Source organism: Natrix helvetica (assembly GCF_964273705.1).
Source record: "Natrix helvetica genome assembly, chromosome: 1".
Taxonomy (NCBI): domain Eukaryota; kingdom Metazoa; phylum Chordata; class Lepidosauria; order Squamata; family Natricidae; genus Natrix; species Natrix helvetica.
Genome location: NC_138548.1, coordinates 4,561,807 through 4,631,881, shown reverse-complemented (window position 1 = coordinate 4,631,881; position 70,075 = coordinate 4,561,807). Strand labels below are relative to the sequence as shown.

The 70,075-nt window shown below is 42.4% G+C and overlaps 2 protein-coding genes across 2 annotated transcripts; both read left to right on the top strand.

Moving 5' to 3' along the window:
* Nucleotides 1–12,078: 12,078 nt before the first annotated feature.
* LOC309383684 (vomeronasal type-2 receptor 116-like) lies at nucleotides 12,079–18,763 on the top strand (the record flags this gene model as incomplete). Its single annotated transcript, XM_081936484.1, has 6 exons — nucleotides 12,079–12,195; nucleotides 13,178–13,468; nucleotides 15,133–15,351; nucleotides 15,879–16,008; nucleotides 17,475–18,097; nucleotides 18,746–18,763. The coding sequence occupies 6 exons, from the start codon at nucleotides 12,079–12,081 to the stop codon at nucleotides 18,761–18,763; spliced, it is 1,398 nt and encodes a 465-aa protein (XP_081792610.1).
* Nucleotides 18,764–20,423: 1,660 nt separating this feature from the next.
* LOC309383607 (uncharacterized protein) lies at nucleotides 20,424–32,777 on the top strand (the record flags this gene model as incomplete). Its single annotated transcript, XM_081936368.1, has 4 exons — nucleotides 20,424–20,484; nucleotides 21,204–22,213; nucleotides 25,684–25,798; nucleotides 32,754–32,777. The coding sequence occupies exons 2-4, from the start codon at nucleotides 21,276–21,278 to the stop codon at nucleotides 32,775–32,777; spliced, it is 1,077 nt and encodes a 358-aa protein (XP_081792494.1). The 5' UTR covers nucleotides 20,424–20,484; nucleotides 21,204–21,275.
* Nucleotides 32,778–70,075: the final 37,298 nt, after the last annotated feature.

Genomic DNA, 70,075 nt, shown 5'->3' with positions numbered 1-70,075 from the left:
TTTCCCAAGTGGTTCTACCCTTTTCTTCCCCCCCAATTTGATCTTCTTATCCCGCCTTCAGTCTTTCATTCTTCCACTTCAGCTTCTGTGACATCTGCAATTCTTTTTTCCTCCTGGAACAGCTTTATATGAATATATTAAGATGGATGTTTGTGAAGGTTTAATTCCCTTTTAGAAGGAATTTCTGTCCAGCACTGTTGTAAAGTTGGGGGTGACTGTGCTGCAGGATTGTTTTTGCCTTTCTCACATCAAGCCTGGTACCTGAAATCCTTTAAAACTCATCACCAACTCCCCCCCCCCCCCTTTGCATCTGACCCACCTACAGCCAACAACCAGAATTAGAAACTCTGGGAAAAAATCATTTGGCTACAAAAATTGATGACATGAGATCATGTCACTTTCCCAACTTTCAACGAGATTTTCAGAACAGAGAAATGTGCTTTGTTCTAGGGCTCAAAAAAGGCCAATCATTCTTCCTTATTAATGACCTCAGGATAGGTTTCCAAGAGACATGGATCTATTCCTCTCCAGTTGGCCTGGTCAGTTTGCTGTGGAAAAAAGGCCCTGTTTATTCACTAGACACTTTCATGATTACTGTGACTTTCAATGTCAGAGTGACGGTTTTCCGCCACTTTATACTGGAACTATAGAAGGACTGAAACATCTATCAGCCAGAAATCTTGCTCTTTTGTACGTGTACATTATATTTTCATGTGTGCTGAGAATGTCAACAATGTAGCAGAGGAAGGAAAAAAAACATGCACTGAACATCATGAGAGAAAATGGTCACCTTTCCTGATGCAAATTAATTTACAAAGAAATCGGTTACAAAGAGAAGGACGTAGAATCATGCACCAAGTGTTGTGAATGGGAAAAGTTTCGTGATTTACAGGGGGAAAGGAAAGAAAGAACCAAAGGCACAATGGCACTGAGAGCTTTTTGATGAGATACCCAAATTTGGTTACATTTTCATCAACAGAGAAACCCCTGAGCCAAAATCAGCATCTTCAGGAAGCTGAGCACTGGGGAAAAACTGCACTTCAAATTTATGTCTTAGTTTGTATCCTGCCTTTATTATTTTGATAAAGATATCCTGATGTATCAGATGAGCTGATAACCTCATAGGAGGTAGCTTTGATAATAGTCCTGGGATACCACATAAAACTCTGAGACTGACATTTTTGGCATGTGGAGAAGCTGCAGATGAGTTTTACAACATTATCAGGAAAATAAAGTCTCATAGAAAGGGAAATGTAGCAAGAGAATAGAAACATGGAATGCTATACATACTCTGTGTGTGTGTGTTTGTGTGTTTGTATGTAACACAAAAGTCAGTCACCATAGGTAATTTATGATATAAACTCCATGACATAATTTATCAGGGGAGGGGCTTTTGATATATGTCAGGGAATTGCACAGCCAGTGTCCCAATGGAGTCAGAAATGCTGACACAAACTTTTAGCTTTATAGAGATGAATATATTTTAGGTAAAAGTTCCCTTCACACATATGTGCTAGTCGTTCCTGACTCTAGGGGGCGGTGTTGGAGGAAAGAAACAAGGGTCAATGAAAGAAGCCAATAAAGCCCAAAAGTAGAAGTTAAGGAGGATTGCCATGTATATATACACTCAAGAGAGTTTAAACTGATTAGAGGTAATCACCCAATATATCAGATAGAAGAGTAAAATAAGAGAGTTAAAAATGGTGAAACTCAAATGAAATATATTAAAAGGGGAATTAACAGAAGGAGAATTGTACTGATTTGAAACTGCTATAAGAAGGAACATGAAGTTCCAATGTATTGTATAAATGTAGTTTATGTCTACATTTTGTTTTTGTGTATTTTGTATGTTTGAAAATTATAAATATGTGTGTCTGTGTGTGTGTGTGTGTGTATGTATGTATGTATATGTATGTATGTATGTATGTATGTATGTATACATACATACACACACAAACATACACACATTTATATTTTAAAAAATGAATATATTTTACAACTATATGTACAGAAAATTAGATATTTAGGCAAACGGGAGCAACTGAGGTAAATCAGGGCCCACAGAAGAAAAAGGCGGGGGAAAAGGGAAACTCCCCCTCCATACCCAGAGCAACCAATCACAGTGCAGATTGCCTCATGCAGGAACCAGCCCTCTGGTGCCAATCAACCATCAGTGTTCAACCATTGCTCCAGCTACTACATTTAACAGATTAACTGACTTGGAAGGGACCTTGTAGGTCATCCAGTCCAACCCCCTGCCCAAGCAGGAGACCCTACACCATTTCTGACGAATCATGTGACTGAGGGGCAGTGGCCACGCCCACTCAATCATAGGATCCCCCCCAAACCACACCCACAGAACTGTTAGGGAAAATATTTGAATGTCACCTCTGGTTCTATTCTTTTCCTCAAATCCAACTTTCCTGCCTAAATTAAATATTTTCTTACATTGTAGGTATGTGAGTTTGTGAGAAACACATTCTTCTTATTCCAATTCTCCTTTTCACTTGAGTTTAGGTTAAGTTTGGCTTAAATATATTGTCTGACTGTAGGTCCATTAGTTTGGTCTCACCATTATTTCTTTTCTAAAGGAGGTTTCCTGAGCTGATATCTTATTTTAAAGGGCCACCAGGTCTTTCACCAAGATCAAACAACAAGGATCAAAGTATGGTTTTAAACCTGGCTACACAAACTTTCCTCTTTCTTTAGCATCTTGCAACTATTCATATTCCATATTTTTTTGGCCTTTGCCATGTAAACTTAGAAATAGCCTTTTGCCATTGTTTCAATGAAATATCGGTCACCAGTATTGGTAGTTTCTGGAATAAAAACAACATCTTTGGTAAAACCTTCATTGTAATTACAGAAATTCTACTCAAAAATGATAATCACAATTTATTTCCCCTTAGTAAGTCTTTTTGCATTTCATTCCAAATAGACACAAAGTCATTTTGGAACAGGTTAGAGTTTGTATTTGCAAATGTCACCTCAAGGTATTTGACCTTTTATTTCACCTTAAAATGTGATGTCTTCATCAAAATTTGAAGAGCAACAAATATGATGAGGGGACCGGAGGCTAAAACATATAAATAAGGTTTGCAGAAACTGGGTATGTCTAGTTTCATGAAAAGAAGGACTAGGGGAGACATGATAGCAGCCTTCCAATATCTCAGGGGCTGCAACAAAGAAGAGGGAGTCAAGCTATTCTCCAAGGCACCTGAGGGCAGGACAAGAAGCAATGGATGGAAACTAATCAAGGAAAGAAGCAACTTAGAACTGAGGAGAAATGTCCTGACAGTTAGAACAATTAATCTGTGGAACAACTTGCCTCCAGAAGTTTAAAATGCTCCAACACTGGAAGTTTTTAAGAAGATGCTGGATAACCATTTGTCTGAAGTGGTGTAGGGTTTCCTGCCTAGGCAGGGGGTTGGACTAGAAGACCTCCAAGGCCCCTTCCAACTCTGGTATTCAATTCTATTCTATCTTATCCTATTCTTATTCTATTCTATTTTTATTCTAATTCTATGCTATGCTATCCTATCCTATTCTAAAATTTCATAATCTTTAGTCCTGTTTTAAACTAGCATTTTTCCCTGTGATTATTTTAAAACTGGATATGTCTCAATATTGGAAGGACCACGCTTCCAGAGACCCCTTGTTTGGGTTTTTGCTAGGATTAAATATGAGAGTTTCTTCATATCCAACAACCTAGGACAAAACTTTCACAACATTGCTTGGACTTCAAAACATAGCAGAACACTTTTTCTAACTCCAATTTTAAATTAGTCCAACTAGTTTCAACTCTTTCCAAAGTCTCAATATCTTTTTTGGGTCACTCCATTTCTGAAAATGTTCAGAAAAGAGCAACAAAGAGGGTCAGGGGAGTGGAGTTATACCTGGTCTTCTGAGAGGAAGAATGCCATCATAGGAGGCCTCCAATACTTGCAAGGCTGTGACAAGGAAGAGGGGGACAAATTATTTACCAAAGTAGCAAAAGTCAGGACCAGAAACAATGGATGGAAACTAACCAAGGAGAGAAGCAAGGTAGAACTAAGGACAAATCACTTAACCAGTGGAACAAATTGCTAAAAGCTTTTAAGAACAGCAATCAACAATCAGCCAAAGGAAGAGAAGTTGCTTTCAGAGGTTGTGGGAGCTTCATCACTGGAGGCTTTCAAGAAGAGACTGGACTTCTCTCTTTCAGAAATGGTGTAAGATCTCCTGCTTGGGCAGAGGATTGGAGTCAATGACCTACAAGGTCACTTCCAGCTCTTAATATGCTAAGAGTCTGGAGTGCCATCCATCAGAAATACTTACTTTACTTTACTTTACTTTATTCATATTTATAGACCGCCCCCTCTCCCAAAAGGGACTGGGGCGGTGTACAGTCAATACATAAAAGATACATAGATAAATCAATACTTAGATATTTAAATACATATATAGTTAGATACTTAGATGGAGGAGGTTAAAAGAACTGTACATTAAAGTAAAGTATTTAAAATACAATCTTTAAAAGACCCCTAAAACATACCCCAAAGAGTTAAATTTAAAATAGTATAGGTCTCCTAAAAGAATAAGGGGTTGGACTAGATGACCTCCAAGGTTCCTTCTTTTCTATTACTCTTACTGTGTTAAATTAGCATAACATCTTGAGAGATCTTCCAATCTACTACTTCTATGGGAGAAATTAATTTCTAATTTTACCTGATAACAAGTATAAGTAAACCAGTTATTTGGAATAAACTTTGGAATGATTATTCAAATTTACTGGAATACCACTGATTGTCCTGTGCCACTATGGCCCTTTAGCACTCAATGCTATCCAAACAAACTATGGCTCGGACCAAACTCCGTCTTGTTTCCAGGGGTTCCGTTTCATGTAGATCAAATACTCAGCTTCACCTTGACTCTCAAATCCATCTGCATTAGGGATCAACAACAAAAGACACTGTGCTGCCCCAGCAGTTTATAGCTAGTGTAGGAATTAAGAACTGTCTCCTTTAAGAAACTACCTCATGGGAAATGTAGGCAGAGACTCCCTTATGGGAAATGTAGTTCCATGACATGTGATCACATCTCCGTTTATGATTGGCTACTGGAGCATCTTGCCCACATGCAAAGTTTATAGCCGGGCAGTTTAAATGCTTTTGTGAACTGGAATAATAGCTTTCTACATCTCCGCTCAGCATGGGGATAAAATCATCCTCTTGTTACACTACGTGATGGGACAGAGCATGGAAAGTCAGAAGTATCTGAACACTGTGTTAGATCTGGGCAACGAGAGAACAGACTGCGGACAACAAAGTGACTTAACAGCTCTTTATTAGTAGAAGTAGTGATCCAGCTTGCTCTGTGGTCAGAGGGTTCCCCTTTTATAGGGATCGGGTACGCCTCTCGACCAATCAGAGTGATACCTGTTTCCCGCTGTAGCAGCGGACCAGAGAGGAGACTTACTACGATATATGTTAATATCTAACACCCCTCCCCTCTTAGACGGAACATTGTGGTTAGTTATGTAGTCCTTAAGGTACGTTGGCGTTTGTCTTACTCGGGAGGAGCGTCGCAGTTCGGGTTGGTCAGAAGTAGTTGCAGGATCAGTTGCTTTCTTTTCTTCGAGTCCTGGGGTTTGCAGGCTTTCGTTGCTTGGGCGTTCGGGGGTCTGCTCGCTTACGTTGCTTGGGGGTTGTTCCGTTTCGCGCTCGACCTCTTGTTCTGTCCTGGGCTCGCAGGTGTCGTAGTTTTCCGTGTTGGGGCTCTCGAGTGGCTGACTTTGCATTGGTAGGTAGCTCTCGTTCTCGGCTCGTAGGTCTGAGTGCGCCAATCGACCCCGAAGTTGATCGATGTGCCTTTTCCAGTTTCGCCCATCTTCCAGTTCTAACAGATACGACCGTGGACCCGTGATGCCAATGACCTTTGCCGGCATCCACAATGTTCCCCCTGCATAGTTGTGGGCGTATACCGAATCCCCTATGCTAAAACTCCGAATTTTGCTTGTGGAGTCTGGGGGTGCTGTGGCAGAGTAGTTGGGGTGAAGACGGTCCAGGTGAGACTGTAGACGGTGGCCCATGAGCATTTCAGCGGGGCTCCTACCCGTTGTTGCGCTGGGGGTAATGTGTTGAATGAGGAGGTAATGGTCAATGCGTGTTTGCCAATCACCTGGACCCATCCTAGCGAGGGCCTCTTTTGCGGATCGCACCATTATCTCCGCCTGTCCATTTGATGCCGGATGGAATGGCGCGACGAGGGCATGCCGAATTCCCTGACCTGCTAAGTACGTTTCGAATTGCATGGCCGTGAATTGGGGCCCGTTATCGGATACCAGGAGGTCGGGCAGGCCATGAGTGGCGAAAAGTCGCCTTAGAACCTTAATGACTGCCTCTGCCGTGGTCGAAGTCATTAGGACTACTTCTAGCCATTTGGAGTATGCATCCACAACTATAAGGAAAGTCTGACTTTGAACTGGCCCTGCGAAGTCGATGTGTATTCTCGACCAGGGTGCTTTCGGCTTTTCCCATTCTGTGGCGGGCGCTTCCGGGGGTGCTGATCTCGATTCTTGGCATGGATCGCAAGTGGCCACGCACTCCTCTATCTCTTTGTCCATGTTTGGCCACCAAACGTAACTTCTCGCTAAAGCCTTCATTCTAACGATCCCCGGATGCCCAACATGTAACGCATCTAACACATTTCTACGTAAAGCATAAGGAATAACAACTCGATCCCCCCACAATAAACAACCTTGTAACACTGAGAGCTCGTCCCGTTTTGACCAAAACACTTTGAATTCTGGGCCCACGTTTCCCTTCGGCCACCCCCTCCAAACCCAAGTTTGAACTTGTTTTATTATATTGTCTTTGGAGGAGAACCTTGCAACGTCGCAGGAAGAAACCGGTCCTGAGTCCAAACAGTCAATGAGTAACACCGGTATTTCGGGAGTGGGGTCTGGCAAAAGGTCCGGTAGTGGGCAACGGCTGAGTGCGTCTGCGTGTCCTAGAGTGGAGCCCGGTCGATGGATTAACTTGTATGAGTACGCAGCCAGGAAAACAGTCCACCTGGTCATGCGTGGAGAAAGGGAGACTGGAGTGGGGCGGTTTCCCGCCAAAAGTCCCAACAGCGGTTTGTGATCCGTAATCAGTTCAAAATCGCGGCCGTAGAGGTATTCATGAAAACGTTTTACTCCAGCTACAGCAGCTAACGCTTCCCTGTCCATCTGGCTGTAATTCCTCTCGGCTGATGAAAGAGTCCTGGAGTAGAAGGCGATGGGTGCTTCGTTTCCGTTTGGCATCCTGTGGCTGAGGACTGCGCCAACTCCAAATGGTGATGCGTCGCAGGTCAATACCAGCGGGAGCGTCTGGCTGTACTGGACTAGCAGCGAATCAGTGGTGAGCAGGCGCTTTACTGCGGCAAAAGCTGCTGCTTCGGATCGTCCCCATCTCCATGTTGTGTTCCTCTGGAGTAGTCGATGTAACGGCTCAGCAACGGTCGCCTTCTGTCTCAGAAAAACGCTGTAGAAGTTAAGTAGTCCGAGGAACGCCTGCAGCTCGGTCTGATTACGTGGTGTGGGGGCGTCCTGGATCGCCTTAATTTTCTTTGAAGTGGGGTGTATTCCCTGACCATCGATTCTATATCCCAGGAATTCTACGCTAGGCACGTTAATTTGGCATTTTTCCTTTTTGAGGCGGAGACCCTTCTCTCTGATTCTGGCCAAAACAGTTCTGACTCTTTTATTTAATTGCTCCTCGTTTGCAGCGGACACCAAGATGTCGTCGAAATAGGGGACGACTCCCGGTATCCCTTGCAAAAGCCATTCCATGACGCTCTGGAACAACCCTGGAGCAATGCTCACACCGAATTGTAGCCGGTTGCATTTGAATGCTCCTCTATGCGTCACTATAGTTTGGGCCTCCGCTGTGATGCTATCCACGGGCAACTGCTGGTAAGCTTGTGCCATGTCTAATTTAGCAAATATCTTTCCTGGCCCCAACGAGTGCAATAAGTGCTGTACTACTGGGACAGGATATGCGCTTTGTTGCAGCGCGACATTAATTGTGCATTTATAGTCCGTGCAGATGCGGACTGACCCGTCTGGCTTGACTGGGGTCACGATGGGAGTTTCCCAGCGCGCGTGATCCACCGGCTCAAGGATTCCTTGCTCCACTAACTTATCTATCTCCTTATCTATTTTTGGGCGGAGTGCAAAAGGCACTCGTCTCGGTTTAAGTCGGATTGGCGCCACCTTGGGGTCTAAGTTGAATGAGATTGGTTTACCCACATATTTACCAAGACCGGGGCTGAACACATCCTCGAACTCCTTAAAGATCTGCTCAGCGCTGCTCTTCTCCACGGTGTTGATTCCGGTGACTTCTAGCCCCAAGGCTTCAAACCAATCTAGCCCTAGAAGGTTCTGTAACGGTGCGCTGGCGATGGTCACAGGCAGCTGGGCTACGAAGTCCTTGAAACGGATCTTGAATGTGCCTTGGCCCACGATGGGGACTCGGTTCCCCTGGTAGTCTCGAAGCAGGATGTCTGGAACGCGTAGTTGGCTCTTTTTGAGGCTAGGGATAGCCTGTTTCATGGATGCCCATGAAATGATCGTCAGGGACGATCCTGTGTCAACTTCCAGCTCACAAGGTGAGCCCTCCAAGAGGACTGTGACTTTCAGCTTTTTAGGCCGCTTGGTGCGGACCAGACTTATTGTGGTGAGATACGTTCGCAATTCCTCTCTCTGGGTCAACTGTATCTCAGCATCTGTATCCTGAAAATACTCTCGTTGAGCGTCTTGATAGAACGCTCTCTCAGCTCTTTGTGTGTAATCTCTCTGGGAATACGTTCTCTCAGCTCTTTGGGGATTTTCTCTCTGGGTAAACACTTGTGGATTTCTCTCTGGGCGCCCTTTTTGACTTCGCCAAGCCTCTGGGTTGGGCTTCTGTTGGCGGTACATAGGTGGCTGCCGTGAGGCAGGGACTTTACTCCGGCACACTCGTGCGATGTGCCCAAGTTTGTTGCAGTGCGAACAAACAACGTTCCTGAACCTACAGGTAGACCGGGGGTGATTCCCTCCGCAGCTTGTGCAGGGTGGCAAACGGAGTCCGGGTCTCCCCCCAGGCCTCATGTGACTGCTCCGCATCAGGTGACTGTCCTCGAACTCGGGATCCTCGTAGTCGGGGTTGGTGTCCTCGTAGTGAACTCTGGTGTGCCTGGGTGCTGGCTGGCTTGCGCTGAACCTGCGTTGTATGGTCACCGATGATTTCTCCGCTGACTCTGATGCCCTTGCTTCGTTGAGTGCTATCTGTAGGGTTAAATTGGGGTTTGCCAACAGCTTCTTTTGTAGCGAAATGTCTCTCAACCCACAGACAAATTGTGCCAGAATATGCTCGTCCAGATCCCTGAATTCGCAGTGAGTTGCTGCTTTACGCAGGGCTGCAACATATTGGTTGATTGATTCTCCCGCCTTCTGGTTCCGCGTGTTGAATTCCTGGCGGCAAACGTGGCGGGAAGGTTTTGGCGCGTAATGAGTCTGTAGAGCCTGTTGCAACGCCGTCCATGATACCGCTTGCATCGGAGTAGGCGCGGTTAGGTCTCTGGCCGTGTTGAAAACCTCTTTTCCACAGTAGCCGAGGAAGATGTTTTTCTTTCGGGCGTCGGTTATCCCCGTGTATTCGTTCGCTTCGAGAAAGCAATCGAAACGAATCATGAATGCCTCCCATTCGTCGTTTGCTGGGTCGAATGGAGCGGGGGGAGTGTGCATCGCCATCTTCTTTGTTTGAATTTGCTGCGCTGCGGTGTCCCGAGATGGCTGCCGGAATTTCTGCCGAATTCCTAGGCTGAAATCAAATCCGGAGATTCTGAAGTAGCGTTCTTCGTCCTATCTGTCTCTCAATCCCACCTTCGTCGCCAATGTTAGATCTGGGCAACGAGAGAACAGACTGCGGACAACGAAGTGACTTAACAGCTCTTTATTAGTAGAAGTAGTGATCCAGCTTGCTCTGTGGTCGGAGGGTTCCCCTTTTATACGGATCGGGTACGCCTCTCGACCAATCAGAGCGATACCTGTTTCCCGCTGTAGCAGCGGACCAGAGAGGAGACTTACTACGATATATGTTAATATCTAACACACTGAACTGTAAGTTTTGCTCTTAAGAATGCCTGATAATAAACTTGATCTGAAAGAGATTCCTAAGCGTGGAGTTAACTGCATGCCCCGAGCAAGCCTAAAACTCTTGAGGCAGAACAGACACAAACATGTTTTTTCCATTCTGGTGTGTAAATAAAATCTATTGCTATGTGGATAGGAGAAGTCTTTCCCTTTGCAATTATCATAAGAGTAATTCTTAATGTATCCCTCTGGATTTCCATCCTCAAATTATTCCAGGATAAAACCTACTTTGAAAACATGTTCCAAAATCTTCCACTAGGGGCAGGATCTGTCAAATTGCCTTGCCTTGTCTTGAAAAGAATCATTCTTGGGTTTGTTGAGACTCAGCTGTCCTCACTTTTCTCTTTGCTCATCCCTGCAATTCTGGTTCTGCACGAATCTTGGTTTCTGATTTAGGAGGCACAAGAATGACTGGGCTGCCTCTCCTGCTGTTGCTCTTCTGCCTCTTGCCTCCAACTACTGCTAAGAGGAGGCAATGTGTGTTGAGGAATTTGTTGAAGCCTCAAGGAACAGACCACTATTACAGGCCTGGTGATCTCATTATTGGTGGGAATTTACCTTTGGGAACTCTTATGTCTTCCAGTGTCCCAAATTTTCAGAAGAAACCTTTCGGGCTTGGTTTTTATACTTTGTAAGTTTCACCTGGCAGGGAAAGATGCATGAATTATTTGTTGTGTTCTGGATTCAGGGCCTCCATTCAGAAATCCTTGTTCTACTGTTCTAATGTCCTAATGTAGTTCTTGTCTTTGATTATAACACAAGATGAATTCTCAATTATTTTAAAATTCTATATCAGGAAGATGATAGACCATATAAAAAGTGAGGAAGGGACAACAAACTTGAAATTGTGCTGGCCTAACTGGTACTGTAATAATACCAGTTTTGTATTGTGGTGACCAGATCTGGTCATCACCTTACAAAAAAGATTTTGAGACTCTGGAAAGCATGCAGAGAAGAGCCACAAAGATGATTAGGGGACTGGAAGCTAAAACCTACAAAGAACAATTACAGGAACTGGATATGTCTAGTTTAATGAAAAGGACTAGAGGAGACATGATAGCAGTCTTCCAGTATCTCAGAGGCTGCTACAAGGAAGATGGAGTCAAGCTGTTCTCCAAAGCTCCTGAGGGCAGGAGAAGCAGCAATGGGTGGAAACTAATCAAGGAGAGAAGCAACCTAGAACTGAGGAGAAATTCCCTGACAGTTAGAACATTTAATCAGTGGAACAACTTGCCTCCAGAAGTTTAAAATGCTCCAACACTAGACCTTTTAAAGAAGGAATTAGAAAACCATTTCTCTGAAGTGGTCTAGGGTATCCTGCCTAAGCAGGGGGTTGGATTAGAAGACCTCCTAGATCCCTTCCAACTCTGTTATTCTAATCTAATGAAAAGTAGGGGGGCATGATAGTGCTGTTCCAATATTTGAAGGGTTTCTACAAAGACTAGGTGGGCAAACTATTTTCCAAAGCATCAAGCTAAGAAACAATGTTGGAAACTAAGAAGGAGAGAAGCAACTTAAAACTAAGGAGAAATTACCTAATGGTGAGAGCAATTAACCAATGGATCAGCTTGCCTTTCTCCATTGTCACTAAGCCATGCAATTTTAATCAAAGAGTATATTTTAAAAAATCTCAATGAAATCTGAGATTTGCTATTCCAAACAACATCAAAAATATGGCTAGGCAAATTTAAACCACATAGATATAAACATTTTCCCTGTAATGTCCCCAATGTTTTCTTTCCTATAGACCCATACTCACGAAGTACCAGCAGTTCCTGGCCTTAGTTTTTGCAGTCACACAGATCAACAAAGATTTGGTTCTCCTCCCCAACATCACACTTGGCTTCCACATTTGTAACAATGATCAGTTTGAGAGGAGGATTTCTTTAATCAGCCTCTCCTTTCTCTCCACATGGGGCCAAATGGTTCCAGGTTATAAATGTGACAGGCAGGACCCTCTGCTCTCTGTCATTGGAGGTGACAACTCCAAATCCTCAAGGCAGATGGCTCCCATCTTCAGCATCTACAAGATCCCACAGGTAAGGGGGATCCACTGGATACAATATGGAGTAGACAAAGAACAGACGCACACAGAAAAATCAAGGATGAAAACAATGTTGTTAAAGGGGATATCCTACAGTTGAATTCATTTTTATATTTCAGGATATATAACCCCAACAGACAGATAATGAAATAATTCTGAAATGCTGTAGTTGCCGAGAATAATTAATTTCTAATTTTCATAAAAGTTCAGCCACCATTTCACTGCAATTTATTACCTGTATCAGGTTGATAATTTCTTGGCTTCTGACATGTCACAACCAGACAAAATATATAATTATCAGTTCTTTTAGGAAGAAAGAAGCTTCTTACTTTAATCAAAGTAAGTGTGCCTTACTGGTAGGTTAAAAAAAGCATGTGACGTTATCTCCTAAAGTCATCACACACTTTACTTTGTCTTTGAAAGAGAAATCTCTCTTTCTCCAGCTCGGTGTTGGCTTTGAGCTTCCTCGGGAATACAGACCAGTTTATCCTTCCTTCTTCCGGATTAATCCCAGTGACTTTCCAGAGTGTGTGGGTTTAGTCCAGCTGCTCCTGCATTTCCAGTGGAACTGGGTTGGGCTTGTGACCTCTGAAGATGACACTGGAGGACAGTTCATCTCGACTCTGATGCCAATGCTGAAGGAGAAGGAGATCTGCCTGGCCTTCACTGAAACCCTGAAATCTGATCGATTTACTGTTTTAATGAACAAATTAATTTACAAAATTTTGTTTAAAGCTGAAGTAATTATTCTATTTGGAGACTCCACTGCCATTGCAAATTTTTTATCAGTTTTGAATTTTTCTGTAAAATATGGGAAGATACCACTTCAAATTATTTGGATCCTAACTTCTCACTGGAAATTTACTCTGGTTGGGGATCCTTCTCAAGGTTTAAAGAATTTGCATGGAGCTTTGCAGCTTAAGGACCAGACTGGTGATGTCTCAGAATTCAGCCACTTCCTCCTGTCTTTATACCAGTTGATCAAAGAAGGGGCCAGCTTTCTCCTGGATTGGTGGGAAACACTCTTTGGCTGCAGTATCCCCAAACCAGGCAAGGTCCCTCCAAAAGGGGAACAACAATGTACAGGAAAGGAGAATTTAAAGGATCTTCCAGATTTTGTTTTTGAAATGAGCATGACAGGTGAAAGTTACAACATCTACAATGCCATTTATGCTGTGGCACATTCATTACATGCAATTTATGGATCAGGAGGACGACCAGCCATGCTGAAGCTTGGAAAGAGGATCTCAAATGTCCAGCCATGTCAGGTAATCTCTGCGATATTTTATCCAGTTCACAGATCAAAAGAGTGGAAGCTGCTTCTCATGTAAATTTCTTGAATTACTGATCAACTATCTCTATACTGTCTCTATATCATTGCATCGCAGAACAAATTTAAACAGCATTTTTTTAAAAAAACATATGAATTAATTATAATGTTTTGTTGAAAGAGGGAGCAAAATAGAAGTAACCTAAACCAATTATAGATATCAACAGTATTGGAAATATCTTCAAATATGTTTCTGAAAGTTCCCTGAGATTCATGGGTGACCAGGGAGGAAATGTCAACCTGGAACAAGAGGATAATCTGGGTGCATTTGTGTCAGATGCTTCCAGGACAGTTGAGGTCTTAATGGGCGTATTTGCAGAACCTCCTTATTTTCCCTCAGCATTTAATCTGAATCCAACCTGCAAAAAGATACTCAGCTCAGTTAATTTTCACCTTCTTTTATGTTTCTCTGAGTTAGGATCCTATATGACCTCACAAGATTGGTCTTCTAGTCCAATCCCCTGCTCAAGCAGAAGACCCCATTCCATTTCAGACAAATGGCTGCCCAACCTTTTCTTTAAAACCTTCAGTGTCGGAGAAACTTGCAACTCCTGGAAGCAAGTCATTCCAGTAATTAATTCTTCTCACTCTCAGGAAATTTCTCCACAAAGAGGAGGGGGTCAATTTATTTTCCAAAGCACCAGAGGGCAGGATAAGAAACAATGGATGGAAACTAATCAAGGAGAGAAGCAAGCTGGAATTAAGGAGAAGCTTCCTAACAGTAAGGAAAATTAACCTGTGGAACAGATGGTCTCCAGAGGTTGTGGGTGCTTCATCATTGGATGTTTAGAAGAAGAGACTGGACAGCCACTTGTCTGAAATGGTATAGGAGATCCTGCTTCAGCAGGGGCTGGACTAGCAGACCTCCAAGGTTCTTTCCAGCTCTATTCTGATTCTAACCCTTGTTCTATATTGTTCTCTCCTTGGTTAGTTTCCATCCATTGCTTCTTGTCCTGTGTTCTTGGTGACATCAGCCTTCATCAACTTTAATCGACAGAACAGTCTCAAATCTAATAGGTTCCTGGTTTGAAATTCCTCAAAATGTCCTGCATTGTTCTGGCTAAACACTGGACCTCTCTAAGCAATGAAGAGAGAATTCAGGCCTGGCAGTTCCTTGCAGGTGTCCTCACTTGGTCACACCTGGTTTCTGCATTATTTTCTCTTGGATACCAGAGAAAGTCAGCAGAATTATGCACTCTTCTGATATAAATTATTTAACCATTCAACAAAATGCAAAGTGGCTTATGCAGAAGCCACTACATGTACATTTAAAAATATGCTGTACAGCCAAATATCACATGAGGAAAACCACACACACAAAAAATGGAATGCGGGCTTAACTAATTCTAACTTTGGTTAAAACTTGTGAAAGCCAAAATATAAATGCCCAATTATAGAGAGAATCTTGTATTGTTATATCAAAGGAGCCAAATATTGGTGTTACTCTTCATTGCTCATATCTCAACCAAGACCCAACTCTAATTTTTCAGATTTATACCTGTTTCCTATGATGATGGCCACCACAAAATGATAGATGCCATGATGTCTCATTTCTGCCTTTCAGCTAATTGCTCCAATTTCCGAAGATCTCTTTTCTTTCAGATACTTGACAATTTGAAGAATGTCCACTTCAACAACAGTGCTGGAGACGAAGTCTCCTTCTCACAAAATAGACTGAGAACTGCTCGTTATGATATCGTCAACTGGGTTGTCCATCCCAATAAAATTTTAGTACCTGTGAAAGTTGGGCACAAGGATCCCAGGGCTGCCCCAGGCCAGGATTTCACCATTAACTCTGATGCGATCATCTGGGCCTCAAAGGTGAGCAGGAAGGAAATGTTGTAAATTCAGGAAAAGAATCACTCTCTCCTGGGGATGCTGAACATCCTTCTCAGATGAAAAGAGGTCTAAAGATGCAGAAGAGCACTTTGGTATTTGGTGAATTATTTGCATTTGAGGTTAACAAATTTGAAGTCTAATTTGTGAAAGGTCCAACAATGGGTGGGAGTAGGAAGAACTTCTGTTTAAAACCAGGATGCTATTAGATCAGGCTGTGATTTCCATGGACTGTTCCTCTTCAGTTGGATTGTCATCATTCTTTCTTTTAGAAAAACCATAGTTCAATGTAGCAACTTTGAAGTTCAAGACCCAAACTTTAGCATCCCTTGGTGTATTACTAGTGCCACTGATTCCCCCAGGAGTGTTTCCTTTTCCTTCTTTTTCTATTAGAACTTGGTGAACACATTTTTATGCAGACATTCTCAACAGGAAAATGGGAAAGTGGAAATGAATAAACGAATTGTGTTCATTGCACAAGACACTTCAAATATTTCTGTTTTCTCTTCCAGAAGGTGCCCTTTGCCAGGTGTGGCAAGAAGAGATGCCAGGCAGGAGAGAGGAGAAGAGTTCCAGAGGGCGAGCCAGTTTGCTGCTACCAATGTCACCCTTGCCCAGAAGGAACCATCTCAAATCAGACAGGTAGAGCACTTTTCAAATGCAGATCTTCCAGGATAAAGGAAGCTATTCAATAAAAAAGGTGTTAATTTTTTCACTTTTGTTAGGATTGACCTACTTCAGAGATTTCATACATACCTACATGCCTACATGCATACATGCATACATGCATACATGCATGCCTACACACACACACACACAGTCTTGAAGTTACAACAACAATTCCCAAGATTTCTTTTGTTAAATGAGGCATTTGTGACCTTTCTTGTCTCAGTTGTTAAATGAATCCCTGCAGTTGTTAAGTTAGTAATCTGGTTGTTAATTGAATCTGGCTTCCCCATTGATTTTGCATATCAGAAAGCCATAAAAGGGGACCGTATCACCCTGGGACGCAGCAATGATCCTAAGTATGATCCCATTGCCAAGCATCTGTATTTTGATCACATGACTATGGGGATTCTGCAAAGGTTGTAACTGTGCAAAAAACGGTCATAAGTCACTTTTTTCAGTGCAATTGTAACTTTGAATGGTCACTAAATGAACTGTTGTAAATCGAGGACTACCTTTACTTTTCAGCAGGAAGTTTATGGACCTTGAGCTGTTCTGCCCCGTCAGGCCATTTTTCTGCTCCTCAATAATTTGATGCAGGAAAGGTTTAGGGTAGAGTGTATGGGTCCCCTACCAGCCTTACCTGTTGTCACATCCCATCAGGAAAACCTTCTGCCCGTTCTCTGAAAGAGTGGCTTATGAGAGCCAAGGTTTAGCACACATTCTTTAGGGGTCCTTCTTCTGTCAGCATTTTCTGTCTCCCTAACCCTAACCCTGTCAAGCATGAGGAAATCAGGAAATTCAGGAAGTCCAAATAAATATAAAGGATTATTTTAATCTTAAATTCCATCCAAGAATCTGAACTACTAATGGTGAAAGTAAATAGGCGGTGGATAAGAGTCCATAGAATTCAAAGTATGCTGGACTTGGATCTCTTGTGGGTATGAAGGGACTCAAGACTAATCATGCATTTCATCCCTACCTCAGCCTAACCCTCTCGTCAGAGCCAGAGGAAAGCCAATAAACAATGTGCACACATAAAATACAGCATTCCTGGCTGATAGATCCATTCATCTTCTTGGGGTTCCAATTTAAAGTAGAAAAGAAAAGTTTGCAAAGTCTCTCACACTGAAAGCCACAGCAGTCGTAAGTTAGAAGTGACTGGAGATGACCTTTCCTTTGTCACAAAAACTGACCAGGCCAGTTAGAACTGAACAGATTCTATTCTTTGGTTTACCTTGCCCTAGAATCATCCTGAATGAAGGATGGTTTCTTTTTTTTTCTTTTTTTTTTTTGATGCACCATCAATTGCACTGTATCACTACCAATATCATTAGTGGGTTGGCCAGAGCAAAAAGGAGACAGTTATGTCAATCCTTGCAGAGGCATAATGATCATGGCAGATGATGCTAAAATCCTTACACAAAAATTCTTATTTTCAGATGCAGCCCACTGTGACCCCTGCCCAGAAGACCAATATCCCAATAAGGAGAAGGACCAATGCATTGCAAAGAAGATCCACTTCCTCAGCTATCAAGAGACCCTGGGATACACTTTGACTTCTCTAGCTCTTTTCCTTTCTCTGATTACATCTGCAGTACTGGTGATTTTCCGTAAACATCATGACACACCGATAGTCAAGGCCAACAACCGAAATCTCACCTACATCCTCCTGGTCTCCCTCCTGCTCTGCTTTCACTGCTCCTTCCTATTCATTGGTCAAGCTGGGAACCTCACCTGTCTCTTCCGACAAATTACCTTTGCCATTCTCTTTTCCCTTGCAGTTTCCTCTGTGTTGGCAAAGACTGTCATGGTGGTTCTGGCCTTCATGGCCACCAAGCCAGGGAACAGGACAAGGAAACTCTTGGGAAAACCACTAACCAATTCCATTGTCATAAACTGTCCCCTAATCCAAGCAATTATTTGTGCCATCTGGCTGCTCACCTCTCCCCCATTTCCTAACTTTGACTTCCACTCCTTGGTAGGAGAGGGCATCTTGGAATGCAAGGAAGGCTCAGATTTGATGTTTTACACTGTCCTTGCCTATCTGGGATTTTTGGCCCTTGTCAGTTTCACAGTGGCCTTTCTGGCCAGGAAATTGCCTGACAGCTTTAATGAAGCCAAGTTCATTACTTTTAGCATGCTGGTCTTTTGTAGTGTTTGGATCTCCTTCCTCCCCACCTACCTGAGCACCAAAGGGAAGTCCATGGTGGCTGTGGAGATCTTCTCCATCTTGGCCTCTGGGGCTGGTCTCTTGGCTTGCATCTTTTTCCCCAAATGCTACATTATCCTACTGAGGCCCCATCTGAATTGCCGAGAGAATATAATGAGACACAAGAAACTCTGATTTATATCTCTGATTTGTGTGGGGACAGAGAACTTTATTTTGACTTTGGAATATTGTTATATTTGATGTTATTTCTGATAACAATGTACCTGTTAATCAAAAACGATCACCCACCTTTTCATTTTTCTTAAGTACCAATTGTCACCAGAGAGGTCCAGTGATCAGCTTAGGAAAAAAATATATTAAAGAAGTGGATATTAGTTTCCAGCATGACTGTTTCTCACTTTATTTATTTGAGCCAAAAGAGTTATTCAAAATTTGTCAGTTTGGCTTCATTGTCAATGTTTTTAAACATGATTGTTTGCATAGATCCCTCAGGCTTTGCTGAGTTCCCTACTAACTTTTTCATTTAATTGTGTATTACAGTATTCTAAGTTTAAATGAGCCACATTGTTTTATTCTCTATTAACAAACTACAGAAACATAATTTATTAATAAATAAGATCACGTGAAATATATGTCAATGGATATTTTCTTATCGTTGGTATTGTTAATATTTTTATCCATTTCAAATATTATGAAGAAGGAATAATGGACAGAGGGATCAATAGAAGCAAGTGAGCAAGAATGGATAAGAATAAATGGAATAAATCATGATTTGTTCATTAGTAAAAAGGGAGGAAGACACAATTATAGGTTATTGTCTTGTTTAAGAACTTACAGATAAAATTACAGAAAATGCTTAGACATTTGTTATTTGGGAAGGCAAATGTCTCTGTACTTCTATAGAAAGATGCTGGTATGTTATCTAAGGACTCAAATAATTCCCACCAATATTCCGTATATTTGATACATACAGACTTTTTTTAATGCATTTGCATATCAAATGACAAGATAATTGTCAAGCCTGAATCTCACCTGGCTGTGGCCGGTTCCATTTTGGTGGGGATTTTGTTTCTGTGGTGGGTTATTCTCACATGGATTCAGGTTGACACACTTTGGAGCTGAAGGCAGAGAGAAGAGGTGGATGGAGTCTTCAGCCTAAACAACATAGCTATCTGATGAGTCAGATACATTCCAATGGTTGACTAGCCAGAGGAGGAGGAGGAGAGAATTCACCAAGCAGTCAGTTATCCCCATTGGACAATGTTTTGGGGAAATGAGAATTTTTTTTACTTTGTGAGGTGGAAAGCACAGGGACCTTTAGTACTGGCTTTTCACCAATTCGTGCCAAGGTGATGTATCAAAGTAAGCCTGTTCTTTGAGGAAACAGACTGCCCAGAGTTCTGTTTGCAATGGGTACATTAATTGGAACCTGACACTAATGATGATTGGCAGAGAAATGGAATGCCCAATAGAGGAGAATATTTGTAACTGAAGGGTTGAACTGAAGGGTCCTTGGTGCTCACTGAGCTTGGTTGATTTCAGGCAGTCAATTTGTTATCCGAAATTGGTCTCCTCGTTAGTGGCACCATTGATAAGCAAACACTTGACGATGTTGCCCAGTCTAGGTAATGAAATGTCTGCAAGAAAACAACCAAGCCCAGAGAGCCACAATGACCCCTCAAGTGGAAGGACCAATTTAGAAGATGTCTTTGTCCGAGAGCTGCACAACAGCTATTCCCAGAGTCTGCCTAGAAAAATTCAGTCCAAGAGTAGGTGGATGACTCTGTGTATCATGACAGAGGCATAAAGATTGAAACATAGCTGGAAGAATTATGAGATGTGAAAACGTATGTAGGAAGTTGATGATTTTTCCTCAAAGAACCTGAATGAAGGAAAGAAAATTATTAGAGGTGTATGGATTTCTTGGAAGCAACTCTGCTCTAATGGAAGGAAGGGCAGGGAGAGTGAAACTGAATGGGGCTGTGGAAACTAGTTCTTTTCCTGTGCACCGCTTGGAGAGTCCAAGCAATGGGTTAATTCACTCTGGTTGCCCTGGATACTGAGGAACTTTTTTTCTCCCTTTAACCACACCTCCTCGTGTGATCACAGCCAGAATAATTTTCCTCATGCCCAGATCGGATGTATTTTTGAGTTCAGGCTATTAATCCTTGGCTTGGACTCTCCTAAAAATTTGGAAAACCTTTTCCTCTTTCAAAACCAACTTTTCTCCCTGTCTTTTATTCTTCTTCAATCAACACAGCTATCTAGGAGGCCAGGAGGTAAGCGTGTGTGGGGGAGGTTTTTTCTCCACAGCCTCGCACTTTTGCAGGCTTGGAAACTTGCCGCTTGCTCCCAGAGCGCGGCAACAGCGGCGAGGGGGTTTTTTCTCTTTGTTTTTTGGTCGGTTCCCTCCCCGGTTGTTATTTTCCGGCCTAGTTTTTTCGTTTTTTTGACTCCCCTGCGTTTTTTCCACCCCTCAGCCACCGCGGAGCTACGAGCGGCCCGGATTGATCCTGGCTGCCGCTCTCCTCTCCGCCCAGCTCCTCGCTGTTGCGGCGGCCATTTTTAGGCGCGAAAAGTTCGCGCCTTTAATTTTAGGCCTCTGCCGCTCAGCCACGCTCCTGCAGGAGGCCGCTTGGTGGCTACAGGGCCTCGCCGGGCCCGCCCAACGGACCCTCGGCCACCACTCACTGGACATCAGCGGCGCTGGTAATTTGGCCACCACGTGTCCTTTGCACCGGCACAGGGAAGTTTTTCTTTACCCTTAAGGTCTGGCCAGGCCTTCGCCTTTTTTAAAGCTCTAGTCTCCTGGCCTACTGACTTCCCTGCCTCTCCTGCAAGGGTTACTGCAGCTTGAGCTGCAGGCCCACCTCATAGCTCAGCCTCCTGGGTGTCCTCCTCCCATTAGGCTACTGGTGTTAGGCTGAAATGGATTTATTTAATTTTTTCTATACCTGTATTATTAATCATAATTGTCTTTTTTCTTTATGCCTTTCAGTGTAGCCAGTCGAATTCCGCTGCAGCCCACCCGTTTGCCTGTGTTCTGCATCATCCTTGTGCGGTCATTGGCATGGAGCTCCCTCCATCAGGTTCCGTTGAGGCTAGATCCGGCCCCTCTCAGGCCCCTAGCAAGGATTCCCCTTCCAGTAGAGGTGGGAATGTGGGCAAGGGTACCTTAGGGGACACCCATAGGCACCCTGTCAAAGCCCCGACTGCAGCCGAAACCAAGGACGCTGAGAGACGCCAGCGGGCCCTTGATAAACAATTTGAGAAGGCCCGGCGCCAGGCTGAGACAGGGTCCCCCCCAGAAGTGGCCCCCGTTCCCCCATCCAGAAGTGATATCTTGGCATTGCTGAATGAGGAGGTAGAGTCTCAGGATCTGTCCCCGGACAGATCACTGGCGGAACCAACTTCTCCTGCCCCGTCCTGGTCATATGAGCAGGACCCAGTTCCAGAGGGTCACACCAGGGCTCCCCCGGCTGGGGGTTCTCACTACCATCCCCAAGACCCCAGGGACCCGGGATCAGATTCTGATCAGGAGCCCGAGCTGTCACCGCGCGTGCAGGCTTTGGTCGATCGTGCTATCGCCAGAGGCATTGCTGAGGGCCTCCAAAAGCGCCCCCCTCCCCCTTCGGGGCCAGGGACCTCTTCCCGGGGCCCGGCGGCCCCTCCTCCAGCCAAGCGTGCCCGCCATCCGTCTCTTGAGTCATCCGTGGTCAGCGAAACCTCCGTCATCGAGGACGCTGACCAGGACGGCCTGGAGCTATCTGAAGACGAGGGCCTCCCCCCGGAAGCCCCTGCCTTTTCCGGACTTTTCAAACCCACTCTTTTCAAGTCCATTCTCCGTAAGGCCAAACTAGCTACCAGGGTAGGGATTAAACCTAAGCCGGCCCAACCTTCGGCCGATGCTGTTCCCGAAAATCCCAATGCGGCCATGTTCGACGTCCCGGCCCCCCAACAGGAACTGGTCCCGGTTCCGGGCTTGTTCCTGGACGTGATCCAACGCCAGTGGGCCCAACCAGCCACCTTGTCTTCCCCCAGCGGGGCAGACAAGAAACTTTACTCTATGGACCCCACCTTGGAAGACCTTTTGGTTCTCCCAGCCGTGGAACCACCTATCACTGCCCTAACCTCCAACTCTTCCCTCCCAGCAGAACTGCTGGATGGACTCAAGGCGGAGGATAAGAAGGCGGAGAGGGTGTGCCATAAGGCCCACCTGGCGGCTGCCTGGGCCATCAAAGCCTCCTCTTCCGCCTCCTTTTTTAACAGGGCCTCCGTTATATGGCTAAGGGAACTGTTGACCAAAATCCCGGCAGGAGACTTGCGCCTCCGCCAGGATATTTCAAAAATTATTGCGGCCTCCCAATATGCGGCGGACGCATCCCTTAACGCCTCTAAATTTGCTTCTAGAGCCTTGGCGGCCAACGTCACCTCACGCCGCCTGATCTGGCTCCGCCACTGGCAGGCGGACCAGAAGCACAAGTGGAAGCTGGCCTCAGCCCCCTTTAAGGGCGCCAAATTATTTGGGGAGGCGCTTGAGCCTCTCCTCATTGAATCCAAAGATAAAAGGAAGATTTTGCCTTCCACCACAAAAAAGCAGGACCGCAAGTCCGCTCCATACCCCAGGAGGCAGCCTTTTCGTGCCCCTGAACCCTCTACCTCTACTTCCTTCTCCCCGCCCTACCGACCGGCCGGTCAGTCAGGGGACAGGTTCCAGGACAGGTCCTCCTTTAAGGACAGAGGTAGACAACAATTCGGTTTCCGTAAATCCAACCGCGGAGGTGCCTCTAACAGGCCCTTCCGCAAATCTAAGTGACTGCCCGGGCCCGTCACCCATAGGGGGGCGCCTCCAGCTATTCGCCCACCATTGGGTCCAGACCACGGAGGACGCCTGGGTCCTCCAGATCGTGAGGGAGGGCCTATCCCTAGAATTCCTCCCCCCCCTGCCCGGAACTTCATCCGGTGTCCCACTCCTTCCTGCCCTCTGAAGAGGGAGCTTATGAACCAGGAGATTCGCCATCTCCTGGAGATAGATGCGATAGAGCAGGTCCCCCCCGACCAGGAAAGGAGGGGGTTCTACTCCATCCTCTTCCTGGTACCAAAGAACTCGGGGGGCTGGAGGGCCATCTTGGACCTAAAGAACCTCAACAGGCACATTGCCTACCGGAGGTTCAAGATGCAGTCCCTCCAGTCCATCCTGTCGGGGATCCGTCAGGGAGACCTCCTTACCTCTATCGACCTCAAGGAGGCTTACCTACACATCCCCATCCATCCCCAGCACAGGAGGTTCCTGCGCTTTTTTTATGCCGGCAGGCATTTTCAATACCGGGCCCTTCCCTTCGGCCTGTCGTCGGCCCCCAGGACCTTCACCAAGGTCCTGGCAGTTGTAGCAGCCCAACTGAGGCACAGACCCATAAGACTCCAGTGCTACCTGGACGACATCCTGATCCAGTCGTCGTCCAGGCAGCAGGCCTTGCGGGACCTCCGCATCACAATGAGAACCCTGAGGAGCCACGGTTTTTCCCTAAATCTGAAGAAAAGCCATCTGGTTCCCACCACCAGACTTATCCACCTGGGGGCGGTCATAGACACTTCCCTATGCAGGGTCTTCCTATCCCAGGACAGGCTAGACAGCTTAGTGGCCATGACCCGCAAGGTGATGCTCGCGAGACAGGTACCGATCGTCCTCCTGTCACAGCTGTTGGGAAAAATGATCTCTGCCATCTCGATCGTCCCATGGGCTCGCCTTCACTCCAGAGCTCTCCAATGGCTCCTCCTTCCTCACCAGAGGGCCTCAAGGAGCAACTCGAATCGACTGGTGAGCGTTCCCCCAGCAGTGAAGAGATCGCTCCGGTGGTGGTCGTCCCCTGCACTCCTCAAGGGCCACCTGTTCAAGGAGCCCAACCGGTTAGTGGTCACCACAGACGCAAGCCTCGCCGGCTGGGGGGCACACATGGGTCATCTAGTGGTGCAAGGCAAATGGTCACCCGCAGAGAGCTCCTGCAGCATCAATCTTCTGGAGCTGCGTGCGGCCCGCCTGGCACTCCGGCATTTTCGCCAAGACATTCTCCATCAACATGTCCTATTGATGACGGACAATGTGGCCACCAAGGCCCACATAAACCGCCAGGGGGGCACCAGATCCAAGACGTTGATGAAGGAAGCGGAATCCCTGGGGCGCTGGGCGGAGAGGCATTTGGCATCTCTTCGCTCCGACCACATTTCGGGAGTCGACAACACCCAGGCGGACTGGCTGAGCAGGACCACCATAGACCCGGCAGAGTGGAAACTGGATCCGGCTCTGTTTCACCAGCTGTCCCGCAGGTTCGGCACTCCCGTGGTCGACCTATTCGCATCGAGAAAAAATGCTCAACTTCGCCGCTATTTCTCCCGCTTCCAGTCCCCGGGGGCGGAAGGGACGGATGCCCTTCGCTCTCCTTGGCCCCGGGGCCTACTTTATGCCTTTCCTCCGCTGCCCCTGATTCCACAAGTCATCCACAGGATCATCGCGGAGGAGGCGGAGGTACTCCTCGTGGCCCCGCACTGGCCCCGTCGTTCGTGGTTCGCCGACCTGGTCAGCCTCTCCCTGTCACCTCCGTGGAAGATCCCTCCAGACCAAGTCTCCCTCAGCCAGGGGGCCGTAACTCATCCAGAGCCCCAATGGCTACAATTGGCCGTCTGGCACTTGAGGGGGACCAGCTGAGGCGCGAGGGCTTCTCAGGGGAGGTAATACACACCATTCAGGCAGCTAGGCGACCATCGACCACTCGAATCTACGATGCCTCGTGGGTCTCCTTCGCCAAATGGTGCGACGCCTTACCTTTGGACCCGGTGACGGCTCCGGTCTCCCGCGTCCTGGACTTCCTACAAGAGGGCCTTGCCAAGGGCCTCGCTCCAAATACCCTTCGACGACAGGTGGCGGCCCTCTCCACCGTTTGGTCCGGTGACCCGGTCTTGCCCCTTAGCAAGGTGCCCAGGGTCCGTTCATTCCTCAAGGGAGCTTGTAACTTACGACCTCCCACGGTCCACCGCTACCCCACCTGGCAGCTGTCCGTGGTTCTGCAGGCGCTCACCGCTCCACCCTTCGAGCCTCTCAGCACTACGTCGCTGCGTCTTCTTACACTAAAAACGGCATTCCTCATCGCCGTGACGTCAGCTCGTCGTATTTCAGAACTGGCAGCCCTGTCAGTTCGCCAGGACCTATGTACCGTCCACCCAGATAGGGTGGTGTTGAGACTGGACCCTACCTTTATTCCAAAGGTTAATACTTGGTTTCATAGAACGCAAGAAATTGTGATTCCTGATTTCTGTCCGAGACCGTCACATCCCAGGGAACGACAGTGGCACATGTTGGACGTGAGAAGGGCGCTGAAAACATACATCGCCCGCACCTCCGAATTCCGGAAGTCGGAGTCCTTATTCGTGTCATTTCATCCAGGTTCCCTGGGCAAGAAAGTCTCCTCTTCTACTGTTGGCAGGTGGCTGCGCGCCTGCATCGCCCTGGCCTACGAAAGTCAGTCCAGATCGGTGCCCCGAGGCATCACTGCGCATTCCACTTGCAGCGCGGCTACCACGGCGGCCTGGGCCACCCAGGCATCGATACTAGACATTTGTAAGGCGGCTACGTGGTCCTCCCCGTCGCCCTTCATCCGTCATTACAAACTGGACGTTTACGCCTCGGCTGAGGCGTCCTTTGGCAGGAGGGTACTTCAAGGGGTCGTGTCTTCAACCGAATCCCGGGACTCTGACTCTGCCCTCCCAATCGGACAATAACTTGGGTATGTCCCATTGCTTGGACTCTCCAAGCGGTGCACAGGAAAATGACCATTGGCTTACCTGAAGGGTCCTTTTCTGTGCACCGCGGGAGAGTCCAACCCACCCTGGTCTTCGGCCCGGGGATTCTTTCCTCTTTTTTCAACTGGAAACTCCTTGGACGCCTTCGCTCCATCCTCTCGACAGATTGACTTTTCGGAAATTATTCTGGCTGTGATCACACGAGGAGGTGTGGTTAAAGGGAGAAAAAAAGTTCCTCAGTATCCAGGGCAACCAGAGTGAATTAACCCATTGCTTGGACTCTCCCGCGGTGCACAGAAAAGGACCCTTCAGGTAAGCCAATGGTCATTATCTAGGCTTCCTTTGTTCATTCTTAATTCCTTCCTCCCTCTCCTTTTTCCCTCCCTCCCTCTTTTTCCTTCCTTCCTTCCTTCCTTCCTTCCTTCCTTCCTTCCTTCCTTCCTTCCTTCCTTCCTTCTATTTATTTATTTCTCCCTTCCCTCCCTTTTTTCTCTCATACCCCTTCCTTCCTTCCTTCCTTCCTTCTTTCCTTCCTTCCTTCCTTCCTTCCTTCTTCCTTTCTTTCTCTTTCTTTCTTTCTTTCTTTCTTTCTTTCTTTCTTTCTCTCTTTTCTTAATTCCTTCCTTCCTTCCTTCCTTCCTTCCTTCCTTCCTTCCTTCCTTCCTTCCTTCCTTCCTTCCTTCCTTCCTCCTTTCTCCCTTCCTTCCCTTTTTTTCTAATGAAGGAATATATGAATCCATATGAATCAATATTGGCTGTTTGCTTTTATTATGAATTGCTTATGTTACTATATAATTATTACTGATTAAACCAATATTTGCTGTGTGCTTCTAATAGGATATACTGCTAAAAATCACTTATTAAGAATTAAGCTTTTTTATTGGCTTCTGCTTATATTATAGTATACTGTCAAAAATGAGTTGTTTTCTAGCCTAGCAAACTGTAACCTTAATACTGGATGGCATTACTGCAAATGTTTTCTCACTGCTGCCTCTTACTTGTATTCTTGGCTCTAAAGCTAGGCACGTTCTTGAAAACATAGAAGAAATTGTTACACAGGAATATCAGGCCCCATAGATAAAGGAACTAAACTAGGGAGTTTTCCTGGCTCATAAATCCTTAAAGCATTCTGCCAAAAAAACAACTTGGCAAAGGGAGGCTGCCACCCCCTACACAAGGCTATAGGAATCCTCCATAGATAAGGGAGACAGAGACAGGAGCTGGAACAAAAGATCACTTTGGTAACGAATCTTTGTCTCTGATTGGATAAACTTTGCTTCCCTCTGCCTAAAATGTGTATAATACTCTGAGCCCCTCTTGCAGGGGGTGGCTGTTCCTTCCATGCATTTGTTTGTATGTTTTGCATATAGTTTGGTCATCCAGCTTTTGCTATGGCCATCAATAAAAGCTGATATTTTTTTAAGCCTCGTCTTTGGCATTTTAGTGGCTTGGGGAAACTGCTGAAACCTTATACTCCCATACCTCTTTCTTTCTTTCTTTCTTTCTTTCTTTCTTTCTTTCTTTCTTTCTTTCTTTCTTTCTTTCTTTCTTTTTTTCTTTCTTTCTTTCCTTCCTTCCTTCTCCCTTCCCTCCCCTTTTTTCTCCCATACCTCTTTCTTTCTTTCTCTCTTTTTTTCTTTTTCTTTCTTTCTCCCTTTCCTCCATTTTTTCTCCCATACCTCTTTCTTTCTTTCTTTCTTTCTTTCTTTCTTTCTTTCTTTCTTTCTTTCTTTCTTTCTTTCTTTCTTTCTTTCTTTCTTTCTCTCTCTCTCTCTCTCTCTCTCTCTCTCTCTCTCTCTCTCTCTCTCTCTCCCTCCCTCCCTCTCTCTCTCTCTCTCTATCTTTCTTTCTTTTGCAGCAACCCCTCCCCCCTTGATTTTTGGCCTAGCAGGCCTCAGGGAAGCCCTCTTTCTAGTTGTGACTCGGTGGCCATTTGCATAACTTCTTATAGATTGCCAGTTGGAGGTTTTCCTGAATCAGGAGTCCCAGCACTCAGTCACTCTTGCCCTGGTCCTCTTGCCTTTGAATCCATGCAATGTGCTCTCCATAGGGCTCCCTTTGAAGAGCATTTGGAAGCTGCAGCTGGTGCTGAATGAAGCAGGGTGGACAATGTCATCTTCCCCAAGTATGGCCCATGTAGTAGCCCTGTTCTACAAGCTGCCTTGGTTTCTGCTTTGCATCCGTCTCCAACTGAAGGTCTGGGTGATCGCATGGAAAGTCCTCCATGGCCTTGGACCAGGAGAGCTGTTACCAGGTTGTGTTCAGCTCTTGCGAATGGTGTTCATCCCTGCTTCTTGGCCAAGGGAACCAGTGTTGCCTGAAAACAATTTCCATGGTGATGTGGCCATTATGCCTAGACCCCAAAGGTGCATAGATTTTAGTCCTCCAATATTGGAGGGATTGTCACAGAGAAGAAGGGATCAGCCTATTCTCCACAGCGCTTGAAGGAATGACAAGAAGTAATGGCTGGAAACATATCAAAGAGAGACCCAACCTAGAATGGGGGATTAATTTGCTGAGAGAGAGAATAATTACTAATTTGAAATAGCATATTTTCTCCTTTTAATGGAAGATAATAAAAGAAATAAAAATAAATAGAATAGAATAACAGAGTTGGGAGGGACCTTGGAGGTCTTCTAGTCCAACTCCCTGCTTAGACAGAAAAACCTACACCACTTCAGACAAATGGTTATCCAATCTCTTCTTAAAAACTTCCAGTGTTGGGGCATTCACAACTTCTGGAGGCAACTTCTGTTCCAACAATTAATTGTTCTCTCTGTCAGGAAGTTTCTCCTCAGTTCCAAGTTTCTTGATTAGTTTCTCTCCTTGATTAGTTTCCCTCCATTGCTTCTTGTCCTGCCTTCAGGTGCTTTGGAGAATAGCTTGACTCCCTCTTCTTTGGGGCAGCCCCTCAAATATTGGAAGACTGCTGTCATGTCATCCCTGGTCCTCCTTTTCATCAAACTAGACATATCCAGTTCCTACAACCGTTCTTCATACGTTTTAGCCTCCGGTCCCCTAATCATCTTTGTTAAATGAAATCACTGTTGTTGACTCCCACCTGAAACTTCATCTTCGCTGGAGCTCCAGAGTTTTCTGCAATGCTGAACAAAGAGCAAGAGGGAAGCAGAACGAATGGCTTTCTCATGGTGCAATTACAGAAGCGGCCACCATTTTCCATGTGGCAACAGCTGAATGAGGCCATTTGTCAAGCCCGAATTTGACATACGTGTAGCCATTTTATTTAGCTCTCTATTATACTCATTTATTCCTTTGATTTCTCTTTACTATGTGAGGGGGGGTTTCAGGCTCACCACATTCTTAAGGTGGGGGGGGAGGAGCAAATAAATAGTGAGGATTGTTTTGTCTAAATGACCTTCCTTCTTGTGGGAACAGAGGATGCTCCTGGTGAGAACGGAAGGTGGAGTTTGAAGACACCGGTCAATGAGGATGGAGCGTTTATTGGAGAGAGTGACTTTTGAGGGATGTTTCTAACTTTCAAGATTATGTGGTGTCTCAGTTTGTCTCAGATCCGGAATTATAACAAACTTTGCCCATTTGATGTCTACCTAAGTAAAAGAAATTTGTTTTCAAAGATGGACTTTGCACATTTTTTCTTTGAATGAGTTTCATCACTTGGAAACCTGACACGATTGGTGGCTGCCACCAAAATCATGCTGGAAGTGCTTACTAAGCGAATCTTTCCCAACACTTATGGAACAACATCAGTTTTTTATGCTTTATAGACCTGAGAACATTGTCAATGTGTAGTCTAGGACCCTTGGCTGCAGCCACTTCATCCCAGCCCCCTCACCCCAGCTGACCCATGGCATTCACCCCTCCCTAGCTGCTAGGGTTCACACACCCCTCTTTGCAAAATGGACACCCCAGGCCATGGCAGGAGTGGCCGTGCTTGCCTTTTGACTCCCTGTGAGCTGCCCCACTTTGACTGAAGTGCATAGGGGGAGCATGTAGGTCTGAAGTGCATAGGGGGAGCAGCAGCTTCTGTCCCCATCATGCAGCAGCCAATCCAGAGCTTCAGTTTGGTGATCAGTTCTGTAGTCTGGGGTGTCCCTTTTGCAAAGAGGTGCTTGAAAGCTGTAACCTTGTCAATGCAGGGCAGGACTGTGCTCTCCGTACAACTATGGGGGGGGGGGATTCTCAATCTCCTCTCATTTAGGAAGCTTCCTCTATGGGTCTCCAGTTGGGACCAAAGGTTGCACAATACCTTTGCTGGCCTTGCTGGCAGACAGAATGTCAGGCCTGTCCCAGCTTAGACATTTAGGAAAGAAAAATCCTTGAATCTATTTGTAGAGTTGGGAATACGTTTCCTAAAAGTCAAGTGGTTACAGCATAAGCAAAGCCAGATCTGAAGATTCCTCCATAAACCATGTAATTTTCCCTTCTCCCAGGCGCTCCCCCATATGTCATCTTGTCCAATGAGGTTAAATTTAGCTGTTTTTGTTTCTAAAGTTTGGAGTCTGTTTGATGGCCCTTTGCATTCAGTTCCCGTGCCTGTGTCCTTGTATCATTCAATCGTTGTCTCTGGTTGCCTCTTCTGTTTCCCATCATTCCCCCTTCCCTATCTCCCCCCTCTCATCCTTTATGGCATATCTGACATACAGTCTCTTATTGTCTGCAACTCACATGGCCCCTGTCCCTCTTCGCTGAGAGTGATTCTCATGTGGAAGGAGATGGAAAAAATGAGGAATGGGCCCCAATTCCAGAAGTCAGTAGAGGAGGAGGAGGCTGGTGCAGTGGGAAGGACCTTATGGGAATGGTTTCTTTCTGGGAACAGTTGAGACACATAGGGCTAATTGTCCCATAGTGGAAATCTGCAAGAGCAATTTGTACTGCAGTGAATTGCCCTGGTGAGGAAGTGGGGGGTGTTGGCTGGGGAATGTTGGTTGGGGAGAATCAGCAGGAGGGGATAATAGGGAGGGGCTATTGGGGAGGGACTGATGGGGAGGGGTGGCCATGGTGGGTTAACTGGGATGGGGAGGCTTGGGTGAGAGGGCCAGGGCGAAGCGATGGCTGCCAATTGTCCTATCCCTGTCAATGTGATGGGTTTCAAAGTTACTATTTCATCATTGTTGCTAAACAAGGACTATCTGTACTATTTATGTAGCTGTTATATCTGCTTCAGGCTTCAAATGCAGGACCAAAAAGCAATAATAAAGTCTCAAAGAAGTATTGTTTTTTAAGATGATGCCAGGGATAAATTTTCTCCAGAGAACAGTGGGAGGGATGCTTGATAACCAAAGGATGCAGTCATATTCATGCATTTGAGAAAGGAGGAGAAAATGATATATGCATAAGGAGTAGATGATGTAAGCATACCTATTCATAATTTTGAATATCAGTTATTTTCCCACTCTTCTACTGCTCCTTTCAACAAAGAAGTATTTTTTTAAATTAAAAAAAACACAAATCAGTTGTGCTGCCATGGAAATGTTGATAAGGTGATTCAACATGAGAGCTTTTATGTTTGCTATTGTATGGGGCAATTAGCACAGATTCCTTTTGTTTCTTCTTCCCACATGAGAGACCATTTGATGGAAAGGGAGATGTTATCAAAAATAACTGAATACTGATAGGGATCTCCATAAAGCCTCAGACCTCTAAGGAAACAATCTCACATGCTTAAAACATTGATACTGAACTCAATCCTTTCAAACACTATTTTGAAAGAATAACTAAACGAAAAAGAATAAAATGAGAATGAAAGGATACATGAAGGATTAGAGCATACACAGAGAGCAATCTAATTCAGCTTTTGTTAAATTGCTGCTGAAAGAAGCTCCATTGTAACCTAACATGCCAACTTCATAGATAACTTCTAGGTGAATTGCCAAGCTTAGCCTAGCAAAGTATTCTGCCAAGTAAATTGGCTTGTAACTTGAAATATGTGTTCAGCATTCCCTAACAAAGCTCTGACTTATACGACAGAAAATGTATTACTGTATTTTTCGGAGTATAAGACGCACCTTTTTTCCTCAAAAAAGAGGCTGAAAATCTGGGTGGTTCTTATACATCAAATACAGCATTTTTTTGCCTCCTTAATTCCCCCCCTTCACCAAAATGGCCCTTATGGAGGCTTTCAGAGAGCTCCTGGGGCAGAGTGCAAAAACTTTTTTTTCCTTTTGGAAAGCTCTTTAGATGATTGATGAAAATTACATTGATCAAGTGCTATGCCAGCAGAAACAAAGTCTTAGGTGCTGCAGATTGTCAGCTATTTCCTTCTCCAGCACATAGATAAATACACCTGGAAACATCTACCTACCCACCTACTCTCTCTCTCCCTACCTACCTATGTACTGTATTTCTCTCTATTTCTTTCTATTTCTCTCTCTCTATCCCTCTACCTACCTACCTACAAACACTCTCTCTTTCCCTCCCTCCCTACTGTATTTCTCTCTCTTTCTCTCCCTCTCTATCCCTCTACCTACCTACTTTTTTTAAAAAAAATGCCTCTTCAAACCTTGGTGCATCTTATACTCTGAAAAATACGGTACTTTTCCTTTGTAAGATCTATTGTTTTTACATCGCTTATAAAAATCATGAGGTTTGTGTAACATGAAATAATGTTTCTAAAACTATGATGATCGTGCAAGCTGTGTAACACTATAAGAAGCTTGACAAAAAGTTTTTTTTTCACTATGACGGTGAAGCGCAAGCCTATTATTTTTCTCTCTCTGCCTGCTCTGTTAAGGTGGGAGTTTAAAATGTCGTCAATTCTTTTTGCTTTCTGCAGGAAATGGAAACTGATTATGAGTAGCCTCATGTTCAGAGTTTCATTGGAATTATCAGATTCTGGGCTGAATTAAAAAAAAAACCTTACAAGAAAAAAACCTAACTCCTTGAAATAATAAATACATATTTAAAAACTAGCTTTCCATCCACATAGGACATTGGAGCTCACCAAGATACTTTCGTGACACAATAAAGAAAAGACATGATGAAAAAAAATGCTGGGTGTTCGTTGTTGAAAACAAGTATATTGTAACCAGTGGCAGCATTTGATAAGGAATTCCTTTATGGACAAATTTCTCCTTAATGCCATCATTTCTTAGAACGTTTATCACATTCAAAGATAAATATAAATGAAGCCAATCTTTGCATTAGTTAAAAATTCTTGTTTCTTACTATATTTTCTCTACAATTCAGTTCAGGCCTCAGTAGGATAATGTAGCATTTTGGGGAAAAAATACAAGTCAAGACAGCAGCTCCAGAGGCCAAAATGGAGAAGATCTCCACAGCCACCATGGACTTCCCTTTGGTACTCAAGTAGGTAGGGAGGAAGCTGATCCAAACACTGCAGAAGACCAGCATGCTAAAAGTAATGAACTTGGCTTCGTTAAAACTGTCAGGCAATTTCCTTGCCATAAAGGCCACCGTGAAACTGACAAGGGCCAAAAATCCTAGGTAGGCAAGGACAATGTAGAACATTAAAGCTGAGCCTTGCTTACATTCTAAGATGGTATCTCCAAATAAGGAGTGGAAGTCCAAGTTAGGAAATGGGGGAGAGGTTACCAGCCAGATGGCACAAAGAAGGACTTGAACCAGGGGACAAGCTAAGACAATGGAGTTGGTCAGTGGTTTTCCTAAGAGTTTCCTTGCCTTGTTCCCTGGTTTGGTGGCCATGAAGGCCAGAACCACCTTGACAGTTTTTGCCAACACAGAGGAAACCGCAAGGGAAAAGAGAATGGCAAAAGCAGATTGTTGTAAGAGACAGGTGAGCTTCCCTGGTTGACCAATGAAGAGGAAGGAACAGAGAAAGCAGAGTAGGAGAGAGACCAGGAGGATGTAGGTGAGATCTCGGTTGTTGGCCTTGACAATTGGTGTGTCATGATGTTTATAGAAAATCACCAGGACTGCAGAAGTGATCGCAGAGGAAAAAAAAGCAAGAAAAACTAAAATGTATCCCAGAGGCTCTAGATAGTCAAGGAAGTGGATCTTCTTGGCAATGCATTGGTCCTTGTCCTTGTTGGGGTATTGGTCTTCTGGGCAGGGGTCACAGGAAGCTGCATCTGAAATAAAAAAATATTTTTTCTAAGTAATTCTTAAGCAATTGGCATTCACATCTCTCCCACAATGGTGACAGGTGTGTTTCCTTTCTGCTGGTGACCCACTCACAAAGGGAATGATGACAGAACCCATGTGCAATTTATGGGGCAGAAATAGAACAAATCATCCTTCACTTATGATGACCCTGGGGATAGATTAGCCAGAGAAAAGGATTGAGTTCCAGCTATCCATTCATTGTGCCTTTCCATAAGTAATATGTCTTTCAGCCTGAGATTCTTGTCTATTTTTTCTGCCATTTTATAATGGAACACACAGAAGATCGATAGATCTGTTATCCAGGAATGTTGCTGGATGTTGAATATCGAATGTGGCTGTTTTGTTTCTGAGTACATTATCCCTGCCTTAACCTCTCTGCTTTGTACTTCAAAAGTGTTCATTCAGACCTTTTTTGTTCCCTCCAACTCTATCAAAGAAACATAGATCTCCTCTTTCCCTGGCAGGTCTATTTCCTTGGAGGTTGATAGAGTTGCTGGAAGAAGCACGTTGTAAAATATCAAATAAAAGCTTATACGACACACCCCACTTCCTCAGGAGAAGATTGGAAGTTGGTTTCCCAATTGGATGTAGAAGTAGAAGCAGAAATGGAAGTTGGGATTTGTACCCTCAAACTTTACTTGCTGAAGATTGGGAAAGGTGACCTCTGTGGCCAGGGCAGTTTGGACTTATAAACCTCAAGGTTCCTTTGAAAAGTATGAGTCGTGTCAATTTAAAAAATGACACAATAACAAAAATATACTGATTTAAAGAATGACTTCCTTGATTCTGGAAGATTTAAATTTCATCTCTGCTCTACCTGTCTCATTAGAAATGGTCCCTTCTGGACAAGTGTCACAGTGGTAGCAGCAAACCGGATTTCCCTCTGGAACTTTTCTCCTCTCTCCTGCATGGCACCTCTTCCTTCCACACCTAGCAATGGGGATTGTCTGAAAGATAAGTATTTGAAATTACTTAAGGAATGAACCTGCTGCATTCATTATTTTCCCTATTCCTGCTTTTATGTTCAGATTCTCTTCTAAAGAGATACATTGCCACCGTCTGCCAAACTATATTTCCTGAGGGATTAAGGCCACTTGCATTCCTGAGACATCAATAGATGCTGGAGATTGGAACTGGGGTTTCCTCCTGCAAAGGATGGCTTGGGACTGAACCACAGCATTTCTCAAAGAAAGAACCACAAGGATACAACTGAGTGATAATGGTACATGGAAATCACTGTTGCTTGCTGTACTTGCATTCTGTTTTTCAAGCAGATGTTGTTCCCAAGCCTAAACCTTTGCGGAATGACACAAATCAGACCTCAAAGGTGTTACATGCAAAGCAGTTTTTTCATCAAATGACTGCCATAATTTCTGACTTAGTTGGTTATTTTTCAAGTTAAGATGTTCTGCATCTCAGAAAGAGACTGAATCTTTCCTTGAACTTACAACATTTCCTTGCAGCTCACCTTTGTCGACCAGATAATTCCATCAGAGTTGATGGTGAAATCATGGCCTGGGGGAGCCTCAGGATTTACTTGCCCAACCTTCATGGGGACAAAAGATTGATTGGGGAGGAAAACCCAGTTGAGAAGATCAAAACGACCAGATCCTAGTCCATCTTCTGAGAAGGAGACCTCATCTCCAGCACTGTTGTTGAACTGCACATCGCTCAAATATGGAAGAATCTGGAAGAAAGGAGACCTTCAGAAATTGGAGTATTTGGGCTAGAGCTACAAATGATACATCATGGCTTCTATCATCACATAATGGCCATCCTGAGAAGATGAATTTATATTTTGAGAAGCTACTTCCATCTCTTGGTGGTGATCTGAGGAATGACGTGTAACACCAAATATTTAACTCTGAAACTGAACATTTCCCCTTTATTACTGGGCATGGTTTCCAACTCAAATTTCACCAAGACTCAAGAATTTTAGTTCCACAATCTAAATTTAATTTTAGGATTTTCCTCTTGTGATACTTGGCTACATGTACTTTCCAATAGTTACTTTAGCCAAAGTTCTTGTTAAGTGATAAATGAATGCTTGAAATGAATAAATGATTTCCATCAGAACCATGGAAAATTCAGGAGAGGACTTTCCGTTGAAGTCTTAGTGAAAACAGCTGGAAAATGGTGGAGCTCTACCAGCTCCGTGAAATGCCCAATAGCAACTACTTCCTGGGAAACCCTATGGGGTTAATCCTCCCTGGAGGGGAGGTGAAGAAAGGAAAGGCCCTTCATCGATCACAAGGAAACTGCAATTTCCTCAATGATCTGAAAAAAGCACTAGCACTAGCAGGGACAACAGTCATTTTTGGTCAGTCACAAGATAGGAGATCTGAGACACTAAGATCTTGCACTGGAGTGGTGTGTGGACAGAGCATTGAATGAGAAAATTTCCAACAGCTACTTTAGAGAGTTAATTGCAATAGCTCTTAGACTTATATACCACGTTACAGTGCTTTACAGACCTTTCTAAGCGGTTTTATAGAGCCAGCCTCTTTCCCCCAACAATTTGGGTCCCCGTTTTACCCACCTCGAAGGATGGAAGGCTGAGTCAGCCTTGAGCCTGGTGAGATTTGAACTGCCAAATTGCAGGCAGTCAGCACAAGTAGCCTGCAGTACTGCACTCTAACCACTGCGCCACCATGGTTCATAAAACTTTGAACCTAAGTTAAAAGTTCCACCCACAAAATGATCTCCAAATGTTAAAAAGGTGATGACTGGATTTACGGAGAATGATTAAAAACTAAAAACTAAAGAGGAAGATTAAAGATTCAGAAGAAAAGAAAAACCCTAAAGTATGATTTAAAACATAGAAAACCTGGAAACAATGTTGTGAAAAGTGACTTATTGAGAGAAATTGTTTTTCTTTTTTTTAAATTTAATATTTTTATTTTTAAAATGCAAATAATACAAATAGCAACAAAGCAACAAAGAATTATAAGAATTTGTTGGGAATGTTTATAGTAGTGGCCAAAATTGTGGAAATCTTTTGAGAAAAGTATATTGTTGAGGTTTGATGGCTAATAACACCCCTTTTTTTGGAGTTTCAAGAGAATCATATTCCAGTGCTGGAATGGCCTGGGAATAGGCCAGACCTTAACCCAATTGAACATTTATGGATCTGACTAAAGAAACTTGTTAGTCAAAAGGAACCCAACAAAAAAAAAACCCAGTCAATAGAAGCAATCATTCAATCTTGGTTTCACATTATAGCAGCTGCAGAGCCAAAAGATTTAGTTCATTCCATGGGAAGACATTGTAAGGCCGTAATTCATGGTAAAGGTTACCCAACTAAGTATTTACCGACACGGTGATAATTTTTGTATATCTCGTTTTTTCTACGTATTTCACTTTTCTTCTTTATACTCTAACTGCTATTCTAATAGCAAATCCATTATAAAATCCATTATAAAAGTTATTGCATTACATTCTTGATTAAAATATCTTTCCATTGATGTATATTTTTATGGTACTACTCCAAAGAAAAGTGGTGTTATTAGCTAGTTTTAGAAAATACACTTTTCCCAAAAAGTTTCCACAGTTTTGGCCACAACTGTAAAGATAAAGATGTGAAAGTAGAAGGCTCTCAACAAATGGTGGGAAAAGATGAATATAACATACAGAAGACAGCTGAGGAATTAGAAGGAGTGGTGGAAGGGACAAAGCAAAATAAAATACAAAAAGATAAAAACAGATACAAATACTGAAAAGGCAGCCATAATAGATACTAGAAATCAAATGGACAATACCCGAAGAGCTTATAATAGAATAAAGAGGGGGGTGAAAGGAAGAACTTTCAAAAATAATGAAAGGAACATGGATGGATATTCAAAAGATGCAGCAGTAGGAAAAAAGACGGTAAGACAGAGGGAATAATGAGTTTGTGTAAAAATGCTAGAAAGACATATAGGATTCCAAGAGATAAACATAAAAGAATCTCTAAAAAATTGATAAATGATGAAATCCTAAAAAAGCTGAGAGATGATGGATAGAGAAGTAAGATTTTGCAATATAGTAACAATAGAAATAAGTGGAAAGTTTAAACTGGGAAAATAGTAGTCTATATATAGACATATAATGGAATTTATTATAAATACAGATACATTAAGATTAGGAGATGGAATACTAGGATTAGGTACTGTATATTTAAAGGCATTATTATGATCAATGAACAGGATATATATATATATATATATATATATATATATATATATATATATATATATATATATGTGTGTGTGTGTGTGTGTGTGTGTGTGTGTGTGTGTGTGTGTGTGTGTGTGTGTATGTATGTATGTATGTATGTATGTATGTATGTATATATATATATATATATATATATATATATATATATATATATATATATATATATATATATATATATATATATATATATATATATATATATATGCTGGTTTTGTTGTATTCGGGTCTTTTCCCGTGTAAGGTTGAGATTGTCTTTGCAATGTTTCGGCAGGATCGCACCTGCCATCTTCAAGCTGTGGGCTTAAAATGTGATCGGAGCTGCCGTCTTTCTGTAAGTCTTGGTGGGAGGGGATGGGGTGCTGGCTTTGTTTCAGTAAGTGGAATGATTGGTTGTGTGGTTGTATCATGATTGGTAGATTGGTGCTGATTGGTGCAGGTTGTGTGTGCATTGTTGTTTTGTATTTTAACGGCTTGGGTGGTGGGTGGTGTTTGTTTGTTGGCTAGGGCTGGTTTCCAGATGTTTGGTAGGCGGGAGGTATCATCACATTTGTTCATGCTGTGGGGGTGTTTCTCTATTTCGATGGCTTCCATGATTATTCTCTTGTGGAGGTGTTCTGTTTTGGAGATTAACTTGGCTCCTTCAAAGTTGATTTCGTGTCCTGTAGCTTTAAGGTGCTGGAAAAGGGAAGAAGTTTTTTCTTTTTTTCTTACTGCATTTTTGTGTTCTGTGATGCGTGCATTTATTCTCCTGTTTGTTTGTCCTATGTATATTGCTGGGCAGATTTTGCATGGTATTTCGTAGACTCCTTGGTTTTCTAGCTGGATTTTGTCTTTGGGGTTTCTTAAGATGTTGGCTATTTTTTGGTTAGTGGTGAAGGCTGTCCTGATATTGTGCTTATATATAAAGTTGAGATATTGAAAATGTGTTGGAACACCAAGTGATCAATTGGGAAAATAGTATAATATTGATTGATACACAGAAAAATATATTAGTTTAGTTTAGTTTATTGTCATTGAACCTTGTACAATGAAATTAAATGCGATCTTTAGTGTACAATGACAGTTCAGGTTGTGGTTGTTAAGGAATCATGTGCAGTCATTAAGCACACCATCAGGGGGTGGCTGATTTTCTCATTGACTTGAATTATTGGAAACTGGCAGTGAAGATCATAATTTGCGATGGTGTGACTGTGGGAAGCTGTGACCACTGTAACTGTGTGCCGGTTGCCAAGTGCCCCAGTCATGATCATGTGACTGTTGGGACACTGCGACAGCCACAACTTCAAGGACCAGCTATAAGTCTTCTTGTTGAGCACTGTTATAACTTTGAATGGTTGCTGAAAAAGAAGTCAATAAGGGAGGACTACCTGTATAGTCAAAAGCTCTTCCCTGTCTTTCACGGTTGACAAAGCATAATGGAAACCCTGATGACAACAATCGGAGCAACCACTTGGTGGGTGGGGTCTCTGGCCTGTTGGCAAAAACATGTCTTCATGCTTTCTGAAAGAATGTCTTGGGGGGGGGGCAACCTTATTATTTCTTCAAAGATGATATTATACACACACACATATATATATGCTGGTTTTGTTGTATTCGGGTCTTTTCCCGTGTAGGATTGTCAATCCTACATGGGAAAAGACCAGAATACAACAAAACCAGCATACCTACACCCGTGAAAATCTACGATGTTGCCTTTTTATATTTGTGTTGTATTTGTGCTGATAAATAAATAAAGGGAGACTAGTATAGATCTATTTCAAGCTATTTAGCTCTCATCAGCTATCCATAAATAGCTTGAAATAGATCTATACTAGTCTCTATTTATCAGCACAAATACAAATATAAAAAGGCAACATTAAAAATAAAAATATGGTTTTCTGCCTGGATGGTTTTCTGTAATGAGCCGAAGGACAGAAAGAGGGAGTAGTGAGCTTCCTCCCATATTTGGGCATACCAGGGGTTGTAACACAAATACATACCTATTTCCCTGGCTCAGCTGATAAGGAGGAGAGCCTGTGGCTTAGTGGCTAAGACTCCTGCCTAATATGTAATACATCCCAGGTTCAAATCCCAGTAAGGGTATGGCTAGCTGATGAGAACTAAATAGCTTGAAATAGATCTATACTAGTCTCCCTTTATTTATTTATCAGCACAAATACAACACACACACACGTACATACACACACACACACATACACACACACACATATATACACATTTGTATATATATACAAATACAACATATATATATATATATATATATATATATATATATATATATATATATATATATATATATATATATATATATATATATATATATATGTTGTATTTGTACTGATAAATAAATAAAGGGAGACTAGTATAGATCTATTTCGAGCTAATTAGCTCTCATCAGCTAGCCATACCCTTGCTGGGATTTGAACCTGTGCTGTTATATATCTCAGGCAAGAGTCTTAGCCACTGAGCCACAGGATCGCCTCCTTATCAGTTGAGCCAGGGAAATAAGTATATATTTGTGTTACAACCCCTGGTATGCCTAAATATGGGAGGAAGGTCACTACTCCCTCTTTCTGTCCTTCGGCTTCATCACAGAAGACCATGCAGGCAGAAAACCATATTTTTATTTTTAATGTTGTCTTTTATATTTGTGTTGTATTTGTACTGATAAATAAATAAAGGGAGACTAGTATAGATCTATTTCGAGCTAATTAGCTCTCATCAGCTAGCCATACCCTTGCTGGGATTTGAACCTGTGCTGTTATATATCTCAGGCAAGAGTCTTAGCCACTGAGCCACAGGATCGCCTCCTTATCAGTTGAGCCAGGGAAATAAGTATATATTTGTGTTACAACCCCTGGTATGCCTAAATATGGGAGGAAGGTCACTACTCCCTCTTTCTGTCCTTCGGCTTCATCACAGAAGACCATGCAGGCAGAAAACCATATTTTTATTTTTAATGTTGTCTTTTATATTTGTGTTGTATTTGTACTGATAAATAAATAAAGGGAGACTAGTATAGATCTATTTCGAGCTAATTAGCTCTCATCAGCTAGCCATACCCTTGCTGGGATTTGAACCTGTGCTGTTATATATCTCAGGCAAGAGTCTTAGCCACTGAGCCACAGGATCGCCTCCTTATCAGTTGAGCCAGGGAAATAAGTATATATTTGTGTTACAACCCCTGGTATGCCTAAATATGGGAGGAAGGTCACTACTCCCTCTTTCTGTCCTTCGGCTTCATCACAGAAGACCATGCAGGCAGAAAACCATATTTTTATTTTTAATGTTGTCTTTTATATTTGTGTTGTATTTGTACTGATAAATAAATAAAGGGAGACTAGTATAGATCTATTTCGAGCTAATTAGCTCTCATCAGCTAGCCATACCCTTGCTGGGATTTGAACCTGTGCTGTTATATATCTCAGGCAAGAGTCTTAGCCACTGAGCCACAGGATCGCCTCCTTATCAGTTGAGCCAGGGAAATAAGTATATATTTGTGTTACAACCCCTGGTATGCCTAACATATATATATATATGTTGTATTTGTACTGATAAATAAATAAAGGGAGACTAGGATAGATCTATTTCGAGCTAATTAGCTCTCATCAGCTAGCCATACCCTTACTGGGATTAGAACCCGGGGTGTATATATCTTAGGCAGGAGTCTTAACCACTAAGCCACGGGTTCTCTTCCTTATCAGTTGAGCCAGGGAAATAAGTATATATTTGTGTTACAACCCCTGGTATGCCTAAATATGGGAGGAAGGTCACACTCCCTCTTTCTGTCCTTCGGCTTCATCACAGAAGACCATGCAGGCAGAAAACCATATTTTTATTTTTTTTTTATTTTAATTTTGCCTTTTATATTTGTGTTGTATTTGTACTGATAAATAAATAAAGGGAGACTAGGATAGATCTATTTCGAGCTAATTAGCTCTCATCAGCTAGCCATACCCTATATATATATATATATATATATATATATATATATATATATATATATATATATATATATATATATATATATATATATATATATATATATATATATATATATATATATATATATATATATATATATATATATATATATATATATATATATATATAATGAGCACATTAAGGCAATAAGTTGGAAGAGACAAATTTTGTCTATGTAATTGCAATATTACTGTGAGCACTGTGTGAAAAATATGTCAACCCAATTATTACACTGTCCACAAAAAATGTTGATTATTAAAGAAAAACTAAAATAAAGCATATGCAAAAAAGCCCCATGGAAAATTAAACTGATTGACTGTAGCTCATTGTCAAAGACAGCAGAATGCAGGAAACAAGTTTGATCTACTGGGCCCTGTGGAAGGAAGCCTCTGACCTGGTTGGTCACTTCACTATTCAGAGAGGACCTACATTTTAGCCTTTGATGGAGGAAATTGTGATGAATTTCAGAATGGGAACCTATTAGGACCACTTTGAATCTTGCTCTGTGCAGTGGTTGACATAGAAACAGAATTACAGTGTTGGACGTCCTCTAGTCCAATCCCCTGATCAAGCAACAGACCCTCTACAGTTTTAGACAAGTGGCTATCCTGTCTCTTCTTAAATGACTTCAGCAATGGGGCACCCACAACTTCTAAACGTAAACCGTTCATTAAGAAATTTCCCCTTAGTTCTAGGTTGCTTCTCTCCTTGATTAGTTTCCATCCATTATTAATCACACAGCAAGCTGAGTAGCACAACAAATGGTAAACTAAAAAAAAGGGCAGGATCTCAGATGAATTGGGATGGGAGTATTCAGACATTTAATCAGTAACAGAAGAGATTTATATGGGGATTTTCTGATCTAAGCGTCTAGACTGAGTCAAAAGCCAGAGAAATTACCTGCCATGACTGGACATCTGAGATCCTCTTTCCAAGCCTCATCATGGTCGGTCGGACTCTGGATCCATACATTGCATGTAAAACGTGAGCCAGAGCATAAATGGCATTGTAAATATTGTAACTTTCTCCTGTCATTCTCTTTTCAATAGTGTAATTGGGCAGATTCTGCACATTCTCCTTTCCTGTACATTGTTTCCTCCCCTTTGGAGGGATCTTTCCTGATTCATGGATCTCACAGCGAAAGACCAATTCCCACCATATAGGGAGAAAGACATCTCCTTGGGGGCCCAAGGGGTCTAAAGACAGGAGGAAGTGGCTGAATTCTGAGACATCCCCAGAGTGGTCCCTAAAATGCAAGACCCCATGAAAGAGCTTTATATATGGCAATGTGTATTCAAATTCTTTCACACCAAGTTTCCAATGGGAAGTGAAGATATAAACTTTCCTTAATGATACTTTTTTGAATTGATCATAAAAAAGTACTGCCCCTATTAAACTGTCAGTAACAGTTGGGACTGCAAACAGAATAAACACTTCTGCTTTTTTAAACCAGGTACGGAAATTGAGAATTAACTTTCTTCTAATGATTAGAATACTATCCAATTTCTGCATTAGAGTGAAGGCCAGGCAGATCTCCTTCTCCTGGAGCATTGGCGTCAGAGTTGAGATGAAATGTTCTCCATTGTCATCTTCAGGGGCCAGAAGCCCAACCCAGTTCCACTGGAAATGCAGGAGCAGCTGGACTAATCCCACATACTGAGGAGATTCACTGGGATTAATCCGGAAGAAGGAAGGATAAACTCTTCTCTCTCCCTCAGAGAACTCAAAGCCAACACCGAGCTGGAGGAAAAGATACTTTTTTCAAAGACAAAGTAAAGGTTTTATATTGACTTTAGTAGTGACCGTTGTGTGGTTAATGGCCCTTCAATCAGGCTGACTCATTTCGACTGGCACATTTAATCTTCTTCCCTTCTTAGCCATTTTTATTGGTTGTGGTATGTCAGAAAAGAAGAGAAAAAACTTGATACAGAGAATAAATGGAACTAAAATGATGGCTACCGTTTAATAAGGAATAAACTAAGAGTTGCAAGCTCATTTTATCTCTCACCCCACAAAAACTAATTTTAGTTTCATCTTGGCTTCTGTGCATGCTTTTGATCTTTGTCTGTTCCATACTGTATCCAAGAGAGCTCTCTTACCTGTGGGACCTTAAAAATGCTGAAGATGTTGGCCATCTGCCTTGAGGTTTTGGCATTGAGACCACCAATGATGGACAGCAGAGTGTCCTGCTGGGCACATTTGTAACCTGGAACCACTTGGGCTCGCGAGGAGAGCATGGAAAGACTGTTTAAGGAAATATCGATCTCCCTCTGGAAATGGCGGTAGATGTGGAAGCCAAGGGTGATGTTGGGGAGCAGAAGAAAATCCTTATTGGCCTCGGAGACAGCAAACATCAATGCAAGGAACTGCTGGTAGTAACTGGTGACGACTCTGTAGTGAGAAAAACATTGGAGGACATTACAGGAAAGCTTGGGCATGGCTATAGAATTTGCTTCACTGTTTATGGGGGGACTTTGGGGGGAAGAAACTCACAACTTTCATTGGGTTTGGTTTTTTTCAAAGGATTTCCCTTGACTAAACTTGGGTGACTTTGTGAGGAAGGAGAGAAGCCTTTCCATAGATATCATGGGCTGTTTTATATTCTCTATCATCCCTGCCATATTCACTTTGCTGCAGTGGCTGCAATCCTTTCCAACTGCCCCCCTTTCAACATAATTATTTAATGTCTTTCTTGGAGCAGCTTCTTCAGGTGGGGTAAACATTGCTGACCAAAGTGGGGGAGTCACCTCATAGATGCACTGAAGGCCATTGTACATGAGCAATGCTGACTCCAGAACTAAAGAGTTATACTGGTAACTCCTGAACACTTGAAGAGTGTTGAGCTTTTATTTGAATCTTCTACCAGAATTTGTTCTGCAAACTATTCAGATTATTATTACTATTCAACTTGTTCACTAGGCCAGCACAGCTCCCATCTTCATTTCTGTTCTTTATCGTCTTCCTGATGAAGAGATTGAAAATTCCAGCCTATTTTAAGAGCTTGCTATTTTATTGAAAAAAGCACAAAATGTTTACTGCACCAAGACAGTTTAATACACTAGAAGTATTTTTGAAAGGGGTCCCAGAATTTATAGCAAAGAGAATAATGATCTACATGTTTCCCCTCCAGTTGAAACTTACGCATTATGTAGAGGATGATTCAATGTATTAAAGTCTTGGACAGGAGAATTGAAAATAGTTCCAAAGGGAAAATTCCCACCAATAATGAGATCACCAGGTCTATAGTGGGGTTCCTGTAATGAGATATAATTCTTAAGCACACAAATGGTTTTCAGCCTCTTTGCTGTAGTTGGAGCCAGGAGCCAGAAGACCATCAGCATCAGAAGCAGCATGACTCCTGCCTGTCATTCTTGTCTCCTTCCTTCCTAGAACAGAAATCAAGGTTTATGCAGAAACTGATTTGAAGGTTTCTGAAATCTCACTGGAACTTTAGCAGATCAGATAAATTTGTTCTGGATGGCACCAGGACAAATTTATATCAACCATGCTTCCTCTTAGCTGTGTTTGGGCCATGACCATAGAGGAAACAAAGGTGTGTGATTTTCTTCAAACCCAGGAATTAGTTCTTTGCAAGACAGGTTAAGGTGACATGTTCCCCCTCCCCCAAAACTGGTAAACCTCAGAGATATTTTTTAAAGCAGGTTTTATCCTGGAAGATCTTTGTGTCTAGAAATCCACAGGGGATACATGGACAATTACTGTTCTTCTGATAATTGCAGGGGAAAGCCATTGTCCCATCCTCTTAGCAACAGCTTCTCTTCATGCACCAAAATGGAAAACATGTTTGGGTCTCTTCTTGTAATTCACAAAGAAGATGGAGTCATGGTGAAGTTGTGGTTTTGACCCCCATGAAAGTGATCTCCTGCATACAAGTTGGAGTTTGGCCTTTGTCACATTTCGTCAGCTAGCATGAATGATAATGGGGTTTGGTGGCACATGAGAATCAGTTATACTCTTGTAACTGTGAGCAATGCTTAGTTGGAAATAGTAGTTTATTTGTAACCGCAGGGCAGCAGATGAAATTAGACACTGGAGTAACAGAGAATTTATGCATCCTGTTATGTGGTTCTCTCCTTCATCTGAAGGTGGATCCATTCAATGTTGGCTGGTGGGAAGAGATTGAGCTCAATCCACCAACTTTCAGGATGCATCAATAAGGCCTTCTCAGTTGACATCCTGTATCTTCCTTATGCTGATGATATTCAGTTGTATACCCGTGGTGTAACCAAACAATACTGTCAAGGTTTTGCCCTGGTGCACGAAGGCAGTTGGATGGGGAGGAACAGTCATCTTTACATCTTTGTCTGCTTTTACAGAGGGATAGAATCAAGACCACGTGAAGTGTTAGTACCACTTTATAATACCTTCTTAAGAACACTCTTGGAATACTGCATCCAGTTTTGCTATGATATAAAAAAAGATGTTGGAGCTTTAGAAAGAGTGCAGAGAAGAGCAAGAAAGATGGTTAGATGGCTGGAGGCCAAAAACTAAGATGAACAATTGTAGGAACTCATGTCATAAAAGTGGTTTTTCATGAAGCAACTGGACTTTCTGGTTTTTCTTTGAAGATGTTTCGCTTCTTATCCAAGACTGGATGGTAGGTAATAGAAAGATATGAATCCAATGCAAGGATATAAATCCTTCCATTCCCCACCATCCAGTCAGAGCTGAAGAATCTTATTGGATGAGAAAGGAAATGTCTTCAAAGAAAAACCAGGAAGTCCAGTTGCCTCTTGAAAAAGTACCTTTGGGACAAATATGACCTGGATGATTGAGAATTTCCATAGACAAATTACATATTAACAGAGTTGGAAGGGACTTTGTAGATCATCTACTACAGTGGTTCCCAAACTTTTTCAGTCCACCGCCTCCTTGGTGCTACAAACGGATCCTCAGTGCCCCCCACCCAGTGGTGGAATTCAAAAATTTTTACGACCGGTTCTGTGGGCATGGCTTGATGGGCGTGGCTGGGGGAGTCATGTGACTGGGTGGTTTGCATGAAGGAATAAAGATAGTAACAGTAAAATTCAAAACTGTAACAATTAATTGTACATTTATTCAAAATCCAATTTAAAAACCTTTGTAGTTAGTTAATTCAACAAAATTGTTGAACATGATCCAGTGATACCAGGTTTTCAAAGTCTGATAGTCATTTATCAAGAACCTTAGTAACTAGTAACTTAGTAAGCTTAGTAAAATTTAGTAACTACTTCAGTAAATTCTTAATGTGATGGATGGGCTTGATGAAGTGATACCAGTTTCCCAATGTCTGGTTTTAAGTCACTTAGCAGGAGTCTTAAATCACCACATTCAGTAATCTGGAGTCATTTTCTTTGCTTGGAGAGAAGTTGGATGACCACACTGAAGCCATGTTCCACCAAATATGATGTAGGAAATGCAACAAGGAGCTTCTTAACCACTGTCCATAGTGCAGGATAGTGATCAGAAATTTCTTTCTGTAACCAAAACTCTTGGTACGATTTCTTGAACTTTGGTTTCAGCTCAATGTCACCAACATTTGCTTGAATTATTTGATGAGATTATTGCATGGTACCTAGAGATTCCCAATATGGAAAGTGAGAATGGGAACATTTTAACAGATTTATATGTTCTTGGGTTATAATTTTCACTAAAGAACCATGGGGATGGAAAGGGAAATATAGACAATGGAGTCCAATCCCCTTCCTCAACAGTTTGGAAACAAAGAATAACTCAAGCAAAATGTAGCCTTTTACCTCTTTGGGGAATCATTATTTTTTTATTATTATTATTATACGATTGTATCACAGTGGCCAGTTGTTTCGCCGGATTTGGCATTGATTACTAGTCGGGCCCCACCCAGGGGCCTAGGACGTCGTAACGTATTTTCGTAATATACATGCAGATCCAAGCAGTGCAGCTTTTTGCATTTGACTGATGGTGATTTTAACTGTTTTAAATGTAATTCCAGTGCTTTTGGAATAGTACCCAGTGTGCCGATTACCACTGGAATTACCACTGCTGGTTTGTGCCATAATCGTTGGATTTCAATTTTTAAGTCCTGGTATTTCGCGACTTTTTCATGTTCCTTCTCCTTGACCCTGCTATCACCTGGTATTGCAATGTCTATGATTGTAACCTTATTTTTCTCAACCAGTGTGTTGTCTGGTGTGTTATGTGCTAGTATTTTGTCTGTTTGTATACGAAAATCCCACAGGATCTTGACCATCTGATTTTCGGTGACTTTTTCAGGCTTATGTTCCCACCAGTTTGTTGTTATTTTAATATTATAATTTTTGCACAAATTCCAGTGGATCATTTGTGCTACTGAATTGTGCCGCAATTTATAATCAGTCTGCGTGATTTTTTTACAGCAGCTGAGTATGTGGTCAACAGTTTCATCAACTTCTTTGCAGAGTCTGCATTTGGCATCATCAGAGGATTTTTCGATTTTGGCCTTAATGGCATTTGTTCGGATAGCTTGCTCTTGTGCAGCCAGGATTAGTGACTCTGTTTCTTTCTTTAATGTACCTGTTAACCATAACCAAGTTTTTTCACTGTCCACTTTATCTTTTATTTTTTTCCAGAAATTGACCATGTAAGGCTTTGTTCTGCCAACTCTCCATTCTTGATTTTATCACATCTTTTCTGTATTCTTGTTTCGTCTGTTGGGCCTTCAGTAGATTTTTGTTCTTTACTTCGATTAATAGATGTTCTTGACTTTCTTTTAAATAATCAGCCAGTGCATGTTTTTCTTCTTCAACTATTTGCTTTACTTGTAATAATCCTCTGCCACCTGATTTTCGGGGCAGGTATAGTCTATCAGTGTCACTGCGTGGATGTAAACTGTAGTGCATTGTCATTAGTTTCCTGGTTTTTTGGTCCAAAATGTCCAAATCAGCTTGTGTCCAGTTAATTATACCAGCTGTGTATCTTATAACTGGTATTGCCCAGGTATTTATGGCCTTGATTGTATTTCCACCATTTAATTTAGATTTCAGAATTTTCCTAACTCTGTTGGTGTACTCTCTCCTGACAATAGTTTTTACTTCTCCATGTTTGATGTTATCCAACTGCAGAATGCCTAAGTATTTGTAGACTTCATTTTCGTTGCATTTAATTAGTTGGCCATTGGGCATTTTAATTCCCTCACATGTAGTGATTTTGCCCCTTTTTATGGATACAGTGGCGCATTTTCCATGCCAAACTGCATTGAAATATCGGTGCTGAATACGCGGACTGTGTTTGTCAGTGATTGGATTTCTATTTCTGACTTTCCACAGAGTTTCAAATCATCCATATATAATAAATGTGAATTTTTTTCAGCTTCTTTGGCTGTTTGGTAGCCTAATTTCATTATTTTAAAGATTATTGATAGTGGGATCATCATGATGATGAAGAGAAGAGGTGAAAGTGAATCACCCTGGAAAATTCCTCACTTGATATTAACCATTCCATAGTTCTCATTCCCTACTGCCAACTCAGTTCTCCATTGTTTCATCGCCTTTTCGGTGAAGGATGTAATATTTTTACTAATGCCAGTTGTTTCTAAGCATTTTATGATCCAACTATGTGGCAATGAGTCGAATGCCTTTTTATAATCAATCCAGACCATATTCAAGTTCGTTTTTCTTTTCTTGCAATTTTCTAATATAATTTTATCAATTAGGAGCTGATCTTTTGTGCCCCTACTCCTTCTTTTGTTGCCTTTTTGCTCTACTGGGAAGATGCTGTTTGTTTCCAAATAATCCATAATGTTATCTGCAATAATGCCTGTGAGTAATTTAAAGGTTGTTGGCAAGCATGTTATTGGTCTGTAGTTTTCAGATATTGTTCCTTTAGTTGCATCTTTCTGAATCAAGTATGTTTTTCCAGTTGTCAACCATTCATCAATTTGACCATTTTGTAAAATTTCATTCAGTTGCCTGGCCAACATTGCATGTAAACTGGTCAGATTTTTGAGCCAGAAACCATGTAATTGGTCATTTCCAGGTGATGTCCAATTCTTTACTTTTTTTACTCGATTTTTGACCATCTCAGTTGTTATTTCTAATACTTACATTTGTTTATTACCAATGCTTTCCTCAAAGTCATGTATCCACTTTGCTTCATTATTGTAGTCCTTTGCATTTTCCCACAATTCTTTCCAGAATTCAGCTGTGGCCTGCTTTTCTGGGTTTTGACTTTTGGTGTCACCATTCACATTAAGACTTTGATAAAAATGTCGTTGGTCTGATAGAAATTGCTGGTTTTGTTTATACTGGATGATTCGTGACTCATATCTTTCAATTTTCCTAGCTGTTGCTGTTATCTGCTGTTTTACAATCTCTACAGCTTCATTGATGTTTCTTGTATCCAATCTATACCTTCTGATTAGCTGATCTATGATTTTTCTGTTTTTAAGCCGTTGCTCATGCATGTTCTTTAAGTTGCTAGCATCTGCCCTTAATTTTTTGACTTTTTGTTCTAATCGGGTTTTCCACTTTGGCTTTGATGCTTTTTCCATTGTGTGATTATGTACTTTTATTTTAATGCCTAGTTCATTAGTGACTATTACAGCTGCACTGTACATTAACTGATTCGTTTCCAAGATGGATCCTGATTCAATTGTTGAAAGCACTGCATTAACCATTTTCATGATAGGACCCAAAATTTTCTTAGGGACAGTTTTTAATGATGGTAAACGTTGCCTTTCCTCCCTAGCCAGAAAATGCTCCATGATCTTGTCCTTCAGTTCATTTTGTTTTTGAGTTGGTTCATCAGTTGGTTCAATGGTAACTAGTTCTGGTGGTAGTGTTGTTATTTCCTCTCCGGCAGCTTCCTCTGGGAGTTCTACTATGATTTCTTTAGTTGTGTCATGAGTATCAGTTATTTCCTCTTGTGATGTTGTTTTTTTCCAGTACCAGAGGACTGGAAAAGAGCTGATGTGGTTCCCATCTTCAAAAAAGGAAAAAAAAATAGATCCAGGAAACTACAGACCTATCAGCCTGACCTCAATACCAGGAAAGATTCTGGAAAAAATAATCAAGCAACGAATTTGCGAACACCTAGAAGCAAACAAAGTAATATCCAAAAGCCAACATGGATTTGTTAAAAACAGATCATGCCAGACTAATCTTATTGCATTCTTTGATAATGTGACAAAATTAGTGGACCAGAGGAATGCCGTTGATATAGTTTACTTGGATTTCAGTAAGGCTTTTGATAAGGTAGACCATAACCTACTACTAGATGAAGTAGAAAAAAGTGGGTTGGACAGCATCACCACCAGATGGATTCGTAACTGGCTGACCAACCGCACTCAACGGGTAATCCTCAATGGAACTGCATCAACATGGAGGGAAGTATGCAGTGGTGTACCCCAAGGCTCTGTCTTAGGCCCAGTACTCTTCAACATCTTCATCAATGATCTGGATGAGGGAATAAATGGGGAACTCATCAAATTTGCAGATGACACCAAGCTGGCAGGAATAGCCAACACTCCAGAAGATAGGCTTAAGATACAGAAGGATCTTGACAAACTTGAACATTGGGCACTATCTAATAAAATGAAATTCAATGGTGAAAAGAGTAAGGTTCTACATTTAGGCAACAAAAATGGAATGCACAGGTACAGTATAGGTGGTACCTTGCTCAGTAGTAGTAACTGTGAAAGGGATCTTGGAGTCCTAGTGGACAACCATTTAAATATGAGTCAGCAGTGTGCAGCAGCTGCCAAAAAAGCCAACGCAGTCCTAGGCTGCATCAACAGAGGGATAGAATCAAGATCACGTGAAGTGTTGATGCCGCTTTATAATGCCTTGGTGAGGCCACACTTGGAATACTGCATTCAGGGAGTTCCGGTTCCGGCGGCGGCGGCGACGGGCAGCCCTTTGCCCGCTCCGGCTCCCCGGTGGGCTTCCCCACTCCTTGGGGGGCACAGGACACCCCGCAGAGGGGTCCTGCCGGAGGGGCGGCATCGCGGAGGTCTCCTGCAGCGGCGGCAGCCGGCGGGAGCTCTCTCGCGCGCCCAAGGCACCGGGGAGCAAGCTCGGAGGGCGCATCGCGTTTCCACGCCTCGCGCCTCGCTACAAGCCGACTGGAGAATGCTACAATTGAAGGAAGCAGCTGCGGTGCGGTGAGGTTGCCTCTCTCTTCATCCCTTACTTTGCATGAAGATTTATTCAGCTTTTAAAACTTTAAAATAGCTTTCGGAGCATTTTGGAGGTGCGGCTGGAGGGAGGGGGGCTTCCCCCCCCCCTTGGACAAGCGGCAAGAAACAATTTTGCTCTCAGCCCCCGGGGAAGGAGGAGGGGGGAGAGCCAACGAATGAAGCCTCACTTAGGCTGAGATGATTTTCTTTTCAATTTAATTTTACATATTACAATGATTTGAGGACTTTTGGAACTTTTTAAAACTTTGTTACCCCTCTGTGCCCAAAACTGGCAGGGCAAGATGGCACACTTCCGTTGTCTTTATGAACTCTGAAACCTGACTCCACCTTTAAAATTCAGGCTTCCGGTCTTTGTCTCCGTGTCTCCCAGAGGAACCTCTTGTGGATTGGTATTTTTTCAACCTTCTAGGGGAAATTTTCTATCTATTGCCAGACTTATTGGAGAGACTCTCTTCTGCCTGGTTCTTCTGCTCCCGGATTCACCTGGCTACCCTTCTTTTCTAACTGCTTACTTCATATTTGGACTGAACTTTTAACGTTATAAAGGATGGCATCTAAAAGACCCCCTCCTGGAAAATCTGGCTTTGCCACTTCTGCTCCAACATCCGCAACATCCAGTCCAGCCACACAGTCAAAGATAACAGAACTGATGCAACATAAGACTACAGAGATGGACTTTCAACAAATGCTTCAACAAATTTTACAGGGCCAGGAGGAAATCAAGAAACAGCTAAGGGAAATGAAAGATGAAATTAAAGAAAATCAAGCCCAAATATATAAGAACTCACAAAGACTGAATCTTGTGGAAGGGGGGGTGGAGGAGGTGAGGGGGTGTGTGGAAGCTGTGCAGAAAGGGAACAAAGATCTTGACATCCAACAGATGAAATTAGAATTTGAGAGAATGTCCTATTATCTTAGATTTCAAAATGTTATAGAAGAAGATGGGGAAAATATAAGGGACATCATGACAAACATTCTGGCTGACTATACACACAAAGAAAAACAACAGATGGGGTGGGATATAGATCTGGTTTATAGAGTGAACTCAGCTTACGCTAGAACACACAATGTACCCAGGGAGGTTCACATTAAATTCCTTAGAAAAACCACAAGAGATGAAATTCTGGGTGTACAAAGGGGGCAAGCATTGACATATCATGATATGGAGATAACCATTCTGAAGCAGATCCCTAAGAAGATTAGAGAAAAAAGAAAAAATTATTCGCAATTAGCGAATAAATTATACCAGAAAGGGGTGTGGTTTAGATGGTTGATGCCTGAAGGTATGCTGATATTCTGGGAGGAGACAAGAATCAGAATTAATTCACCCATAGAGGCGCAGGCCTTTATGGAAAAAAATAAAACACTCCTAGAGAAAACACCAGACATTACAACGGACACGCAGGACACGGGAGGGGCCAGAGCTCTGCCAGTGGAGGGAGATGGGGCAATAGCAAGAAGACTCAGATCACAGAAATAAATATGAAAATCATATTATTATAAATTGACCGAAAGTGAAAATGGAATTATATTTGGATTTTATATTGTAATGTTTAATTTGATTGAATTTAATAATAGAACTAATATGCTGATTATAATCAATTATATACTAATGCATTATATATAAATGTACGCTATGGGTATGGAGGGAGGGGGGCCTCACACACTTTGCAACTGCCAAAATTTGTATACCTGTCCATTTACCCTTTTCCCTATAAATTTTGAAAAACCAATAAAAATTTTATTACGGAATACTGCATTCAGTTCTGGTCGCCACGATGTAAAAAAGATGTGGAGACTCTAGAAAGAGTGCAGAGAAGAGCAATAAAGATGATTAGGGGACTGGAGACTAAAACATATGAGGAACGGTTGCAGGAACTGGGTATGTCTAGTTTAATAGAAAGAAGGACTAGGGGAGACATGATAGCAGTGTTCCAATATCTCAGGGGTTGCCACAAAGAAGAGGGAGTCAAACTATTTTCCAAGGCACCTGAGGGTAGAACAAGAAGCAATGGGTGGAAACTAATCAAGGAAAGAAGCAACTTAGAACTGAGGAGAAATTTCCTGACAGTTAGAACAATTAACCAGTGGAACAGAAGTTGCCTCCAGAAGTTGTGAATGCCCCAACACTGGAAGTCTTTAAGAAGATGTTGGATAGCCATTTGCCTGAAATGGTGTAAGGTTTCCTGCCTAGGCAGGGGGTTGGACTAGAAGGCCTCCAAGGTCCCTTCCAACTCTACTATTGTATTGTATTGTATTTTGTTTTGCAATTTGCCTGAATTTCCTCAAGTTCAACTTCGCTAAACACTTTATTCCGTATAATAAATCGCCTTTGATCTGCTAATCGTTGTCCACTAACATTTGAATCTGGATATTGTTGTTTCCATAAATCATACATTCGCTTTAAATAGCCTCTTTTTTTTGGCTCTGACTTGTAATAACAGGCCATAATGGCACGATTTTCATCTGCACTATATTTCTGTCATTTTGTTGGCTGGTCCACTTATAGCCCATTTGTCAACGGATGCCCAGGGACCTCAACATCCACCATGACCCTTGTTAACCCGCGCGACGACCGATGTGGTATAGAATTTTTATTCGTTTCTTTCACCATGTTGTATGGGTTGGCGAGTTTTTTTATGGGGCCAGGTTGTCAACCTGACCCCAACCCTCCTCCTTTCTCATCCAGGCTTGCGACCGGCAACGGCGGAGTTGTTGTTGTTGTTGTTGTTGTTGTTGTTGTTGTTATTATTATTATTATTATTATTATTATTATTATTATTATTATTATTATTATTATTATTATTATTATTATTATTATCCCAGCCTGTTGGAAGAAATATCCATCTGGTTCAGTTCCAAGTGGGAAGAAAGACACAGGAATCATGGAGACTGTTTGGAAAGATGTTTTATTGATGGCCAGGACCACATGGCTTTGAAGTCCTGGGTAGCTGAACACATGGAGTTGAGAGAGAGGTGGGTTATTGATACCCTCTCTTGGACCTTGCCATTGAGCTTACTGTTCCTGTGCAAGAAACGTATTCTATTGGTTGTCAGACACCCAGGGGGCTATGCAGGGGTCATAGCTAACTTTTTAGGTTTTCTGAATTAAGTTTGAGTGAAGCCTGGACTCTCTGAGATGATGTAATGAGGAGGCTTCTGTCCTAAAAGGGTGTTGGGCCATTCCTTTTGTGGCTTAATGGCTTTCCTTGTTTGGATCTTGAGTGTTGAGGTTTGATCCTACCATTCTACCTAATTCTGCCTTGGTTCAAAATATCCTGTCTTGAATGGATTGCCAAATCTGCAGTTCTAAAATCTGGCCTCAGTTTAGTATCTGCTTGGGGGCAGAGAACTGTGGCTCTGAGTTTCTGTCTCCTTTAAGATTTCTCTTTCAGGGGAAATATAACATTCTGCCTTTTTAAATATTTCTCAAAGTATTTCCTTCTCCTAGGAGAGAGGCGGGTGCTACCTTTCTACACTTCCAAGAGGCTTATCATGGGTGATGGAATCCTTTTCACACCAGCTGAAATTTCTGAAGACATATGTCTATGGAGATTGTCAGTCATCCAGATCATGGTTGTCCCAAAAGTGCATTTTCAAGAGGCATCTGGGCTTTGTTTTTCCCTGAATATGTTTCACTTCTCTTCTTTGTTTTTTATGTTCTTTATGTTTCACTCACTTCTTTGTTTTTCAGAACTGAAGAAGCTTCTTGGATGAGAAGCGAAATGTCTTAAAGGAAAAACCAAGTCCTGTTGTCTTTTGAGAAAGTACCTTTCGGACATTTGAAGACATACTTCACAAGATAAACACAGATGGCAAAAGTTCTACTTAAATTAGATGATAGAATAATATAAATTAACCTAATATTTTAAAAGATCCTCCTGTCTATTTTTATAAGCCATGGTGGTGCAGTGGTTAGAGTGCAGGACTGCAGGCTACTTCTGATGACTGCCGGATGCCTACAATTTGGCAGTTCAAATCTCATCAGGCTCAAGGTTGACTCAGCCTTCCATCCTCCCAAGGTGGGTAAAACAAGGAGCCAAATTATTGGGGGCAATATGCTGACTCTGTAAACCACTGAGAGAGGGCTGTAAACCTGTTCAACATATACATGAAACCGCTGGGCGAGATCATCCATGGTTTTGGGGTATGGTATCATCAATATGCTGATGATACCCAACTTTTCATCTCTACCCCAAACCACCCAAACGATGCCCTTGACGTGATGTCCCGATGCCTGGAGGCTGTGTGGATCTGGATGGGGAGGAACAGACTCAAGCTCAATCCCTCCAAGACTGAGTGGCTGTGGTTTCTGTCATCCCAATTTGTACATCTTGTTCCATCTTTGACGATAGGGGGAGAAATTTTAGCCCTCTCAGAGAAGGCTCGCAATCTGGGAGTCCTCCTGGATACGCGGCTTAGTTTAGAAGAACACCTGATGGCCGTGACCAGGGGGTCTTTTACCAGGTTCGCCTGGTACGTCAGTTGCACCCCTTCCTGGATCAGGATGCTCTGTGCAGAGTCACTCATGCCCTCGTCCTTTCTCGACTGGACTACTGCAATGCTCTCTACAGGCGGCTGCCCTTGAAGAGCACCCGGAGGCTTCAGCTGGTCCAGAATGTGGCCACGCGAATTGTCATGGGGGTACCTAGGTGCTGCCATGTTACACCCCTTTTAGGCGGCTTGCACTGGTTGCCGGTTATTTTCCAGGTGCGATTCAAGGTATTAATTATGACCTTTAAAGCGCTCCATGGCTTAGGCCCAGGGTACCTGCGAGACCACCTACTGCCACCAGTAGCCTCCCACCATCCAGTACGATCCCACAGAGTTGGCCTCCTCAGGGTGCTGTCGGCCAGACAGTGTCGGCTGGTGACCCCCAGGGGGACAGCCTTCTCTGTGGGATCGCCTTCCCTCTGGAATGAGCTGCCCCCGGAGTTTCGCATAATCCCTGACCTCTGGTCCTTCCGACGCGCCCTAAAAAGTTGGCTTTTCCAGCAAGCCGGCCTGGCCTGTTGATTTTAACTCATTTTTAAATGTATTGTCCTATAAATTCTGTGGGGTTTTTTTTTTTTGGATATGTATTTAATTTCTTTTTAACTTTTGGGATGTGTGTTTTTTAATGTTGTACGCCTCCCTGAGTTCTTTGGGAGAAGGGCGGCATATAAATCCAGTAAAAACAAAACAAAACAAAAACAAACAAACAGTGTAAAGTGGTACATAAGTCTAAGTACCATTGCTATAAGAAGCCACGGGAACTAATCATCAACCTCAAATTGCTGTTTAAGGTCTACGGGAGACACCAGTTTCTAATTTCCTCCTCTCTGCCATGTGGGTATAAATCAATCAATTACTCCATTCAAAAATTGGTGTTATTGCTCTCACTTATTAGAGCACAAGTGACGATTGTGATGTTTCACCACACACTGTTAGCACTCATAGTATTCAAATCATCTAAGATATGTGCCAAACTCCATCTTGAGTGCAAGTTCTCTTTGCTCCGTTCTCTTCGTTGATGATGTCAAACTATTTAACACCACCAACAATGCTGCTACCCTACAAAAATACCTTGGCTATGTGTCAGAAGGGTCAAATAATTGGCAACTCCAAATCTCAACCAAGAAATGCTCTGTCTTTCACATTGGCAACCAAATACAAGCTAGATGGATATGACCTTGTAGACGGCCCCCACTCTGTCAAGGACCTTGGAGTGCTCATCTCAAATGATCTAAGTGCCAGAGTTCACTGTAACAGCATTGCCAAAAAGGCATTTAGAGTTGTTAACCTAATCTTGTAAAGCTTTTTCTCTGGTAACATTATACTGCAAACTAGGGCATACAAAACATTTGCTAGACCACAACAACCCATGAGCACACAGTACATACGAACTTAAGGTAAACCGCTCCAAACTTGATTGCAGAAAGTACAACTTCAGCTACAGAGTGGTGAATGCCTGGAATGCCCTACCTGACACTTTGGTTCCTTCCCCAAATCCTCAAAACTTTAACCTTAGACTGTCTACTGTCGACCTCACCCCATTCCTAAGAGGTCTGTAAGGGGTGTGGATAAGGACACCAGCATGCCTACCATTCCTGTCGTAATATTCCTTTGTATTCACATTCATTTCATGTATACATGTTCATGTTTATACTCTGTTATCTAATTCATGCTTGATGAAATAAATCAATAATTTTTTTAAAAAGTGTTCAGTTTCATATAGGTCAGAAACTCAACTTCACCTTGACTGTCAAATCTATCTGGTCTGTGGATTGACAAGAAGAGATACAAACATGTTTTCCCCCATCTGGTGTATGAAGAGTAGCTATTGCAAAGTAGATAGATCAAATGTTTTTCCATGCAATTATCAGCACAGTATTTTTAATGTATTCCTGGTGGATTTCTACCCACAAAAAGTTTTCCAAGATAAAATCTAGTTTAAAAAAATATTTTCTGAGATCTCCCTGCAGAGGTCGAATATGTCACTTCACCTTGTTTGGGGAGACTCAGCTGGTCTTTGTTTTCTCTGTGGCCACCATTGAAATGCAAGGAAGAGGAAGCATGTTTGATATAAATGTGCTTCACCCAGAGGTCATGGCTGACTCTGCCTACTGTGGCCGACTGTGCTAAAACTCTGCTGAGAGCTCATCTTGGTTCAAATCTTTCAGTCTAGTGGCTGGAACAGTGGGGTTGTGCAGTCAACAGGAACACACAATTGTGGTTGATCAGTTGGAGAGTGCTGGCTCCTGCGGGAGGACATCTGTGTTGTGATTGGTTGTTGTGGGTGTGGAGGACAAGATTCCCTTTCACCCTTTTTCTTCTGTGTGGTCTGTGGGCTCTGTATTTTTCCTCCTGATGCTCCTGTTTCCTGACTGTCTCAATTGCTGTATATACAGCTGTTAAATATATTTATTTATATAAAACTACAAGCATCTCTGACTTCATTGGGACACCCGCTGGGCAGCTCCTGACACACTTTGACTGTGCAATTCAGCTTTTGCACAAACCTTGATTTCTCTTCTTGGAGGGAAAGTGACAACAATGATTGGGCTGTCACACTTGCTACTGCTGCTCTTCTGCCTCCTGCCTCCATTTATGGCTGAGAGGATGCAAACCATTTGTCTGAGGCCACCACGTTACAAGGTTCAGGAATACTTTTACAGGCCTGGCGATCTCATTATTGGTGGGAATTTGCCCCTGAGAACCGTTATTTTATGCATGAGTGAATTCTTCGTAAAGTATCCACCTCTACTTCCTGATGTAAAATTGTAAGTTTCACCTTGAATGGAAAGATACAGATCGTTTTTGCTTTCTTTTTGATTCAGGTACCATGTTCAGAAATACTTGTGGTAGTAATGTTTGAAAATGTGCTAGTTTGCAGTGCTTTTCTCAATGAAGGACCAAGCTACCAATTTGTCTTCCATTGAGGACCTGTCAAAAAGAGGACTGTGAAAATATCTACAGACCCCTCACATCCTGGACCTAAATTGTTTTCAACTTCTACCCTCAAACTGATGATATAGGGCACTGAACACTAGAACAATGAGACACAAGGGCAGTTTTTTTCCTGAATGCCATCATTCTGCTTAACAACTAATTCCCCCAACACTGCCAATAATTCACTAAGAATGTATTACTATTATTCTTCTCTTCCTTCCTAGCACCTATCTCTTCCCATTTATAACTATAATCATGTTGCTTACATCTTTCAATTTATATTATTTTTATTTGTTTCCTAGTATGATTTGATAGCTTATTAGTAAGCTTGACTATCACTAAGTGTTCTATCTTTTTATTCTTGATGAATGTATTTTATTCTCTTATGTTCACTGAGAGCATATGCACCAGAGACAAATTCCTTGTATGTCCAACCACACCAATAAAGAATTCTATTCTATTCCATTCCATTCTATTCTACTCTACTATACTCTATTCCATTCTATTTCATTCTAGATAAGCTAGAATTCTGAAATTTTCCAGCACTCTTTACCAAGAAGAAAATAAAAAATAAATACAAAGTGAGAAAGGACAATACATTAGAAATTGTGTTAGCCTGGAAAGAGTACAGAGAAGAGTAAGAATGATGATTGGGGGACTGGAGGTTAAAGCATATGAAGAACAATTACAGGATTTGGGTATGTCTAGTCTAGTGAAAAGAAGAATTTGGGGAGACATGATAGCAGTCTTCCATTATTTGAGGTGCTACCACAGAGAGGAGGGAGTCAACCTATTTTCCAAAGCAATACAATACAATACAATACAATACAATACAATACAATACAATACAATACAATAGTAGAGTTGGAAGGGACCTTGGAGGTCTTGCCTAGGCAGGAAACCCTATACTGTTTCAGACAAATAGCTATCCAACATCTTCTTAAAGACTTCCAGTGTTGGGGCATTCACAACTTCTGGAGGCAAGCTGTCCCACTGATTAATTGTTCTAACTATCAGGAAATTTCTCCTTAGTTCTAAGTTGCTTCTCTCCTTGATTAGTTTCCACCCATTGCTTCTTGTTCTACCCTCAGGTGCCTTGGAGAATAGTTTGACTCCCTCTTCTTTGTGGCAACCCCTGAGATATTGGAACAATGCTATCATGTCTCCCCTAGTCCTTCTTTCTCTTAAGCTAAACATACCCAGTTCCTGCAACCGTTCTTCATATGTTTTAGTCTCCAGTCCCCTAATCATCTTTGTTGCTCTTCTCTGCACTCTTTCTAGAGTCTCCACATCTTTTTTACATCGTGGCGACCAGAACTGAATGCAGTATTCCAAGTGTGGCCTTACCAAGGCATTATAAAGTGGTTTTAACACTTCACATGATCTTGATTCTATCCCTCTGTTGATGCAGCCTAGGACTGTGTTGGCTTTTTTGGCAGCTGCTGCACACTGTTGGCTCATATTTAAATGGTTGTCCACTAGGACTCCAAGATGCCTTTCACAGTTACTACTACTGAGCAAGGTATCACCTATACTGTACCTGTGCATTTCGTTTTTGTTGCCTAAATGTAGAACCTTACTCTTTTCACCATTGAATTTCATTTTATTAGATAGTGCCCAATGTTCAAGTTTGTCAAGTTCCTTCTGTATCTTAAGCCTATCTTCTGGAGTGTTGGCTATTCCTGCCAGCTTGGTGTCATCTGCAAATTTGATGAGTTCTCCATTTATTCCCTCATCCAAATCATTGGTGAAGATGTTGAAGAGTACTGGGCCTAAAACAGTGCCTTGGGGTACTCCACTGCATACTTCCCTCCATGTAGATGCAGTTCCATTGAGGACTACATGTTGAGTGTGGTTGGTCAGCCAGTTACGAATCCATCTGGTGGTGATGCTGTCTAAACAACATTCTTCTACTTTATCGAGTAGTAGGTTATGGTCTACCTTATCAAAAGCCTTACTGAAGTCCAAGTAAACTATATCAACAGCATTCCTCAAAGAATGCAATAAGATTAGTCTGGCATGATCTGTTTTTGACAAATCCATGTTGGCTTTTGGCTATTACTTTGTCTGCTTCTAGGTGTTTGCAAATTCATTGCTTGATTATTTTTTCCAGAATCTTTCCTGTTATTGAGGTCAGGCTGATAGGTCTGTAGTTTCCTGGATCTAATTTTTTCCCTTTTTTGAAGATGGGAACCACATCAGCTCTTTTCCAGTCCTCTGGTAGTTCCCCAGTGTTCCAGGATCTCTGAAAGATATAATTCAGTGGTTCTGAGATCTCGTCTGCTAGTTCCTTCAGAACCCTGGGGTGTAATCCATCCGGTCCTGGTGATTTGAACTCGTCTAGGGTAGACAGGTGCTCACTTACCATTTTCTTCCTTATTTCAATTTGTGTTCCTAATCTGATTTTTGTGGTGCTGCTTTTGATAGGTTGGACTGTTTTATCCTTTTGTGTAAAGACAGATGCAAAACATGAGTTAAATAGTTCTGCTTTCTCCCTGTTGCTTGTCACCTTCTTGCCACTTTCTCCTAGCAATGGACCAATTGTTTCCTTAACTTTTTTTCTTGTTTTTAACATGTTGGAAGAAGCTTTTTTTTGTTATTTTTTTTACTTTTGTGGCAAGGTTTTCTTCATTGTGAGCCTTAGCTTTCCTCACTTCATCTTTACAGGCTCGGGCTATTTGCTGATATTCTGCCTTAGTTATGTCCCCCTCCTTCCACTTTTTATACTTACCTTTTTTGTCTTTCAGTTTTTCAGATAGTTCTTTATGCAGCTATGCTGGTTTCTTTTGGGAGCTGTTTTTTTTTTCTTCTTCATTGGTATTGTGCTAGACTGGGTTTTTGTAATCTCATTTTTCAAAATTTCCCAAGCTTCTTGAGTTGTTTTCCCCGTGAGGATTCTCATCCATGGAATTTTTCCCAAGCACCTGAAGGCCAGACAAGGGATGATGGATGGAAACTGATCAAGGAGAGATTCAACCTAGAAATAAGGAGAAATGTCCTGACAATGAGAACATTCAACACATGGAACAGAAATTGCCTTCAGAAGTTGTGGGAGCTTCATCACTGGATGTTTTCAAGAAGAATCTGGACTGCCATCTCTCAGAAATGGTGTAGACTGCTCGGGTGAGGGGTGGACTAGGTGACCTACAAGGTCCCTTCCAACTCTACTATGTTCTAATCAAGGAGAGCCAGTCTAGATCTAAATAGACATTTCCTATCAGGGAGAACAATTAATCCATGTAACAGCTTGCTTCCAGAAGTTGTGGGTAAAAACACTGAAGGTTTTTAAAAAGAGACTGAACAGACACTTGTTGTGTCTTTTCTTACTTACTTTCCTTATTTTCCTGTAACGTTTCTGGATGCTTTTTTTTCCACTCTAGTTTTATACCGAAGAACTACCAGAATTTCATGGCCTTGGTGTTTGCAGTCACAGAGGTGAACAAGGATTCCGTTCTCCTCCCAAACATTACACTCGGCTTCCACATCTATAGCAATGACCAGAATGATAGATCCGTTTCCTCAAACAGCCTTTATCTGCTGTCCACACAAGGCCGAACGGTTCCAGGGTATAAATGTGACCAGCAGGACCTTCTGCTCTCTGCCATTGGAGACCTCACTTCACATTTCTCATGGCTGATGGCCTCCATCTTCGGCATCTTCAAGGTCCCACAGGTAAGAGGATTGCCCCGGATGCTATTTGGAGCAAGCAAACAGCAGAAATATGTAAAGGAGCTAAAGGTGAGACTAAAGGTATTGAGAGAGAGAGATCCTGAGTTTGTGACTTTGGGAATGCATGTGATAGTTGCATTCATTTTTATGTGTCAAAATAAAATGTTACATAATCCCAAAGAAATGGAGTAATGAGATGATTCTGAAATGAACTGCATTTGCAAAATGGAATCTCTTTGTAATTTATTCTTCTTAAAATTATAGCCACCTTTTCAGTGCAGTTTATTCTCTGTATGAGGTTGATTATTTGTTCCCATGGCTTCTTATGGCAACAGCACTTAAATTTACAGTATTGGCCAAAATTGTGGAAACCTTTTGGGAAAAGTGTATTTTTGAGGTTTGATGGCTAACAACACCACTTTTGGGGGGAGTTTCAAGATAATCATATTCTACTGCTGAAATGACCTGGGAACAGGCCAAACCTTAACCCAATCTATGGAGCCGACTAAAGAAACTTTTTAGTCAGAAGAGACCCAGCAATAAAACCCAGTTAATAGAAGCCATCATTCAATCTTGGTTTCACATTATAACAGCTGCAGAACTAAAAGACTTGGTTCACTCCATGGGAAGACGTTGTATGGCCGTAATTCATGCTCAAGGTTACAAAACTAAGTATTAACTGACATGGTGATAATTTTTGTATATCTCACTTTTTCTATGGTGATAATTTTTATATATCTCATTTTTTTTACGTGTTTCACTTTTCTTCTTTATACTATAACTGCTATTTTAATTGCAAATCCTTCAGAAAAGTTACTGCATTACATTCTTGATTAAATTACCTTTCCTTTGATATATAATTGTATGGTACCACTCCAAAAAAATATATGGTATTATTAGCTAGTTTTAGAAAATGCACTTTTCCCAAAAGGTTTCCACAGTTTTGGCCACTACTGTATATACCTCTATTACAAAGCTTCACAGCCCTCTCTAAGCGGTTTTACAGAGTCAGCCTCTTGGCCCCAATAATCTGGGTCCTCATTATACCCACCTCAGAAGGATGGAAGGCTGAGTCAACCTTGAGCCTGGTGAGATTTGAACCGCCCAATTGCAGTCAGCCAGCAGTCAGCAGAAGTAGCCTGCAGTACTGCACTCTAACCACTGCGCCACCACAGCTTATCTATCACAATCAGGCAAAATATGTTATTGGTGGCTCTTCCTAAGAAGGGAAGGCTCTTAAGCTCAAAGTGAATCAGCCTGACTGGTGGGGCAATCAACCAAGCAATCAAGTGGGCCAGCAGAACCTAATCAACCTTTGAGGGAGTTTCGCTTCAAAACTCTGGGTTATTATTTTTGTTCCTAATGGAAGAAAATGTGTTACGAGCTGTGCAGCTAATATTCAACAGTTAGAGGGGGTTCAAAAAACCGTGGAAATTTTCCATGGAATAGGAGTGTTTCAATAGTGGAGGGGCTGCCACAGAGAGGAGGGGGTCAAGCTGTTTTCCAAGGCACCTGAAGGTCAGGCTAGGAATATTGGATGGAAACTGAACAAGGAGAGACTCAAGCGGGAAATAGGGGAAATTTTCTGACAGTGAGAACAATCAACCCAGGGAACAGAAGTTGCTTTCAGAAGTTGTGGGAGCTTCATCCCTGGAGGCTTTCAAGAAGAGACTGGACTGCCATCTCTTAGAAATGGTGTAGGGTCTCTTGCTTGGGCAGGGGGGTTAGACTAGATGACCTACAAGGTCCCTTCCAACTCTGCTAATGTTTCTGTTAATTACACAATGGTGACCCTTGAAGTCACCATCAAACTGTAGTTTGTCTTTGAAAGATGAATCTCACTTTCTCCAGCTCGGTGTTGGCTCTGAGTTCTCTCAGGAAGACAGGAGAGTTTATCCTTCCTTCTTCAGGATTAATTCCAATGAATTTGCTCAGTATGTGGGTTTAGTCCAGCTGCTCCTGCATTTCCAGTGGAACTGGATTGGTCTTCTGGCCACAGAAGATGAGAGGGGAGAACATTTCATCTCAACTCTGAAGCCAATGCTCAAGGAGAAGGAGATATGCCTGGCCTTCACTGAAAAGATGAAATCTGATTCTACTATACATATCATCTCAAAATTAGATTGTGTTTTGGAAACCTGGTCTAAAACTGAAGTGATTGTTCTGTTTGGAGACTTCAGTAGTATTACAAATGTACAGTATACGTTGTATTTGATTGCATTGAGAAAGACATCACTTTACATTGTTTGGATCTTAACTTCCCACTGGAAAGCTAGTGAACAAGCGCCTGCAAGCTTCTTGGAAATTACAAAGCCCTTCCACGGGGCTTTGCATTTTAGGTACCTCACGGGTGATGTCTCAGAATTCAGCCGTTTTCTCCTGACTTTAGACCCTTTGAATCCACAAGGGGACATCTTTCTGCCCCAGTGGTGGGAAACAGTCTTTCTGTGTAAGATGCACAAGCCAGGCAAAAGGTCTGAAGAGAGGGGGAATACCTGTACAGGAAATGAGGATTTACATAATTTGCCACTTCAGGTGTTTGAAGCAAAGATGACAGATGACAGTTACAACATCTACAATGCTGTTTATGCTGTGTCGCATGCATTACATGAAATGTGTGGATCAGGATTGAGACCAAGCATGATGAGGCTTGGAATGAGGATCTCAAATGTCCAGTCATGGCAGGTAATCTCTGTGACTTTTTATCCAGTCCACAGATCCTGAGAGAGGAAGTTCCTCATATGCAGTTCTTCAATTCCTGATTAAATATTTATATGCCATTATATTAAGGTGTACAGTAATGGCCAAAATTGTGGAAACCTTTGTGGTTTATGTTTAAGCAAGAAAAACCAAATGCACAGGAACAGTATATGTGGTACCTCACTCACGAATAGTAACTGTGAGAGGGATCTTGGAATCCTAGTGGACAACCATTTAAATATGAGCCAGTTGTGTGCAACAGCTGCCAAAAAAGCCAACACAGTTCTAGGCTGCATCAACAGAGGGATAGAATCAACATCACATGAGGTGTTAATGCCACTTTATAATGCCTTGGTAAGGACACATTTGGAAAATGGCATCCAGTTTTGGTCGCCATGATGTAAAAAAGATGTTGAGACTCTAGAAATACTCCAGAGAACAGCAACAAAGATGATTAGAGGACTGGAGGCTAAGAAGGGTTGCAAGAACTGGGTATGTCTAGTTTAATGAAAAGAAAGGCTAGGAGAGACATGCTTGCAGTGTTCCAATATCTCAGAGGCTGCAACAAAGAAGAAGGAGTCAAGCTATTCTCCAAAGCACCTGAGGATAGGACAAGAAGCAATAGGTGGAAACTAATCAAGAAGAGAAGCAACCTAGAACTAAGGAGAAATTTCTTGACAGAACAATTAATCAGTGGAACAACTTGACTCCATAAGTTGTAAATGTTCCAATACTGGAAGTTTTTAAGAAGATGTTGAATAGCCATTTGTCTGAAGTGGTGTAGGGTTTCCCTCCTAAACAGGGATTGGACAGGAAGAACACCAAGGTCTCTTCCAACTCTGTTATTCTAAATTCTAAATTTAGTGTTGCTCCTGATTGATACCTAAGAAACTTCTGTAGGTTCTCAAAAATAGACCCCTCTCCTAAGATGATGGCCATCACTGTAAGAGTGAAGCCATGACGTCTCCTCTGTTACTTTCAGCCAAGTCCTCCAGTCTCTGAACGACTCTTTTCTTCCAGATTCTTCCCTATTTGAAGAATATCCAGTTCAACAACAGTGCTGGAGATGATGTTTCTTTCTCAGGAAATGCACTGGGATTTGATCGTTATGATCTTCTCAACTGGGTTTGGTTCCCTAATCAATCTTTTCTCCCTCTCAAAGTTGGGCGAATAGATCCCAGAGCTCTCCCAGGCCAAGATTTCACCATTAAGTCTGATGCAATCATCTGGGCCACAAAGGTGAGTTGATAGGAAATGTAGATTCAGTGAAAGATTCATTCTCTCCTGGGGGTGCAGAATTTCATTCATGCTGGAAAACACATCTATTTAACCAAAAAGCACGCCAGCCGTTTGTTGAAAAACCTGCTTTGTATGTGGCACATTTGAGGTCTGATTTCTGGCAGGTCCATGAAGGGCTGAGGTTGGGAAGAATGTCCTCCAATGTAGGATGCCATTATATGTCATCTCAAGCATTTCTCCTTTCTCTTTCAGAAGGTGCCCTTTGCCAGGTGTGGAAGGAAGAGATGCCATGCAGGAGAGAGGAGAAGAGTTCCAGAAGGCGAGCCAGTTTGCTGCTACCATTGTGACCCTTGTCCAGAAGGGACCATTTCAAATCAGACAGGTAGAATTCACTTCTAATGCAGTTCCTTCCTGATTAAGGAAGCCACATAATAGACCAAAACATTAAAAAAATTTTTTGGATTGACATGCCTCAAAGAATCCATAGTTTTCAGCAAAGAGTTTGTGGCTCTTGCCCCCAACGTCACTTTTCTTGATCTTCAGCAATTTAATGCAGGTTACTACCAGGAAACAATTTATGGGTCCCCCTACTAGCCTTTTCAATTCTACTGTCCTAAGAAAATCATGCAACAAGGTTTTCCTAAAGGAATAGGGAGTGAAGTTCAAGCTTCATTTTTTAATTATTATTATTATTTAGGATGCACTTCTTCTGTCACCACGAGCAATGTCCCAGGAAATTGATAGACATGCCAGGAAAAGGGAAGATTTGAGTGTCTGTGTTTCTTTTTTCATGCAAAAAGAAAAATAGCTTTTTCCAAAGATATTGGTATACTAAAAAAGTAAGTATAAAGCGGAGAAGTTGAGTTCTATTTTGGCTCTGGGTCTTTGTTTCCTTCCTCTCCCTTGGGAACAATTTTCCATAAATCGTTTCTGATCAGGAAAATAGATATTTCACTCAGTAACATGCAGTGGTCATTTTAATCTCCTCTTCTTTTTTGTGACCCTGGGACCTTTTCAGCACATGGCAACAGATAATATACAGAAAGTCGCAGAGTAGCTGTTTCACACAGCAATCTTTCTATCAGGGATTGCAGATAAAGTGTGAAAAAACGGTGTTGGCAATCTCTCTGACACAGAAAGGCACAGCAGTCAAGGAAATGTCCAAAGACTGCAGAGAGATTTTTCCCATAGGCTCTAAGCCTTTTGCAGCTGAACAGATCCTTTTCTCCTGCTAATCTAATCAAAGGATCATCATGAATGAAGTATGACTTGCTCTTTTTGCTAGACCATAAAATGCACAATGAATCGTTTTATCAATACATTTGTGGGTTGGCCACAGCAGAAAGGGGAAAGTCATGTAACCTCTGAGAGAGGGATAATGCTCATGGCTCATGACTCTTAAACGCTGACATATAGATTCTTGATTTCAGATGCAGCCCAATGTAATCCTTGCCCAGAAGACCAATTTCCCAACAAGGAAAAGCACCGCTGCATTGCCAAGAAGCTCCACTTCCTTGCCTATCAAGAGACCCTGGGACATACCATAGTTTTACTGGCTCTTTTTCTGTCCATGATCACATTGGCAGTCCTGGCAATTTTCCTTAAATACTCTGACACACCAATCGTCAAGGCCAACAACTGAGATCTCACCTACATCCTCCTGGTCTCCCTCCTCCTTTGCTTCCTCTGCTCCTTCCTCTTCATTGGTCAACCTGGGAAGTTCACCTGTCTCTTCCAACAAACTGCCTTTGCCATTCTCTTTTCTCTTGCAGTTTCCTCTGTGTTGGCAAAAACAGTCATGGTGGTTCTGGCCTTCATGGCCACCAAGCCAGGGAATAGCAAAAGGAAACTCTTGGGGAAACCTTTGACCAACTCTATAGTCATAGCCTGTCCTCTGGTCCAAGCAGTTCTTTGTGTTACCTGGCTGATGATGTCTCCCCCTTTTCCTGACTTGGACTTCCATTCCTTGGTAGGAGAGGCCATCTTGGAATGCAAGGAAGGCTCAGATTTGATGTTTTACACTGTCCTTGCCTACCTGGGATTTTTGGCCCTTGTCAGTTTCATTGTAGCCTTTCTGGCTAGGAAATTACCTGACAGCTTTAATGAAGCCAAGTTCATTACTTTCAGCATGCTGGTCTTTTGCAGTGTTTGGATCTCCTTCCTCCCAACCTACCTGAGTACCAAAGGGAAGTCCATGGTCGCTGTGGAGATCTTCTCCATTTTGGCCTCTGGAACTGCTCTCTTGGCTTGTATCTTTTTCCCTAAATGCTTCATTATTCTACTGAGGCCCCATCTGAATTGTAGAGTGAATATAATGAGGCACAATAATGTCTGATTTATGCATGGTTTGTGAACTTTTATTTTGATTTGAGGGCTTTTGGTATTTGATCTGATTTCTAGAATGTCATGAAATGAGACATGGGCTTGTCCATTAAAACACTGGAAATTTCATCATGTGACTAATCAAAAAGTGTCTGTTCATTTCCTGCCCTTTGAATCTTATTATTGATTTAATCTTTCCAACTATTGAGCAGGTGAGGAAGGAATGTTTGATGAGGTCTACTTATTACTGAATAGGTGGGAAAGCACTTTTATATATAGATGGTGTTATGATGTTTAAG